A 72,089-nucleotide genomic window follows, 5' to 3' on the forward strand; every position below is an offset into this window, starting at 1 on the left:
ATATTATCAGTATTATGAGAGTGTTCAGATTCAGCAGATGTACCCGCATGCGAAGCATGTGGCGGTGAAACAAGTTTATCAATCACGAGATGGTGAATCAAGTGTAGCGGAGGTACTCGGAATTGTACCTTTTCTTGTAGTGGATGGTAATATGGCGATCTTAGTATCGCGAGGTTTACCCATGATGGAGAATTTGCAGCGAACAATATCAATCCAAGTGAACTTCCAAATAAAGCTATGCTCCCCGGCAACGGCGCCGGAAAATAGTCTTGATGACCCACAAGTATAGGGGATCGCAACGGTCTTCGAGGGAAGTATTACCCAATTTATTGATTCGACACAAGGGGAGACAAAGAATACTTGAAAGCCTTAACAGCGGAGTTGTCAATTCAGCTGCACACTGGAAACGGACTTGCTCGCAAGAGTTTATCGATAGTAACAGTTTTATAGCGATAGCGGTAGTAAAATAACGGCGAGCGAGTAACAAAGACAGCAGTAGTGATTTTAGTAAACGAGCAGGATTAAAATACGTAGGCACGGGGACGGATGACGGGCGTTGCATGGATGAGAGAAACTCATGTAACAATCATAGCGGGGCATTTGCGGATAATAATAAAACGGTGTCCAAGTACTAATCAATCAATAGGCATGTGTTCCAATTATAGTCGTACGTGCTCGCAATGAGAAACTTGCACAACATCTTTTGTCCTACCAGCCGGTGGCAGCCGGGCCTCAAGGGAAACTACTTGGATATTAAGGTACTCCTTTTAATAGAGTACCGGAGCAAAGCATTAACACTCCGTGAACACATGTGATCCTCACATCACTGCCATTCCCTCCGGTTGTCCCGATTTCGTCACTTCGGGGCCATTGGTTCCGGACAGCGACATGTGTATACAACTTGCGGGTAAGATCATAAACAACGAATATCTTCATGAATCAATAACATGTTCAGATCTGAGATCATGGCACTCGGGCCCTAGTGACAAGCATTAAGCATAACAAGTTGCAACAATATCATAAAAGTACCATCTACTGGACACTAGGCACTATGCCCTAACAATCTTATGCTATTACATGACCAATCTCATCCAATCCCTACCATCCCCTTCGACCTACAGCGGGGAATTACTCACACATGGATGGGGGAAACATGGCTGGTTGATGTAGAGGCGTTGGCGGTGATGGCGGTGATGATCTCCTCCAATTCCCCGTCCCGGCGGAGTGCCGAACGGAGACTTCGGCTCCCGCGACGGAGTTTCGCGATGTGGCGGCGTTACGGAGGGTTTACGGCGACTTCGACTTCTCTCCGGGCGTTTTTAGGTCGAGGCGAATAAGTAGTCCGAAGGGGGCGTCGGAGGCCGGCCGAGGGGCCACACCACCTGGCCGCGCGGGCCCCCCGGGCCGCGCCACCGGGTGGTGTGGGGCCCTCGGGCCTCCACTTCAATTGCCCTTACGGCTCCGTTAGTTTCTGGGAAAATAGGGCCTTACGCATAAATTCCGAGGTTTTTCCCGAAAGTTGGATTTACGCACAAAAACGAGACACCAGAGCAGTTCTGCTGAAAACAGCGTTAGTCCGTGTTAGTTGCATCCAAAATACACAAATTAGAGGCCAAACAATAGCAAAAGTGTTCGGGAAAGTAGATACGTTTTGGACGTATCAATGACTTGTTTTTGTTTAGTATGGGTTACTACTATCGTTCCCCCCGCAGAAAGTATGGTTATGGGTGTATCTAACTTAGTGCAACTAATCCCATGTTTGATGATGAATTGTTGAGAAATGAATGATGTAGTTGCACCAGTATCAAAAAGTACTTTGCCAGGATGAGTGAGTATCTGAAGCGTACCTATCACCGCTTGGTCAGAATTGACCACCTCCTCCAGACTGGTACAGTTCAGCTTGCCGAAGGGCTTCTTATTCTTCCAGTTGCCTCCGGTGTTTCCTCCTCGACCTCCTCCTCCTCCTGACTGACCTCCTCCACTATTTTTCTTGGGGCAGTCCTTCAGCATGTGCCCCTCCTGGCGACAACCAAAGCATATTACCCTTGGCTTTCTACAGTCCTTGGCAAAATGCCCTGGAAGTCCACAGATTCGACAGACCATTGGATTGGCGGTCTGGAAAGCTTGGTTCCTCCTACTACCGTAGTAGTTACTGTTGTTGTTGTTGTTGTTGTATCTTGGCTTGAAACTCAAGCTGGTATTGGGCTTGTTACTAACAAACCTCTTAGGCTCAAACTTGGCCTTCTTCCTCTTCTCCTCTTGTAACTGTTTGAAATCATCTTCTAGAGTGATGGCTGCATCCACCAACTCTTGAAACTCAGTTGCTCTCATCATTCGGAGCTGTACCTTAAACTGGGGACTTAACCCCCTCAGAAATCTCTTTTTCTTCTTGTCCTCGGTGTTGACTTCTTCAACAGCATACCGGGACAGTTTAGAAAACTCCCTGACATAGGTCAGGATTGCCTTGTCCTTCTGCTCGAGACTTTCAAATTCTCGACGCTTCAGCTCCACTATACTTTCAGGGACATTGGATTCCCTGAACTTCCTTGCGAACTCCTCCCATGTGAATACCTTTCCAGCCGGATAAACGGCTACAATATTGTCCCACCATGATGCGGCAGGTCCACATAGCAGATGGGTAGCATAACGGACCTTCTCCTGGTCATTGCATCCAACGGTGTTGAGCTTTCGCTCAGTGTCCATGAGCCAGTCTTCCGCGTCCATTGGCTCGGGCGCGTATGCAAAAGATATGGGCTTGGTGTTCTGGAAGTCTGCTAAGGTGACTCCCTGATTCTCGGGTCTCTCTACCCTGTTTTGCTGCAACAAATCCTGAAAGAATTTGTTCTGCTGTTCCAGTGTTACCCGCTGTCGCTCCTCTACCAGCTGCATGTACTGGATAAAGTTTTGCTGCGTCATGGGTGGTGGTGGTGGTGGAAACTGATCTCTGGCTGCTCCCTCAGCCTCCTCCTTTTGTTTGGCTTCGCGCTCCATGCGCTGCGCTTCGGTCTCTTCTCCTATCGCTCCCGACATAACCCCCTAGTTCTGCAACACAAGATGATACTCATAATTACTCCATGCGCAAGTTTTCTGAGCTCAACATTGTGCACAGAACTAGTCACGCAATGGAAATCAAAAAGCAAATCCAAATCATACAAAACATATACCCTGTATATACATACATAAGTGGTCTTATTACAATGCTCAAGTCAATGTGAGTATGCAAACTCACTTATTAAAGTATATGTACAAATTTATACAAATATTACAAACTATAATACACGTGGTACTTGTGTATTATAGCCTCGCCTCCCTTGGTGGACTCTAGTCGATCTTCACTCCCGGTACATTCCAGGCTTCCATCCGGTCGAACGTGTCGTCCTCCTGATAGACCCCGGAACATAAGGTCTCCCCGTTGGCTTGTAATCCGAATCCGATGATGATCCTAAGGAGAAATCAGTGTTCACAAACTGATCGTTGAGTGCATCATAGTCCACCCATCGGGTGTACTCTCCTGTAGCCCCACCATAAGGGTTACCAAAACTCTTACCCGACTCAACTTGTGTCGGATATCCTCCATCCACTCCTTCATTACTAGGATAGCTCTGGTTCTGGGTTGTTGCGTCATCATTCATCTCTCCATCATAATACGCGGTGGTACTATGAGTTCCAGTATCCGATCCCCAACGCCAACCCCTGGAATTCTCGATAGGAGTCTCGGAACGCTGATTGTTTCCGGATTCCTCTCCTCCTTCGTATCCCCCATAGGAACTACCCAGATAGTTCCCAGGTGTAACAGGTGTAGGTTCACGTGCAAGTGGATCATACTGATGTAGTCACCAGCTGAATAAACTGGTGTGTGCACCACATTCTCCATAGGTTCTTTCCCCCTACTCTCCTCCTTGGGTTCGGTGAATTCCTCAAGCATCGTATCAATTGCTCCTATCAGATGATGATTCAACTGAAAGAGTAATGATATGAAGTTACGGCTATTGTCCATGTATTTGGCTGCTTCGGCTGGCTTGCGTTTGGCATATTTGAAATGGTTCAGCATGGGATCATTGTCCTCCTCCATATGAGGAATGTGTGTAAATTCGGAACCCATAAGCTCTTTCGTCTTATGCTCCCGAATATCGGTTATGGCTCTCATAACAGCTATATGGTAAGCTGTATTGGTTGTCCTTGCTTCACCAGCTGGCATGACTACGCTCATTCCCAAAGATTCGGGAAGTCGCAGTCCTACCCTGCACTTGGCCAACACCGGACCATCATAGAACATGTATTTCTTTACTGGAATCTGGGGATCGCACCCAAATTCCAGTAACATGGCTCGTAAGATATCTGCAAGTCCTCCTTGGTACTCGTTCAGTGTGGAATCCATAACTTTCACGTTTCTTCCCGGTCGTGAACTTGCCATGTTGGCTGTAGAAATAGAAAGATTATGAGATTAGTAATAATGCATCATAATAGAGATAATAAAGAATTATCGCACTAAAAGATATGATTGTTGTATTCTCAATTGAATATACACCATATTTTTAGAGAATTCTTTATTAGTCCTATTTGACTCCTAACGTTTGGTCCCATTTACTAGGTTCCAACCTAAGGTCAAAGCTTTTGCTCGATACCAACTGTGGTGACCCCGCATACCACCGCATGTTGTAGTATGCCGGTCGTTGATATAACATTCACGAAGTACCATTCCGCAAATATTACATCCCTCAGAGTAGTACAACAGAACATAGCAGGGTCCATAACTCATTCACATATTATTACAATTAACATACACATGTCGTCTTGGAGCTCCTCTTGGGTCCTAAGAGGAATACTCCTGGGTTCGAGGCGAACCCAACTTAACTTACAATACCAGAGTTTCATTAAACTAAACATTTATTTCATCGAGCAGCTAAATACTAAGAGTTCAGGCTGCTCGGTTACTACTACTAGCGGATATCCCTAGACTTGTTCTCCTCCGGAAGCCTCTCCGGATCCGTAGACGATGAGGTAGTCTACGCCTTCAACTCCTCCTGAGAGGTCTGGTTCTTCGTAGCCGATGATCTCGGCTCCTTCATTGTTGTCGTAGTCCTCCTCCAGACGATTCAGACAATCTAAGCATGGGATTTAAGAGTGGTATGAGTACGAGCGTACTCAACAAGTTCATTATAGATAAGAGGTGTGTAATGCACTAGCTACGATATTAGACCAGAAAGTCTAATACCAATGCAAGTTTTGGTAAACATTTCTTCAAAAGATTGCTTTTATTCCAAAGAGCTATGTCCGTCAGCCTTCACCGGTTTACTAGAACTTCATGGAGCTCCTTTCCGGCCGCGTTCGCAGTTCCTCAATCCCGGAACAGGGAGTGACAGGTCACGATTCTTTACACTCTGCAGAGGTGTGTTGCTTTACCCATAAGAGATCTTAACCTTGGTGCCAACCGGGCAGCTTTCCCGTCCACACTTCCTTCGGTGTGAGGCCCGGTATAAGGTCTAGCCAATCATGTTCCTCCGCTACCTCGAACACCCACCCTTTGTTGCATGCCCCGACCCTGGGTCCTCGCCGGTCCCATTATTCCCACTCACGGGTGGACCCCGACCACGACGACAGTTTGGGATCGAACCAAACTCCTTCGCCGGTAGCTGCAACCCATCATAGACCGCAATACCGTGGGGACTTAAGGCTTCCCCAGCCAACCGCTTGCACTTCGAGCGACAAGTGTCTACGGACTATGTCGTGGGGACTTAAGGCCTCCCCAGCCAACCGCTTGCCCTGACAGATACAAGTGTCTACGGTAAAGCGCATCCGTTGATGAACGAGAGGTGGAAACACTTTTTACTACTCCGTCCCACTCCGGATCTTATGGTTAACACGGGTATTACGGCACAAGAATCACTGGCGACATTTGTTGTTTAATCCTAGATGGATATAAACCCGTGCAATGGAACCTCCACCATATCAACACAATCCATGGTTCCATTGCCCACCACATAGTCATATTCATAGTTATGAAAGTAGTGGTTTTGGTTTTTATGCAATAGTGATAACCATAATACTTTGCAAGTAATTTGATAGAAATACTCAAATGACATGAGCAAGTGATGAACTTGCTCGAACACCGCAAAGTTTTGCAGTTGGAAGGTGTGGACTGACCCTTGTCCTCTGGTTCTGAAAAATAGCATCATTGTCCGATAAGGGCAATGGTTAAAGAAGCAATTATGCATGATTCCGTTTTTAGGGTTTGTTCCCCCCTTCCGATGTCGTTGTTATTTTCTGAGAGGTTAGTACTAAGATGGATTTGGAGATACTCTGTTTAGGGTAAATACAACCTTGAAATATTGTCAAGGTGTTTTGAAAGTCCAATTTGCATTAATGGACTATTTTCATTATTGAAAATAATATGTGTGTTTTAAATCATTATTTAAATCCTCAAAATAGGACTTATTCTTAATTGTCTTCAAAGTTTCTCTTTGATATTTTATTTAAATAGAGAATTTTATGCTGATCCTTTTTCATATTTTTAATTTATTTTTAAGAGCTTTTATCAATTTTCTATTGAATTTTTAATGTTTTATGTTCTTATTGAATTATGAAATACCTAAAATACCCTTGGGCCCCACCTGTCAGGTGGCCCAAAGGGTTGAGTCAAACCCGAGCCGCCCCAACCGGCTCGGTCGGACTCAGACGCGCTCCCCTCTCCTCGCACGCGAAACCCTAATCTCTCTCTCTCGCTCTGGCGACCAGAGTCGCCGTCGTCGTCGCCGAATTAATCCGGCCATCTCCGGCCGGCTCCGGCGGCGTGGTTGGTCGCAAAAGGACCGCCGCTCGATGGCGCACCAGATCCTCCGCGTCGATCTGGCCTGCGTCGCCCACACTGCTCGCCTCCAACACATCTGCACGCATGGCGCACGGATCTGCGATGCTCCATCGCACGCCGGTGTTCCAGACGCGATGGCGCTGCCGTGGGCACGCCGTGGTGGTGCTGGAGCGTTCGTGCCCTGCGACGCCTGGCCTGGCCGCGGCCTGGCGCTGCCATGGTCGGCCGTGCCGTTGTGCCGCCATGGGCACGCGGTGGTGCTTCTGCTCCAGGTACGTTCGCCTCCTTCTCTCTCTGTCTTGCTCATCTTCTTCGCCTCGCCCCAGCCATGGTTGTTCCTCCTCTTGGAGATGTGGCCGTGCCGTGCTGCTATGGCTGTGCTCTCTGCTGTTATCATTGTGTGCTAGTTGCTGCTACTCTACTCCCCATGGCCTAGCTTAAGCTGTGTCATCCTTGCTGTTGCGCATTCATGCTCTTGGTTACTGTCTCTGTTCAATCCTATGGCTGTGTATGCTATTATTGATCTAGATACTCATTTGAGCATCCCTAGCCCTTGCTATTGCTTGCTTACATGTGCTATGCTACTGTCCTGGCATCCCTGGCTCATTACTGTGAATGATTCTTGCTTGTAGCAAGTGCCAGAGTTCCTGGTGTGCTATCATTTGTGCTATTATTCATAAAATTGCCCCGTTGAGCATGCTTGCTTCCAGATAGCTCTATCCTTGGATGGTTTGCTTCTGAATAAGGTTGATTGGATTTTCTGTGAGACAGTTGTTGCTTAATTGTGGCTATTTCATTTATATGGTTCATGGATTGATGCCAGGCTTGTCTCTGACAAGCACTTGCATACTTTGTCAAGTTCTGATGATTCCTTGATCATCAGTTGCTTGTTGGGTGCTTGCTATCCTACTGTCTGTGCCTCTCTAATGCTTATTCTTGGGCTTGTGTGACACCATAGCTTGTGCTGGTGCATGGTGATGCTTGCTCAAGCATCAACTGATGCTTGCAGTGATCCCTTGGATCACTGGCAAGATGCTGGTGCTTTGATTACTTGTCTGTTTCATTTATCTGTACTTCCTTGCTTTATTAGATGGATAAATGATGTGAACTGCTTGCAGTTGTGATCATCCTATGATTTGAGACAGGGCTAGATGGATGCCAACCACCGGTTGGGTACCCTAGCCCACTACCGAACCCTCTCGGGTGATGATGTATGTGCTCGGGTTTGGTGGTTTGGTTGTTTTGGTGGTTGAGGTGGCCTCAACAGCCATTCTTGGCTGCTCTGGAAGCTCCCACCCCTGTTGGCTGGCTATGGCATGATGAATACATCACTGGACAATCACTTGTTGGATTTCCAGTGAGCTTTACTGTTGACAAACAAAGAAAATAGGCACAGATTGCCTATCTGTCTGATGGTATTACTAGCTGTAGGTGCTAAGTAATTCTGGCTAACTATGTAGGATTATTACCTTGCTGGATATCTTTGGTTATGCCATGGCTTTGGCATAATCAATGTTCCCAAGTGACTTCCTATTGGTTTCTCTCTGTCTTTACTTGCACCAATTGGCTGTTAGCCATATGATGACTCACACATAGGGTTTCTACCCTCTTTTGCTTCTGTGACATATGCACATGCTTAATTATGAGCAAAACCATTGTTTGCTCATGCTTTTCTGGTATACCTCACTCCAGCTCCAAGGTTTGTGGTTGATGTAGAGGATTAGCTGTTGTGTTGATCTTCTGGTTTGGTTGATTTGCTTGCCCTGCTCCTCCTGGTGAGCTTGTGAAGCTTGATTCAATTCTGTGGGTTATTGAACAGGTTGAACAGCTGAAGCCGTTCTTCCTGTTCTTGTGTTCTTGAGTTGCTCGTTCTTGCTAACTAGCACTTACTCCGATGCCTCGTCGATGAATGAAGCAAGTTTGCTGGTGAAAAGCTTATATCTGGTCCTCTACTTGCTCTCCTGGTCGACATCACTACCTGGCTGTTTTGGTGACTCCCCCTGGCCTTGTGTGTTGTTACACATGCAGCAATCCTTGTGTGCTGCCTGTGTGTGTGGCTTGGGACTTGGGCTGGTGGGATGGATCAGCTCGGCAGCTTGGTCATATCCACTCTATGTAATATTTGCTAACCTGCCAAGTGGCAATGCCACTTGGCATAATGCTCTGCTTGTTGTGTGTGTGTGCAGGGATCTTGGAGATGATCAAGATGAAACTCAAGATCATCTTGATCAAAGAATTCATGAAGATCAACAAGATAGTTTAGGTCATTTAAATTCCTTGTAATTTTCCTTTTTCTTTTTACATTTATTCATTTCATATAATGTGTTGTAATTTCATAATTCTACTCGAATATTGTAAAGACAATGTATTATGTGTGTGTTGATCAATAAAGCTCAAAGTTTTCTCTAATGAGCTTTACTTTAATTTAATTGCTCATATTGTTGATTATTTATTATTTACTTAATGAATTTCCTCACATTTCAATATTTAGGTAATTATTTAATATTTGAATCTGAAATTCAACTTCATCATTGGTTTGAATTCAACCATGTCACTTTATTTAGAATTCAATCATGCAAACTCTCCCCTCTCTTCTCAAAACTCTAAACTAGTGTAGTGAGTTGCAAGTTTGTCGCACTCTCGAAACCCTAACCCTGTAAGGTGTCGAGAGAGAAACTTGTCCCCCTTCGATGCAGTTTTTGTTTAAAAGCGCGAAATTTCCCCAGAATTTACTATGCAATGCACATCCCTTTCTAAAATCTACCCCTCGATCGGCTCTAAACCTGGGACATTACACCTATCTACTCGACGGTGTCTCCTTTGACGATGAAAGCGAATCGTCATCGGATCTAGCACTCCAAGATGTGGACTCTACAGACATCGTCAACCATGAACTATACGGCAACATCGAATCCGAGATCAGGGAAGTCAACTTGCACCTGGATGTTTCTACTAATAATGAAACCGTGTCTAGGAGGAACTAGACACTTTTTTGATATAGAGAAGCGGGACTTGGCGCGACAATTCCGAAATCCGTCCCTGACAGGAATCGATCTCCGGTCGTTAGGGTGCGCCACTGTGACCCAAACCACTTGTAAGGGTATTTTACCCTTATCCATTATTTTGGTAACAATGACACCATGCTAGAGTACTTGGCCTAATATGTTTATAAGGATAATCTTAGGTATTAGGCAAAGAGGCATAAATGGTGTATCAAAGGAACAAGAAGGCTAAAGGAGACCCCCCACTTCAACAACAATCGAAAAGGGGTCTACAGCAGAAATCCGGTCAGCAGCCCGGTCCAACCGGACTACAGACCGGCCAGGCCGGCGTGCTGCTCGGCCAACCGGTCGCCAACCGGGGCGAGTCCGGCGCATGGCCCGGTCAACCGGTCGCCAACCGGGCTTCATACGAGGAACCAACATATCCGGTTGCCGACCGGTCAACCGGCCTATCAACCGGAGGGTCCGGCGTGCGGCCCGGTCGACCGGTCGCCAACCGGAGGAGCTCCAGGACGATGCAAAGGGCATCCGGTCACTGGCCCGGTCCAACTGGCCTCACCATCGGGCAGTCCGGTCTGTGGTCCGGTCAACCGGGTTTGTCGAGAGAAAAGCTGAGGTGGCAAGTGACCAACGGCCATATTTCGAAGAACACTATAAATAGGCCTTCTCCTACCTCTGAACAGTTAGGCACTACACTACAAGCTGTTCTTGAGCTCTCTCTCTCTTACTCCATTGCTAGAAACACCAAAAGCCTCAGATCTACCTCCTCCTCCACCCAAACTCAAATCCCTCCGGGGAATCGTTAGAGGAGGACCCGATCTACTATTCTACCAAGCCAAATCTCATTCCCCCTTGTATTCATCGAGAAGCTTGCTTCCTAGGGTTCCTTGGAAACCCTAGGTGGGCAAGAGGAGTCCGGAAGCATCCGGGCTGTGGATTTGCTCCGGGCAAGATTGTGAAGGTTTGGAGGCTACCTCAAAGTCTACCACAAGTGAGTGAGCTATTCCTTCGTGGGATAGGCTCCGGAGAATAGGGTGAGCCTTCGTGGCGTGGGGAATCCTTCGTGGGACCTCCACCCCTCCAAACGTGACGTACCTTGTTGCAAAGCAAGGGAACACAGGAATACATCCTCGTCTCCGCGTGCTATCGGTTATCTCTAACCGAACTCCTTACTTGTGATTTAATCGCTCGTGAGAGCCTTCGTGCTCGAGTTAGTTGTATCCTCATATAGGTTGCTTCACCTAGTTTGCATTAGGCTCACCTTTATATTCCGCAAAGGCTAATATTGCAAAGAAAGAATTAAAACTTGTAGAAACCTATTCACCCCCCCTCTAGGTTTACCATCTCTATACTTTCAATTGGTATCGAGCCTGGACTCTTATTAAGGGCTTCACCGCCTTAAGAGTGAGATGGATAAACTCTTCGAGGGTCTAGATGACGACTCTAACCTTTCGGTTAAAGAGATGAAATCTAGACTCTTGGCATATGATGCCGAGAAGAAGAAAAAGGAGGATGAGCTACAAAACCAAATGACAGAAATGTCTTCCATGCTTAAGAAATTAACTAGTGGACCTCCTCCTAGTGCGGCTTCGGCCTCTCTAGGGAATTTCCTTACCTTGCAGCACGTCGTCATCGAGCTTTGTCGATTCTGCTTTGTGTGATATCATCACGAGTGTCCTTCGAACGATGCCTGGATCCACTGCCCTGATGTGTAACTTTCTAGAGCACCTCGATAAGCTTGTGCCATGAGCCCTTAACTAAAGAAGTTGAAATTACAAAATGAATTCACTAAGAAAATGACGCATTTGGAAAATTAGCACTAAGCATCCAGGTAGATGGCTAAATAGCATCATTACATCAACAAAGATCCTTTGGTGCAACCCTCTTGTTAAATAATTCACCAATATGTCGCAGTGTTATCTTTTCGGTCCTGTAAGTGGCACAAATAGGTTGAATAGTTCATCAACAAAAATCATCTTCAACATAAATAAGAAGGTTGTCATTCATATCACTAAACCCAACTAAGAAAAAGAATAATGAAATAAGGACTTCGGCATACAAGAGCTGGACGATGGAAACTAAACTCGGAAATTACAGCACGTATCATCCATGAAATGTAAAAAAAAAAACTGAAGCAACTCCTCCCTTACGAAAGCACTTCAAGTATTAGAAATCTCACATCCATGTGAACCAACACTTACTAAATCATGTCAGGGATAACATGGCAGAGGGGAATGTGTGCAGTACAAATATCAGAAAGAATTACAAGGATGGGGAATTCATGGAGACGGAGTAGCACAACACAATGAATCCCCTGAACTAGATCCAGCAAGTGAGACCTAAGCTTTACCCTACGGAAGAAGAACAAAAGCAAATCAGACTAATCGGTGAGGAAGCTCACCTTGAGTTTTAGGAACGCGGGCCTGCTATCATCCTTGGTTGCTACCGGTGTCGCGTGGAGCTCTCCATGTGTGCTAGGTGCTGGCGGAGAGCCGGAGAGGGGGAGCTGACGCCTGGGCCTTGGTTGCCGATGCCGCCGTTCTCCGCCGGCGTCGCCTGGACGGAGTGGCCACGCGACCGACTACGGCGACGGACTGACGGAGAACGTCGCGAGTGACGACGCCCCATCCTTGCGCGCCCCTTGACTCACCGGTGGGGAACACGCAGAGTAAAAAAACAAATGAAAAATAAGAGCAACAGAGGCTGAAACGGCAAAACGGGTTCGGGTAAACCCAGGAAGAAAAAAATCACGCCCGATATACGTTCGCTGCCGCGCGAATCTTAGAGAAAACTAACAATCAGAAAAGTGACTGTTCGTGAATTATAAAACAGCTAGCTGTGAAATAGCAGAAATATAGAAATTAACAATCACGCACCGTATCCGTATCCGTCTCCTCAGCCGATTTGCCGCCGCTGTTCTACGACACCACGGCCGTCCTCGCACCTGACCGATACAAATACAAACGAAAACCCAACAGAGTTACCCATTGGCCGTAAAAAGACTCGAAAGCCATCGGCTTCCTAATCCCCACAATCTCTTCCGCCCTCCGCCGCCTCTCCCGATCTGTCTTCGTCGGCGCCCTCGCCAAGTCGCCCTCGCCCTCAGCTGCCTGCCCCTTTCACATCCATGGCTTCTTCCTCCACCGTGCCCCTGCGTGTCCGCAGTCCCGAGATCCTTTTGCATCCGACCTGTTGTATCGGTAACTGTCATCAAAACCAAAATTCTGCTAGAACTGAGAGTAGCCAGGGCCTCTCCTTCGAGGTGTCCTTCCAAATCAGTGACCCGCCAGCCCTCTCGCACTGCTTCGTCCGGTGCCACGACCTGGCGAAAGTTACCCGCAAAAACAGTCCTTCAGCGGAAGAAGAGCCTTTCATTGTCGCTGCGTCGGGAGGTTTGGCACTTCTCGATATCACCTTCTGTGGCGACGACGGCATCCACGAGCACAGTGACTATTTCGTTTACAGGGCAGGCGGAGGTTCTCCATCCCTCCACCTTCTCCCTGGGCCCTACCCAACTCGTTATAAGCTGAATATGGTAGCCGTCTTGCCCGTCTGCGACGGCAGCGACGACTTTGCCGTGGTGTTTCCCGTCGTAGAGTACTTCATGCCCGAGGGTCGCAACCACTACACTCTGCACATATACCGCTCCGACACGAGAGCGTGGTCCGCTCAGGTGGCCTGCATTGCCGAGGAAGAAACGGAGGACGCCAGGAATAAGTTGGTAGCAGCACATGTTTCCACAAGCGTGGTATATGCAGGATCCGGGCTGATAGGCTGGATTAATCTCTGGACGGGGGCTGTTATATGCAATGTGCTGGATACGAATCCTACTATGCGCTTCGTCCCGGTGCCACTCAACGAGTTCTACTTGGACTATATAGAAGAAATCAACATCCGGCCGTTTCGACATATGACTATATACAATGGTGTAATCAAGTTCATCGAGCTCAAGTATCACAGAGATCCCGCCTTCAACGTGAAGCGACGGGACGATGAAGGTTGGATGGCTACCATATGGACCAGACCCATCTCTTCAGATGTTTGGAATGAGGGCCTCACGTTTGATACGTCCGACATTGTGGTCACCGACACGGGTTTCCGGTATCTGCTGCCTGAGATGGTGAATGAGGAGAATAAGCTTAAATTGGAGAAACTTATGAGCGGTGGCCCCACCCTGAGCCTGAATGATGACCATACCGTTTACATCCTCGCCAAGATGAGCTTGTTCGATCCAGAAGCGTTTGTGCTTGCTCTCAACACCAGAAGTTTGACGCTTGAATCATGTGCACCATGCCGTGGTGAAAATATACTAGGGTTTGAATCGAATTATGTTCCTTTCGCTCTCTTTAGCTGATTCGGTACGTCTACATTATCGACTACCTGAAGGCCAAACATTTATGTTAGCTAGGAACCATGCAACTATGTAAGATATCTTGGTGATAATTTTTGGTTTTGCACTTAATTCTGAAAAATGTAGCAGCAACTTCAAAACATAAGTCCTGTTCAAGTGAACTCTGAGACTTAATGTGCCTATTTGAAGGAGAGATCAGACTGCATGTTAGATGTCTATTAGGTTCTCTTACCGACTTGTCGAATGTCTAAGATCAGTTTGTTTCAGTTTCTTGATAATTCAGATGTTTACCTACATAGAGTTTTCAAAATGGATTCTGTAGAATTAAGACAGTAAACTGAAATAATCAGGTTATTCTGGGCTGCCCCCGTCAGCATGCTTAGGAGGAAGCTGAATATCGTTTAATTTCATTGTATTTTAGAGTGAGTTTGAGTTTTGACAGTATGGCTATCGATTTATGTCAATGTTTACCCGATTCATAGTTTTCTGACATACCCAAAGTTGTTATATCCAAGTTTTACCTATCACACAAAACAACGTAACATAGCTGGACAGTGGTGGAGCTTCAGAAAAAAATGTCAGTGCGATGGTACCATGTGATGGGCGGCGATCACAATACTTTAGCTAACCATAGTTGCTGAATGCAATATTCAGAAAGATCTAAATTTCAAGTTGCAGGTTTGTTTTGCTGGTGGTAAATTATTGCACCTGATTCTTGAACAGAATTACTCATGAATCGATGAGCACACATGCTTATACAATTGAATAAAAAAAATTGAAGCTTTCACCGGGGCTCCCCACCTGAATAATTGAATAAATGGTGAGCCCAACGGCTGAATGCGTGTACAATTCAATAAGAGTAAAATACATGGCGCATCACCAAACTCAACACCCTAACCCGCCTACATTACCATACAATGGAATACGCATTCTACGGTACCGAAAGATGGCTATGAGGCTCATCTACGGTCACCATAGCGCAACGTATTCACTCATGTGGCAAGTGGTGGACTCAGGCCTTTGACAGTTTTGACGATACATCTTTTTTTACAAAAAGCTCCATAAACAAACTACATCCTTAAACTTTGAGGTCCCTCCACAATTCCCCACCTTAAAATAATCCGGCGGATCCCCACCGTGTGACCCCGCCGCCTCCACCGCGCCACTCAGCCGCCTAAACCGCGCGACCTGGCCACCGGACTTCCCTCCGCCCCGGCCGTAGGGGTCCGCTTCTCCTAGATTGGGCCGCTGGATCAAGGGGCACATCCGCCTCCACCACCCATCTAGCACCGCCCTGGCCATCGGTCGATGGAAGCGGCGCGGGCTGGAGTCGAGGATGCGGCGAGTTGCGACGCCCTGACCCCATGGGCGTCGATCTCAACTTCCACGCAGTGTACCGCGCATCGACGGGCGGCCCCGCTGCTCGGCCTCCTCCATCAAGCCCCGCGTGGACGACACCCTCGACCAGATGCCCCGCTGACTGCGTGGACCACCGACGTCACCAATGCAGGCAGGGGTGCGTGAGGCGGCGAGGCTGCTGGAGTTGGGCGTGCGAGGTCGACGACCTGCAGAGGAAGTACATGTTGGCCAGTGGCGGAAGGTTGCATGGCGGCGCAGAACCAACAGGCTGGCCGAGGAGGTGCGCCGGCCGCCGGTGCTAGCACACACGAGGAGGCGCGCCAGCGGTGACCTCGGCACGAGGTAGAGGCCATCCACGAGCTGCTGCTGGTGCTTGCGTAGAGGCGTGCCGACTCTTCGTCAATCTTTTAATTTAGTCCTCTTGGTTTCTAATTATTCAAAAATAATCTCTATGCAGGTAAGTGGCTGACATATGAGGTCAAATGTAGGCCACGTCAGTAAAATAGGATGCTCTATCCCCGTCGGTGACCAATACAAGCCGTGAGCATCCGCACCCCTTCCAGTATTAAGTTGCAAACAACAGACAATTACATTAAGTACTGTGCGTAATGTAAACAATACAAATATCCTTAGGGGTTGCTGTCACTCTCCCAGATTCAATGGAGACATGAACCCACTATCGAGCATAAATCACTCCTCCACCGTCGCCGGTGCCGTCGGCTGCGACGTGCCACGGCCGTCAAGGCCCTCCGCGTCGCGTGTGGCTGCCGGAGTCTGCAGGCGACTCCGTGCCTCACGGGCGTCCTCCGGCGAGCCGTCCCGCCCCAGGCATGCATATATGCGAGCGAGCTGCCCCTATCCCCTCCTCCTCGTCCCGCGGCGAGGGTGCCATGTGCCGCCCCAGCCTCTCCATCTTCTTTCCTCCTCCATGCGGTGTTGCGAGCGACGGCCGGCGGTGCTACTATGGGCGAGCCAGGTTGCTGCCGACGGAGGACTGAATTTTTTTGCAGTATGTACTTTTGTCAGAGCCATCCACTTCATACCCTCTTAAAGAGGGCCTCTTTCGACGCTTCTGCTTCTTCCTCAAACACAAGAGCATCATACTCATCCTCCTCAACTCCTAAGCGATGCAACATGTCATCAATTCGACAATTCCTTCAGTTTTTTGTCTTCCTGGACCTAGAAGAAACAATATTCAGAACTTGTTGTGTACCTTGCACCTCTTCTTCTCTAGAAAGATTGCGCGGACGCTGATCAAAACTACTTGTATTACTCTTTTGACGTGCGACTTGCTCCCAACGGAGAAATATAGACGAAAAAAAGCAAGAGTTCCGAGGCAAGCCGAGGAGTTAATCTGTAAAGCAAAGAAGGCCATGAGAGAAAATTACCTGTCGTGATCCATCCTTCATTTGCTCGCTCTGGCCAGCCCACACAAACGCCTCGCTGGCCGCCGCTTCTCGTCTCACTTTCCTCCCTTGCCCAAGTGATCTAGAGTGCCATGCCCTCTCCTCACGCACGCGCTGCCGCTCGCGGCCGTGACTTTGGTCTTTCTTTATAAACTCTGTTTGGAGGGAAACGAGTTCCAAATTTTCGCGAGAGTTAAGTGAGTATCTCTCAATCCATCGTTTCTGCTGCTTCTATGGATGGTTGAACCGAGGGGTCACACTGATTGCCGTGGTTTGCAAAACAAAGGCTCCATAATTGCAGCTGTGAGGAGATCTCAACCTCCCACTTAATTATGGGGTGAAATCTTAGTAGTCAATCAAGCAATAATCATGGGCATCCTCGATGCCATATAGTGGGAGTAAGCTGCGCGTGAAAAAGGGAACCCAGGATCGGTGGATGTAAAACGGATGAAATTTGCTTTAAAACATGCTAGATAGATTATTATATGGTAGCACTTTCTATATGATATCTCTACAACAATAAGCCGGATTTCTAGTCCAATATACTCTTAGCTAATAGTAATGTTCTCCTGGCATCTCTGTCCCTCATAGCTTACGTAATAATAATAAAGCAAAGCAGCACCAATATTTCTCCTAGTACTAGTACATCTATCAGGCTAGTGCAGCTATACTACTACTACTAGAACTTAATTTGACATGAACTGGAATTTTTTTCTTTTACAAAATTATTACTAGCTAGGAAATACTTAAAGGTATATATGGCAATTATCAGCATAAAGGACATCCTTGATTTCTATCCATGCACAAGCTACCAGATCCATTCCATTCATATTCAAAACATCCAATTCGAAACACATGTACCTCAAAATGTGATACTAGCTCCCTCCGGTCCATATTACTTGCTTCTTATATGAATGTATCTAGAACTAAGATAGTGTCTAGATACATCTATGTTAGTAGCAAGTAATTATGATTAGAGGGATTGCGTTGGTTCTGGGAGAGAATTAAAACAAGGTGTGGACAGGTGTGGATTTGTGGAGGCTCCCTTCTCTATTGACTTAAAGGCAACAAAAAGGCATGAAATCAACTAAAAGGCAACAAAGCAATAGTTCAGTCCTACTGAAATCAGTAGTTCTGTGATCTATCAATTTGTAATCAGTAGCAACATAATTTGCCAGAATACCACTTCACAAATATTATTACTGAGTATCTATTTCCGTAAATACAAAGGAGAGTGCATGATTTGCACCAATTGCAGCCACACACAGGATGAGCACACTGGTTTTCTTTCATAGATCCAATCTGAAGAATGAGCTGGTTCAATTGAAAATCAGAGCAAGAGAAACAGATTCAAATACTGCTTCTATTTACATAGCAAGTTACACAATGGTATATTCCTAGTCAATTATGAAAAGCAAGTACATCATCAAGAAATCAAAGAATGTCATGCTCGACATGAGTCAACAACAAGCTATACATGCAATACAATCAGGGAGCTCTCGCATCATTACTACTTTTACAGAGGAAACTAGCTGGTTACGTGACTCAAGGCTGCACCAAAGCTTTCACAGCTGCTTCACTTCACCGACAAAATTACAGCAGCAAACGCAATGGCCATCAAGAGCATAAACTAGTCCCTGTGGCATTGAGTGCAGTCTCCGTCCGCTTCATCATCCTCACCATCAAGGCCCCCATGCACACACACACACATGGATCCATCTAACGCATACTTGTTCTCTTTCTTAGTATTGTGGCCTAGCGAAATCATATATCAAACCAAGTCAAAGCAAGCATGTACCAGAAATAAATGCTGGACAACAGACCATCCGAACCTTGGTTTGCACTAAAGCAAGCGTAACTGACATGCATGATGAGAGCATATTCAATTGTACCAAAAATCTACACTCAACACAAAATTTGTACAAGAAACCATGGGTACCTCAAAGAAGCACCGAACCTCAAACGATATTGTAGTGACAACAAAATCGAGCCAATCATCGTTGCTCTCGTCCATGGACAGAGGATAGCTACAACAATAAATTCAGCCTCCACCTGTATATGTGAGAAATGCACCTCCCAGCAGAGGACTGCAACACCTGAGAAAAAACAAAATGAAGTTTAGAAGAAGGCCACGAAATGAGGCTCGAATTGGACGCGGACAACCAGGAACATGAGTATAAACGCAGGCAGCTGGATCATGTACTTAGTTTAGACATTAGAGCTACACGAAACTAACCAAAGTCGAAAACAACAAAGAACAGTAGCCAATTGTTCTAAATTAGCTAACCAAACAGCATCCATAGTGCACTCATAGTACACTAACCAAACACTCATTATTAAAGAAAACTGGGTAAGAGTATCTATTTGCCATATGCCACCGCACTCATAGTGCACTTGCTGTTTTTAGCATAGAAGCAATCAATCATACCAATTTATCGATGCAATCGCCTAAATAATTGAACCTCATCCTTCCTAACCATTCCAGGTGGTATATGCATCACATGTAACAGTTATTTCAAGAGATCGTATGTGCAAAAACAAATTACCTATATAGACTACAGAGGATAGAGTGATCCAAAATAGTTAACTTCTATTACCTCCTGGGACCTCAACTATCTCGTGATTGGGTTTGTCCACTGGGCCTTCGATGCCTCTCCAACTGCAGATATACAAGTAAGAATCGTAAATAACTTCAGATAATTGTATGCACATATACCAGTACTACTTTACCAGTATGGTGTGCACACAACAAGCTTAAAAAGCTTGAACTCAGCTAGATTAGTTTTATTAGTGCACAAAACCCAACACAAAGAAGAGGAACTTGTAAGGCAGGCAGTATGTACATCAGGAAGACAAGCACCGTCCGAGCACTTACATTCTGAATGCCATACATACCAAAAAAAATTGGGAGCACCACAAGCCCCGGGCATACACCCCATTCCTGCAGGCATACCAGCACCAGGGAAAACAAAGTCCATTCCTGCAGGCATACCACCCTCGATTCCTCCAAGGAAGCCGGGAAAGCCACCAGGCACTGCCTGGAAGATGCAACTCCAGATGAGCAACTTGAGTGCTCCTTCCTCTTGGTCGTCTCATAAGAAGTCTGATGAAAGCATCCATATTTAGAGCAAACCATGAACAAAAGTATGCCTTCATATCATACCTTAAAGTTAAGCAAAATAACATGATCACATCCTCATGTACACCTACATTGCTTCTTAACTATCCCCAACTCACAAAAAAGGGTAAGGCAGGGTAACCCATCATACTTCTCAAGCATGAACAATCTCGGAGGCCCAAAGCATTGCTTTGCGGGGTCCATGATGAAATGAGGCATGTCGCCTATCGTCAAAACCCTGATCCACCTTGTATTCGCATGCTAATCGACTCTTGTAGAGCAGCATTTTGTTAATGCAGAAAAAGAAACTACAAGTACTAAAAAAGTACATGTTTGTAGAGGAGAAGTTTGTGTTGTATGTTGAACCTAACACTGTTGTAAGCAACGTACATGTATTTTTCCAGGAGTGGCAACTCTGCCTCCAACTGCTGCACCCCTAGCACGAGCCCATACCCCCAACCCAACGCGGTCATCACCTCATCATACAGCCTATGGAAGACCTCTGTAGCAAATCTTGATGCACTTGCCTAAAGTTCTATTGCTATCTATGTTGTTGCAGTCTTCAACGGTTATAGCGAAAAATGGAAGTCTTGCGGAATTTCATCTCAGAATAAAAGGTGCTTACTAATTAAATTTCACTGCTACATACGAGCCCAAGACTAATTAAATTATGTTCTTGAACATTGAGGATTGAAACAGGTTTATTATAGCTGAGTTGTACACTTGCACATTTGCACCCTAAAAATGAAGAAAGGAGATAAAATCTGGAGCTGATGAAACATATATGCCAATAAACATCACCAATCTCAGGATAGTTCTAAATGTAGGAATTAATTTAACAAACTTGACTGAAATGCAACATTATGTACTTCCTAGGGATCAAACTTTGGTTAATCTTTAGAGAAGTACTGTAATAGGAGTATATGTCTTTTCTTTGCTTCAACCTTCATCGATAGTGATACCGACATGCAACAGAAAGCATAGTGACGATAATAAAACAAATCTCTGCCTCAAAACAAATACCAAATGCAGAGAGACTATTTAATGGTGCGGATTTGTCAGCACTATCCAATGTCTAGGATCTTGTGGTGTTAGTGATGGACAGCAAGGAATTATGTCCATGAATACATCTTTCAGCACAAAGAAATGATCATCTGTAGCAAGCAGAGAATTGAACTTGAGAGTGCTGAGGAATCTAATCAACTCACCAAAACACCTCCTCTTTCAATATAAAAAGCAACCACACAAAATAAAGAAAGAGAACTCAGCGGAAACAATGCTGACACAGAACTCCCTGATTTTCTTTCTTCTAATTGAATCAAGCTTAACCTCCTAGTCCAAGCCTTTCAAAGTTTGGGCCTATCTTAAAATGATATCTAGTATCTAAGAAAGAAATTATATGCCAAAATGATTTTATTCCACATTAAGAAAGAAAATGTTCCCTTCCCAGTTATTGTTAATATGTAACTAATGCATGCTATAACCACCAGCAAAGAAACACCATTTCACAATGAATACAACAGTGCACTATTAAAATTTGAATAACTACAAGTGGAAACATTTCTGACTAAGCATATTACAATAATATGCAATGGTCTTCTACGGGAAATGTAACTCAAACTAAATAGGATCAAGAAATAACTTCTAAAGCAATCAGGGTAAATATAAGTATTTTCACCAAGTGCAACTATTAAAAAAAAGACATGATTTTGCAAAAGCGTGCAATGCATGATTTCATTAGCAAAACTGCAATATATAGTACGAGTAAACATAGGCAAAAACAACTAAATATTTTTTATTTTTTGTTTCAGAGATACTTCAAGTATTATGTGCAATAGTTAGCTCAAATGAATGACCACACTGGGAAGAGGTTTATGCACAGGAATCATTACTACTTCTCAGATGGTCTAAGCAAGTGGATGTCAATAGCTTCCATGTTTTTACCATGTGACTCGGTTGCCCCAAATGCATGCATACTCTAGGAAAATGCACAAATGATGAATAACAAAACCAAGTTGATACTCGGTTCATAAAACATACAAGACCACAATGATACATTTTTAGGCAGCATAGGCGTGTTGTTGATTCAAACATGAATCTTTCGTAATCTTTGGCACACACAAGAAAGTATTTCGTAATGTTTGGCACACACAATGGGGTTTCCATGACCGCACTAGACCCACTATAGCCAGAGGAACATAAAACCCTTCTTATTTCAAGCACAAGCATCACACGCCAAACCAAACATGCACGCATATGATTTTCTCAACTACTTACACATTCAACAGGAAAAAGGAACCAAAAGTTAGCAAACATACACGAAGGGGGAGAAGAGAAAACTCACCCGTAGGCAGGCAGCAGCGGCCGGGCTAGGCGGCGACCAGCTCGTCCTCCTTGCCTCCCCTCCATCATCCATGCGCCACCGTGAGCCCCTCCCACCAGCTGCGGTCACACGCCATCACGGGTGGCTGAAGCAAAAAAAAAAAGTTTCTGGGATGCCTGAATAATCGGAAAAATAAACCCACGCTATACTAAGTTAGAACACATCAAAATTTCAATTGTATATATACATGATATGAAACTAGACACAAAACAACACAACAAGATATAAGATGTAGGAGGAAACTTGGTAGCATATGGATAATTCTCAAACCAATCTGAACCAAGTTATTGCATGTAATCTAGAACTAACTCCTCATGAATCTACAAACCAATCTGAACAAAGTGATTGTAACCACAAAAACCCACAACTGTAAAAAGGAAATGAGCTGAGTATAACGGATAATTGCATTAGAGACTGCATGCCCTCTGTAAATGTTTCAGCCGCTCAAGTACTATACATTGTCTGAAAGAGGCAAAGATGCATAACCTCTGCATTTGCAATCTTGGATGTTGGACCTTTAGCTTTTGCAAAACCAACAACATTGATGGTAGTTTCCAGTTGCCATCAATGTTGTGTATATGGCTATTTGATCTCCATGAGAAAGTGAGAAGATAAATGCAGAGTTAGATCTCAGGGAATGTCTCTAGATTGTATTTGTGGACACTGGATATAAGAACATTCACCTTTGTGACTTTACATGTCCGATTAACGTCAATGACCTTCACATCAAAACCCTGTGAGGTACATAACAATCAAATGTGTATATGTCAGTACGCATAACTGCATACAGCCATAGACAGCTCTCGAAAAAAACACTGGCTAGGCTCCATGAAAGAATTAATGCCAGGATAACTAATATGCTCAAACAACTTATAGCACACCCATGCATTCTGCTACAGAAAAATTTCCACTTCATTAAGATTCCAGATTAGCAAAATTATTTCAGAGCCTACACAAAACTAGGCATGCAACAATTTCTTCTCACAAAAAGATGCTCAAGCTATAAAAACGAACATATTCACACAAGTAAAAAATAAAATATTTGCAATGGCCAATGCACAGATGTCGTCCAAACAACAAGTTTGCAAGCAAATATACTGTGTAGCTAGGAAAATAGATAAATCTAAAAAATATAGAGAGACAATCCTACTGCTCTCAGTTTGTATGCTATGGTCCACCCAAACAACAGAAACTAGCACATACATTTATCTTCCGAAAAATGGAGCAAGTGGCTGGGCAGACCCAAACAGGTCATGCTTTGCACCACCGATTTAACAGTAAAGTATCACCTTCTACCACTACTACAGCTACATCAAACACAGCAGAGCGACTGAACGCAGCATCATTTACATCAAAACAAGAGCTGAACCCAAAGAGGTATGACCAAGTCAGATCATGTCTACCCCCCTCAACAAACTGACCAAGTACATCCTATCACACTTGTAAAATACATTGGCTCAATAATTATTCAGATCATGGCATCATGACATACATCAGAACCATAAATTAAACAAAAACAACATGTGCATTGGAAACATAACTTAGACAAAAACAACACAAGCATCCAACAACTAGTAGTAGCACAATTCCAGGTGTAGACTTACTTAATTAGCTCCATGCAGATACTTATGGCAAACACGACAGAGAAGCTATACGCGCAGCAAGACACAAATGCTACTCCATATTGCAAGAGCGCATCCAGTTGACACATGAGCACATCAATCTACAATGTTGAAATGCTAAAAACAGTTAGAAGAGTGATTTCGCATACACTCTCTTCACTTCTTTCCCAACATGACACATGATTATTATTTTCAAAAAAAAGCAATAATTAACTGCAGTCATTGTTGCAGCCATATTATGTCAAAAGGCACGACCTTAATGTTAATTTGGGAAGTAAACTGCAATATAGATATTCATGGTATATGCACTTTCAATTTGACCGGAAAATGTGTGCAAACTATACATGTTCAAAGGGTTGAGATACAACTACTTTAGATAATAGGAATTATTGCATCGATCTGCCTTGGTACCATCACAAATTCTCCTCCTAAGTCCTAACATGCAAACAAAAATCAAGATCTGGGTGTATAGCTACAAACCGCCTCTGCCAAGAAGGTGATGAAATCTTTTCACCAAATCGTACTGATGGAGAAAAAATTGCACTGATGGGATCCACACCAGGAGCTACAAATGAGTGAGACAGATGAGGAAATGATTTTTTACCTGCTCTTGTGGAGTTGAGACGGTTGCAAAAGGAGCAGCGTGTGTTGGTGCCACTGTGATTGCAAGTGACGAGGCTCCATCACTTCTCAGGTTAAAAACAAAATATGCAGCCTCCAAAATTTGTAAAAAAAATGAAAACAGACATAGAAAAGGAACTTAGCAGATGCAAAATTTTATTCTAAGCAAGATTAGACCTGAATAAATAAGATATTTTATACTTAGCAACAATAGAGGTTGCGAAGCACTCGATTTAGTTTTGAATGGTTTCAAGTTTGTCTTCATATTATTAGTAGCATTTCTCAGGTTAATGACATAAATCGCAGCCTCAACATTTCATAAATAACTTAAAGCAGAAACAGAAAAGGAATAGAACAATAATGAAACATTTCTCAGAAAATAGAAGCAGAGGTGCTCGGTTTAGTAGTTTTTAATGGCCCGAGTTTGCCTTCACATTGATAAGCACTTCTCTGTTTAACGAGAAAAACATCACCGCAGCCTCCACTTTTTTGTAACAACCTTAAACCAAAAACATAGAAGGACCAGAAAAAAAAGATGCTAAGCAAGAGTAAAAGTGGAGTCGCTCACTTAAATAGTTTTGAATGGTTTTAAAGTTATCTTCATATTAGTAAGCACTTCTCAAGTTAACGAAAGAAAACATCGCTACAGCCTCCAAATTTTGTAACAAACTTTAATAGCAAACACAAAGGAACACACCAAGAATGATTTTGTTCTAAGCAAGATTAGAAGTGCAGGAATTCAGATTAATAATTTTGAATGATTCAATTGTCTTCCCATTAGTAACCACTTCCCAGGTTAACGAGAAAAATACCATCGCAGCCTGCAAAATTTGTAACAAGCTTAAACCAGTAACAGAAAAGGAACATAGCAAATTGGATTCATTTTTGTAATAAAGAGTAGAAGTGGAGGCACTCGGTAAAATAGTTTCAAATGATTTGAGTTTATCTTCATACTAGTAACCGACATTAGTATGGTTAATTTATAATTACTATCTATAGGCCACCAAACGAAACAGACAAGGGAGCTTCAGTACCACTGAACATAAGTGATTCAAAAAGCTACAGGGTGCTCCCAACAAAAGCAACACATGAACGCCAGCCATGAGGGCCTTGATGGTGCTAATTGTTCAGAGTTAATACTCGAGGGAAAACAGGCCCTTTTAATGGCAATGACTTGAGCAAACAAATAGTGGGTTGTTACGTAAGACACCCTAAAGGAGACCTTGATGGTGCTATTCGTGGAGGCTGCTGGCATGCAGTTCACTGTGAACAATTTCAGTACTATGGTGATCTTCTTCAGTCCCAATATTTATTCTCAAGTTGAGCTCTTAGCTGAAGCTACTGGTTTTGCGTCTGAGAAAAGCATTGGTGTGCAATCCACTATAAACTGAAAATTGTTGCTTTATGTCGCTCCTTCAGTTCAGAGCGCTCTTCTTTTCAGCTGTGTTGTGGAAGTATCTGTTTACAAATTCACAGCTCGACCGGGCTACAAAAACTGATGTTAGTAGGCTTCTTCACCGTCCCAAACTCTCATGGGCCAAGGCGTTTGAAAATCTCTTTTTAACTGAGCTAGGCGAGGTAGAAATAAGTGGACAGAGTTTGACGCATGAGATAATTCCAAGTATACTTGGATGACCTTGACAAATAAATAATTGCTATGGTCAAGGGGAAGAGTCTCAAAGTCTTAACAAATTCATCGATAGAAGCATGCAGTCCTGGCTGCTCACAAATTCAACAGAAATAAAGACAGATTTTTTGCAAGAATAAATAAAGGAGGGGGGAGATGGACCTCACCAAGCGGCAGCAGGTCGTGTAGGTGGCCGGCAGAAGCGGTTTGCAGACGTGATGGCTGGCAGAAGGAGCTCGGGGAGGTAGTCACCGGCTGCTGCATCTCGGTGAGATGGTCGCTGGAAGACGTCGGCAGCAGCTCCCCGTGGATGCCGGCAGCAGCAGCTCCGGGCAGGCAAGCGGCAGCTCGCCCTCCGCGTCCCGAAGCCGCCATGCCTGCACAGCGGAGGATTTCTACCGCCGGCAGCGGCCGTCGCGCGCGATGCTCGTCCACAGCAGCAGTACGAGCGCAACCGGCCGGCACGGATCGACCCACGTTCGCCCCGCGTCTGTGAGGTGTTGGCCGGTTGCCATCAGTAGAGCGGAAGCGGAGAACGGGGGAAGGGAGCTCCATCCCTGCCGGTGGCGGGAGGTACCCACATCCCGCTCCGGAGGACGGCCTCTCCTTGCTTCGGAAGGCGGTGGCGGCGAGAGCCAGCGCTTAGGGCTTGCCGGATGCACAGGGAAAAGGGTGGGAATGGGGACGGAATGCGATTCAGCGGCAAGCCGGCGGCGAATCGGATGAAGAAATGGGATAGTAGAGGAGAGATTGGGTGGGTGGGACAGCACGGGGAATCGGAGGCGACCAACGCGAGAGATTGGGTGGAGCTGTGGGTGCGTTAATTCTGTGTTCGGGAGGAGTGAACTTCAATCTGTGTTCGGGACTACCATTTTGCCATGATTTTCCTCGCGCCCCGAGGAGCGTTCTGAATTTCGTGGCGATTTACACAAAAATAACCCAAAACTGAAAGAAAAGCACAGACTGATCCTCTGGCGAAACTATTTCACGAATCTAACCCTTTTGTGTGGCGCCCCTCTCAAGGGCGCCACATATGTCCATGTGGCGCCTCTAGCTCTGGCGCCACACACCCATCCGACGTGGCCCGTCGACGCTGAGCTGGTGACCCCGATCCGACGTGGAACCACGAGTGGCGCCGCTCTGGCCGGCGCCACACTTTGAAAGTGTGGCGCCCCTGGGAACGGCGCCACACATTCACTTAAGTTTGGGCGCCGCGCGCGCCCAGCCCGACCCTTCTTTCTTTCTTCCTCTGTTCTTCTTCTCTCCTCCAACGGCAATGAACTCGGATGTGAGTTGACGGTGGTCCGGCTGTGCATCCTTGCCATCAAGCTTCGGTCCCCGGCACATGTGAGTGGCTACACAACTTGTTATGTGCCAAGAGGGCCCTTTTTTGAAAGGTCGTGCACGGACAACCCATGGGCACCTTTTATCCACACATTTTAGCGTGTACCGCTTCTTCAAGTCCGAGTGAACAACGATGTAAGGGCGATGATGCTTAATGGAGAACTCCTTCAACCATATCTTCAATTCCAAGAATGTATCAAACGTTAGCCCTTTAGAGATCATAGCCGTCCTACCATCCACATCTCTCTTGGATAGTGGCCTAGCTCCAAGAAGTAAACTTTTGCCACCATCAACCACGGCTCCATCCGCAAGACTAACATCACGGAACAATGGTACCCGGATATCCCGTCCGGTTACCTTCTTGAAGATCTCGGCTCTTTCGGCTTCCTTAGCCGTGAAGCCATCCTCGTCAACCTCCTCTTCGGGTCCATCATCATCCGAGTCCGACGCATAGCATCGGGAATAAGGAATGGAGTGGTCCATCTCCTCTTGCATCCAATATTTATCCAAATCACCCACATTGTTGCCATTCATCTCGAAACAATCATCACCATCTTCGTGCTCATCATACTCATTATCCAACGGAGGTTGTTGGGCAATGAGAAATTGGACAATGGGAGATTGGGTGGCCTCTTCTTGGCTCATGGGTGGAGGAGTCCTCTCTCGAACGGGGGAGGAGGGCCGGTTAAGGTCAAGCTCGATACGAGCCTCAACCGTCTTGGTTGCAAACAACTCCAAAGCCTTATCTTGTGACCCGGCCACCGTCTCCTTGTAAATGGACCAATGTTGCTCGGAGTTGATACGCATTATCTTCCAACGGGTGTGCATTCCAAACCCCACATTATGCCTTCCCTCTAGCTCAATACCATCATTTGGCTCATTCCAATTCAACTCAACCCTAACTTGTGCTACCACCTCCGCAAAGCTAGGGCTAACGTCAAACACCAAGTCAACCTCTTCCGGGTCCGGCTCTATGTTTCCCTTCAAGTAAGCATCCTTGTCCACATGATGAACATGAACAATTCTTTCCATCCCCCTAGCATAATGGGAACAACACATACACACATGTGTTCATTAGATACCATAATCAACATAATCTACCCATACAAACTAGCACACTACCATTTCTTCTACTTCAACAACCCTAACATCCAACCAAATCCATCTCCACCCTCAAATCAACCAAATCCACATCTAGGGTTCACATATAGATTGGAGCAAATACACAAAATCAATGGATGAAAAGAGGGGAAACGGAGGAGATTACCTCAAGCAACGAGTTGGGAACGATCTCCACGGACAGATCTGACGATTTGGTGGTTGATTTGGTGGGGGGGAGAGAGGGGGAGAGAGAAAACCGGGCGCTTTTGGAGGAGAGAAGAAGAACAGAGGAAGAAAGAAAGAAGAGGGTCGGGCTGGGCGCGCGCGGCGCCCAAACTTAAGTGAATGGTGTGGCGCCGGCCAGAGCGGCGCCACTCGTGCTGCCACGTCGGATCGGGGTCACCAGCTCAGCGTCGACGGGCCACGTCGGATGGGTGTGTGGCGCCAGAGCTAGAGGCGCCACATGGGCATGTGTGGCGCCCTTGGGAGGGGCGCCACACAAAAGGGTTAGATTCGTGAAATAGTTTCGCCGGAGGGTCAGTCTGTGCTTTTCTTTCAGTTTTGGGTTATTTTTGTGTAAATCGCCGAATTTCGTCTCCCACGATTTGTCTCAAATTTTTTTTTTGCTTGCTCCGCTCCACCCAAAATCAAAATCATTTGGTGTCTAATCAGTATGGGCACGTACGTAACCGAGGACAATAGTAGCTTATCACGGACGTGCATGCATAAATGACCGTAGTATGACACACCTACCTACTAATCAATTGTTGTATTTCCATGAAGCTATGTCACATGTATGTGAGTCTCCATCCCAGCCATCTATAGTTGAGATGCATTCACTATCCATCGTTCACTTGCCTCGCTACACTCCAACCGCCCGATGACACGGCACACCAAGATGTCGACATTGATGTCGTGCACTCGTTCTTCCCCATGATCCTAACAAGATCATCTTAGAACCTGAGATAGACGCGGCAAATTAACGCCAAGCTCGAGTCACAACTTGCCCTTGCATGGGACTGGAACTTACGGCTTCGACATCCACGGCAATCGTAGGGTGGGTTGGAAGCCACGAAAATGCATGTTGATTATATAACCGACCAATCATACCAATTCTTCTAGGATAAGGACTCACCTTTGGAAGTAAGTCGGACTCAGCGGCTAGCCAGCACAAAGACATGCAAGCTAATTAACCAACGCATACATATTTAGCTAATAAATTAAAACAACTAGATCGGGGACAACAACACCAAAGCCTTCTCCCAAAAAACACGACAACAGCCACTAGCCGGCTAGCTTGCCATCCAATTGTGTAAGAACCATTAGCTAGCTGATGGAAGTCGAGCAACTTAACAATTATGGCTACATCGGTAAATCCATCTTTCTCAAGCACATATACTACATCGGGACTAAGTAACTTGTAGAGGTCGATGGATAGGCTTCATATTAGTAGTCCTTTTTTCTTTCCATGTTGTGGCGCACATCTTGTCTATTTTTAGCACAGTGTTGCTCTCCGACATTGTGTCAAGGCTATTGTGACGACACGAAGGCTATAAGCACTTGACATTATGCCACCTTCATGACTCTTTCTTTGGCAAGATGACGAACCATAAATCCTACCTAACTATATACTACTATCCCACTACCTGAAACTAAATGGAAGACCCCGAGTTCAGGACCTAGACCATAGACCATGAACCTAGACCCTAACTTTGAAGTGGCACCTCTTTTAGAAACCCTAAACTCTAGAACTAGACCATACCTTAGATCTCAAACTATATATGGAGTACTAGAAGGATACCACGCGGTGGGAATTTTCTAGGAAATTATATTGTATAAATCAATTGTTGTATTTTTCTGTGGATATAAAGTGGTGATGTGGACAATTGGATGAAAAAATAGATGACATGGATAGCTTGCATGTCATGATACAATAAATGTTAGTGGGGATGACATGGATATTTGATAGGCTAATGGAATAGATGATGTGGATGGCTTGCATGTGGAGATAGACTAATATTAATTGCAGTTAGTGGGATTTCGCTTTGTAAGAACTATACATATATCCTAGACACTAACCCTATTTGAAGGGGGAAAGCCCTATATCTAGACTTAGGGCATATACCATAAATATTACATCATGAACATAGAATCAAGACCTAGATCCTAAACCCTAGAAATATACCCTACCATAGAAACACCCTAGATCTAAAAACAAGACTCCTAGATCTCGACCTAGACCAATATAAGCCCTAGACCATAAACTAGACCATGAACCCCAAAGACAAGTTGAAAGTGGAACCTCCTTCAAAAACCCTAGAACATAAACTCTAAACCTAGACTTTATCGTAGATCTCGAATGTGTCGAGCCATAGCCGCTTCCCGTAGATGGCCCAATGTTCGGAGGATCGTAGCCAGACACCGAGGAAACTGGTGTTGCTCCATACGTGATGGCATCTTGGTGCAGTCCGGCACGATGGTAGAGGCGCGCTAGTTTTTTGGGGAAAAACATACGGTGCGGTGCGACAGTGCTAGATCTACAAGCGGAGCGGTGCGGCGATGGATGGGGCAGCGACAATCAACGGCAATCAGCGGCGTCGCGACTCGGGAGAGAAGTTGTCGCACACGGGGAAGAAGATAATGTCGCAGTTGGCGGCCGCGTGTGATCGGTTTTATGCGATATGACACCCTCGAGGTGATGCAACTAGGTCGCCTGTTGCAAATTATACAACATGTTGTAAAATGTACTGTTTTTTTGCATATACATCACCCGTTGGAGCTTTTTTTTGTCCAATGTGATGTATATGACAGTTATTTTGCATATAAATCGAGAGACGCAAAGGAAGGGCGGGAACCCAAACAAGACTAATTAGAGGTTTCGGCCAAAAACTCGTGTGCATATATACACGTACAAGACAATAAAAATGAAAAGAATTTAATGTCGTGGCAAAAAAAATCCTGGTCCATTGGAAACGTTTTCCTAGGGCTAGCTCTTGCGAGAGGCAATATAAAGGCAACCAACTCCTACCATCGGTTGCCAGCGATGAGAATATAAGTCCTTCGACCCGCCCTAGGTCGGTGTTTTTCCTCAAAGGAACGTCGACGGGCTGAAGTTTGAAGTCTATCGTCGGGCACTAGGCCTGGTTGTGAGAAGTGTATGTCTACGGGGGCGGCGTTTCCTGTAGGGGATATGATGATGTCGCAACGTATTGGTGTCCTCAAGTTCCACCTCCATCCGATGAAGCTCAGCCAGGTACAACTTTAGGGAACTTGCGAGTTTGGTCGGAGTTGGGATTATCTCCCGACTCTTCCTAGTACTAGCTTCTCCGGGACGACGATCATTCCAGACCCTAGTCGCAGGCATCTTCTGATCCACGTCGATGACTTCCCAGCCGCTGTTTCTACAAGCGCATTGTTTTTTTTTTCAAGCTTTCTCCGATACGAGCTTTGCTACGCCGGAGGTCCAGAGGCGGCATCGAGCTTTGCGCATGACACAACATGGAGAGATGCAGAAGGAAGATGCAGCTGAACTCTGCAAGAATGTATGTTTTATTTCTTTTGCTAGTAAGGATGTTCTTGTAAGGGTTGGTTTTAGATAATATATATGGTGACCTTTTTCGCATAACAAAAGAAAAAGAACTATTTGACGATGTGAGAAAATATGTACGAGATATAAACGGTGAAATAATATGTTGATAAAACAAACTCCATTAGCTTACTATTCTACCGTTAGTATGATTTAGCTCAATCATGTACGCGGAGTATGTTTGGTGCATGCATGCTAGCGATACATATGGCACGAGTAGTGGAATCGACCAACGAACAAGTCAATCAAAGTAAAACGATGCTGCATTTAAATCTTGATTGTTTCCAAAAAAAGAAAAACAGATATCGATGCTGCATTGCAAGTGGAAGCGGGCCGTCTGCGGCGCCGCATGGCCCGCCCCACGTTAAGTCGTTGGCGGAGGCCCACAGGCATGAGGAAAAACTATGTGGAACTTTGCGGGCCGACCACGGTAAGCACAAATCCCTAATACGGAGTACCAAGAAAGAGCAGAGCATCATCCAGGACCAGGATCCGCTCGATCTCTGCTCACCCTGACCCCGCTTCCGCTCGATCTCGTCTCCGACCGCGCCGTCGTCGCCCCGCACGCCCTTGCAGCTGCCGCCGCAACTCCTTTTTACCCGTCGCCGTCCGCGCTCCTCCACGCGCAGGCCCGCGCGCCTCCTCGTCCTCGTTCCCCGGCGCCTTCCTCCTCTACTCCTGGCTCCTGGGCCGCCGTCTCGAGCTCTCCGCAGACCTCCGCGTCCCGTCGCTGGCCGTCCGCCACCACTACGTTCTCCCAGACGCGAGCTCCGCTCCGATGTTGTTGCTCAGCCTCTTACCAGCTGCGTGGCATATACGCACGTACGCAAATACTGAGATCTTATGGCCTGTACTACTATGCGGGCAGAAGTGGGCGCCACGGAAGTGCGATTAGTTTTTGGCAGGCTGCAGCGGCAACCCTCTTATTCGTTGCGGGCCCATGCGGCATATAAGCGGGCTCCCGCAAACCGGCCCACTTGCACCCTGATTACTGGCCCGCTTAATCCCACCTCTTGAATGCACAGACCCAAAGAAACGAATCGACTGGCCCGTCTCTTGATTCCCCTATTTCTTCCATTTTACCCGGGCGCAATCCACCTAGAGCGACGTCGACCATGCCGCCGCCCCAGCCTCGCCGCTCACTGCTCGCCGGCGCTCCCTTCTCCCGTTCGACCCCCACGCCGACGCCTCCCTCTGCGAACTTCTGCGTCGCCTGGTCTACGGCTTCCCTGTCGTCACCTCGCCATTCTATCCCCGACTCCCCCGTGCACTGGCACTGTCCTCTGGAATCCGGCCACGGCGGACGACGCGCCGCCTTCTGTATTGGTGATCATATAAAACCCACCTCGCATTCCTCACGGAGGACAACTTCACCACACCGCCTACATCCGCGAACGATCACCGCCGCCATCGGCAACCAGGAGGCACGTCTCCTGGCGCATGCGTGCTCAAGGTATCGACCTTTTCCCAATCTGAACCATCTTCCTATTCCCCCCCATTTCCATATCTCTGACGTCAAAATCAATTCTTTCTCCGACCAGCCGGACGAGGAGCAGCGGACAAGTCATCAGTGGCCTACATATGCACCTCAACCTTCCCCTTTTCTGTTTTTTCTTTGCGGTTAAAAACAGATCTTATTAAGCAGCAAGGGTTACGTACGCCTCTAGTTCGATTTCCTGAAGAGCAACGTCAGTTTTGACTCGACTTCTTCTACTACCGCAAGCTTTAACCAAGGCATGCATAAGCAGAATGATTACAAAAGTAGCATGTCCGCCAAAAGTTCAGTAGTTCTTGTTTCTGCCTTTTTAATGGCTGTCTTTGGTTAATCTGGGTTCTAAATTCTGGACTTTGGTAATTACTACGCTTTGCGTAATGAACTGATATGTTTGCTGTTTTGATAGTGAAATCGTGCAACTCCATCCTTCCGTAGAGTTATCTCCGCTGCAGCAGATGATGGTGTCGGAGGGGTGCTCGGCTCGGCCTCGAGCTTCCTCAAGCAGCACAAGGAGGGACAGGCAACTGTGGCCACGACAAGGTAGTATCGCTGCTATTCTCCAACACTGCCCAGTGGTTCGCTATGTATCTATGTGCAGTCGCTGCACATGCTCAACATCAGCCCCGAGTCTGCATTATTACTTGTGTTCTTGCCACCCAGATGCCTATAATTAAAAACAGCTTATAATTCAGAAATCGCATTGGTCTTGTGATTCTCACTGCAGAGCTTATAATTTGACAAATTGTTGAGGAACTAGAGAACTGCTTCAAGATTTAGAAAAAAATGTTACTATTCAGATGCTGGTCAAGTGAAGAACATGTTTACTTCATATAAGTTACTGCAATAAATTTAAAATTAGTCGGTCCAACTCCTTTAATCTTGGCTATCTTTGCTTGTTTTTTAACTACAATACAGTAGAGTAGCTGCTAAGATACCCTCTCAGAAATTTTACACTAAATAAGGATCACTGCCTCCTCGAAATAGGCTTTCGCCCCGCTATATTAATATAGCAACCAACCGATACAACAGGCACGCTGGGACCGCAGCACAACCAAGTCCAAAGGAACAGAAAAGAAAGAAAAGAGAAAACAATGCCGACGCTGGCAGCTCGACAAAAACGAAGATAACTCACAACCGCTGCGCCCTCCGAGTAGTTCCACCACACACCTAGCCTACCGAAGCCCCGCGTATCAAACAACACCTTCAACAAGGAAAGCGACGACGACGCCGCCGCTGCTGCCCGGACTAGTCCTAGGGTTTCCCCCGATACGCGGAAGGGATTGGGGAGGAGGTACACCCGACGCCCTTCAAGAAGGCAGGGCGACACCCGTAGGCGTCTCCGCGTCGGTGTCGGGCATGCCGACAAGGATTTCTCCCGCCCACCAAACCCACAACCCCGAAAGCTTCGATGTGCTCCACCTAACTTCCGCCCACCAGCACACGCCACCGCGGTCTTGAAGCCATCATCGCCATCTCGCTGTGGTCACCGGAGCAGGGCCTGGACATAGAGAATAGCAGTAGCCGGGCCGGGGGTCGCAGCACCTCAGCCGTGCGGGAGGGAACTACCTCCACCGCCTTCGCGGTAGCCGACCGGACATGGCAGCGAGGTCAAACCAGGCCCAGCTGGCCCGGCCGGGCCCAAATAGGCCCGTAAAGTCCCCACTGCCGAGCTGCAGCAGGCCGGCCGGAGCACCGCCGACACCCAGCCACCACCACCGCGACTTCTCCGCCTCCAGGGAGCTCCGCCGGCGAGCCAGACGCGGCAGCCCGCCCAGCCCCTCCGAGCCCCGCCTGGGCCCAGATCTGGGCCTAGCAGGCCCTGCATCCCGGCCGCCGGCCTCGCTCCGCCACCAAGGGCCGCGCCGCCGCTCCTCCTCCCACCCGACGAACGGAAATCACGCCGCCGCGCCGGACCATCGCCCGCCGAAGAACACCGCCGCCAGCTCGAGATCCCTAAGCTGAATAGCTTCAGTTTTCACAAAGACAGTACCTTACCTAATATTGTACTAGTAGCAGCAACGATCCATCCAAGCAAAAGGGGCAACGATTCTATATGGATGTATGCAGAAAGGTGAAGCGGAGGTGGTTGTTATTAGTACTCCTTTTTTTTGTTCTTTGGAGCGGAACTTGGCGAGCTAACCCTTCCATCCGCGCTGTGCGTACGCACGAACAAAGGAGACACCCGAGTGTGCACCCCGTGATTGATTACTACTGCTGAGGCAAAGGCACATTAAAACACGACCCTTAATACTGTATATACTTTCATGTGTTCATCAGGTTCGTGTCTAAATATTTCTATACTAGCTGGTGTTTAAAAATTGTCGTTTTTCATATCTTCTCCATAGCTGAATCGTGCGATTGTTTGCATGGCTTTTATGGCTCTTACTAATCAGATAACCAGCAAATTGAATTGGCGAGTAGTATCTCTACATTCCATAATCCTACTGTTTTAAAATAATTTATCAATGCAGGTGCGGTGCTTACCGTAAATATTCATGTTGAATTATGTAATTGTGGTGCACTATTCTCCTTCTTAGAGTAATGTCCACTAACATGTTTCTACTTCAATGTCCAATACTTTGTTTAGAAGAGCAGAAGGTGGTAAATTATTTGTTAGCACTCTCTGGAGTTGATCATCTTAATTTGGCATTGCACTGTTTTGTCTAATTAACCTTGAAACTCTAACTTTGTTTTCTATAATGTTAATCATTTGCTATGTATCTTTCTCTTCTACCGAGTGATTGTGGGTTGATTAGTTCATTTACTGAACTGTATTAGTTTTACGGAGTGTTGCATTATCATAGAGTTGCCTACTTGCTTAGACTACCCACAATGGGAGTATCATAGCTAGTATCATGCATTACATGCATGCAAAAAGATGATGTGTCACATCAATAAATGAAGAAAGAGATGGTAGTAGTATCATAGGTAGATACTGTATCATAGCACGTGTAACTAGAAAAATTAATGTCAAAACAATCTTGTACACACTTTTGCATTGAGATTCTACAAATCACTAAATATAAGTAATCTATGATACTACTACATGATACTATGCATTGTGAAGATAGTATCACACACTAGTACCATATGCATGATACTACTATATGATACTCCCCATTGTGATTAGTCTTAGCGGCTCTTGTTTTCTCATACACACCTTGTTTTTTTTTTCAAACCGCATATTCGGACAATTTGAGTTTTTCCTAGTGGAGCAGATAGACACTTGGTTTGATGTAGATGTTGTTTTGATTAATTTTAGAAATAATAGACACTTGGTTCCGATGCTTGGTAATGGTGTTTTGGTCTCACTTAATAAAACAACAAATGTTCAGTAGTATTATATTTTGTTTTATCATTCATCAAGATACACTTGTATGTGTAGCCATAATTTAAGCTTGCACTCGAATAAGATTGTTGTTGTTTGTTTTTGTAGGCATTGTTTTTGTATATAGTCATGCATGCACCTCAGTGGGCCAACTTTACTTTGTAAGCTCACATACTTACCATACCAAATCTTTGCACAAGGAACACCGTGGCGTGTAGGATGTCGACCTGGAGCTGGCCAAGATAGGTAGCGAAAGTTTGAATTTCTATGTTACGTGGCAGAGGTAATGAGCAAAAGTAGAATGAACGTCCAAGAAATTGGAGGGTCGAAATAAAAGAAAATTGGAAGCTCAAACGTAGTAGTTTGGGTTAAAAACCACAGAACATTTCTTTTCAAGCAGGCGAGAGAAAAAAAAGAAGCCTGGCCAGGCCAGGCCAGCTTGTGAATGGAGCTACGCAAGAAGCGGAAGAAGAGGTCGCTATGTGTGTACGAATCGATGAGTACGTACTTACTGTACCTATTACCGCGGAAGCGTCTTGGCGCGGCACGTAGACGTGGCGTATGTACAAAGAAGCCACCTAATAATCGATCAAGAGGCGCGTCGGTCGGGTTTTTGCGTCGTCGTTTGATTCGCGATGGAGCGACTTAATCTTGACTCGTACGGAGTATTTGGGAGCGGAGAAGAAAGAAGCAAATAAACGCGAGAATGGCGGACAAGTGTTGTTCGGGATCGACCGAATGAAGGTTTAGAGAAGAAAAAAAAAAGGGGTGACGAATGTCCCGTCCGTGCGCAGGAGATGGCCGGATTCCGCATCGGTACGGTCGCGTCGAAGAAAGAAGCACACACCCCCTCGCGCGCTAGAAAAGAAAAAAAAAAGGAAGAAAAGGAGGCGATGGTGGACACTCCCGCCCGGCTGGACTCTATGTTCCCACGCGCGCTGAGCCGCTGGCCGTACGTCGCAGCGCACGCGCACGCCCTCCTCGATCAGCCCAAGATTGATCGAATGATTTTGCCTACCCCGTCACGCGCACCTCACCGGCCGGTACAGGTACAAATACAAACCGAACTGATTATCAGGGCAGGCGGAGGTTCTCCATCCCTCCACCTTCTGCCTAGGCCTTACCCAACTAATTATAATCTGAATATGGTTGCCGTCTTGCCTGTCTGCGACGGCAGCGACGACTTTGCCGTGGTGTTTCCCGACGTAGATAACTTCATGCTCGAGGATCAAAACCACTACAGTCTGCACATCTACCGCTCCGACACGAGAGCGTGGTCCGCTCAGGTGGCCTGCATTGCCGAGGAAGAAACGGAGGACACCAGGAATAAGTTGGTAGCAACATATGATGCCACAAGCGTGGTATATGCAGGATCTGGGCTGATAGGCTGGATTAATCTCTTGTCGGGGGTTGTTTTATGCAATGTGTTGGATAAGAAGCCTACTATAAGCTTCGTCCCAGTGCCAATGCCCGATCAGTTCCGCAGGAAGTTTGACGAGTTCAACATCCGGCCATATCGAGATATGACTATATACAATGGTCTAATCAAGTTTATCGAGCTCAAGTATCACAGAGATCCCGCCTTCAACGTGAAGCGACGGGACGATGAAGGTTGGATGGCTACCATATGGACCAGACCCATCTCTTCAGATGTTTGGAATGAGGGCCTCACGTTTGATACATCCGACATAGTGGTCACTGACCCGGGTTTCCGGCATCTGCTGCCTGAGATGGTGAATGAGGAGAATAAGCTCCAATTGGACAAACTTATGAGCGGTGGCCCCACCCTGAGCCTGAATGATGACCATACCGTTTACATCCTCGCCAAGATGAGCTTGTTCGATCCAGAAGCGTTTGTGCTTGCTCTCAACACCACAAGTTTGACGCTTGAATCATGTGCACCATGCCGTGGTGAAAATATACTAGGGTTTGAATCGAATTATGTTCCTTTCGCTCTCTTTAGCTGATTCGGTACGTCTACATTATCGACTACCTGAAGGCCAAACATTTATGTTTGCTAGGAACCATGCAACTATGTAAGATATCTTGGTGATAATTTTTGTTTTTGCGCTTAATTCTGAAAAAGGTAGCAGCAACTTTAAAACATAAGTCCTGTTCAAGTGAACTCTGAGACATAATGTGCCTATTGGAATGAAGGAGAGATCAGACTGCATATTAGATGTCTATTAGGTTCTCTTGCCGACTTATCGAATGTCTAAGATCAATTTGTTTTAGTTTCTTGATAATTCAGATGTTTGCCAACATAGAATTTTCGGATTGGATTCTGCAGAATTAAGATACTGACCTGAAAAATCAGGTTAGTCTGGGCTGCCCCATCAGCACGCTTAGGAAGAAGCTGAATATCATTTAATTTCATTGTATTTTAGAGTTAGTTCGAGCTTTGACCGTATGGCTGTCGATTTATGTCAATGTTTACCTGATTCATAGTTTTCTGACATACCCAAAGTTGTTACATCCAAGTTTTACCTATATCACACAAAACAACGTAACATAGCTGGGCAGTGGCGGAGCTTCAGAAAAAATGCCAGTGCGATGGTACCATGTGATGGGCGACGATCACAATACATCAGCTAACCATAGCTGTGACCAGATAGCAGACATGTCTCGATGAATGCAATATTCAGAAATATCCCCACCTTAACAATTGAATAAATGGTGAGCTCAATTGTTGAATGCGTGTACAATTCAATAAATGGTGAGCACTGCTTACGATCAAACTGCTTGCATGCTTGTGTTGTTGACCTGCTCTGTAGTCTGTATGCATTGCTGCTAGGTGCTAGCTGGCGGTACTTAGTATAAAAAGAATTCAGAGTATACTTCAGCCTTAGGTTTGAGTATCGGATTCAAAATCTCACTTATAACTCTTCCCCTAACAACCTCGGTAGAAAGGTTTAGACCTTCAATGCATGCAATCTAGCAAAAGATAAAGCAGTAGCACACATGTACAATAGAGTCGGCTCCTCTTAACTTAGATCTTGCAATATCAGAATCCAACTTAGTCAATCTACCACATAAAACCTATCCAGTGGTTCTCCTCTGTTTTGCACTACTTGCTGCAGCTACTAGGTTTTGGAGGAAGAGGCGGCGTATATTCTGCTAGTGTTATTTTATTTTACTTTAAACTTCAAGCGAGTTTTATCAGCTAGCAACGAGAGTTATATCATCTAAAAGGATTTGAACTAAACATTGAGGAGGGGTATCAAACCAAGCACTCGTAGGTGCTCTACGTGCCTAGCTAGCTAATTGATGTGCAACCTTGTTTGCTTCCCGAGGTCAGAGTGCTCGAAGATGACACGAGAGAAGCAGAAGGGCTTAGCGAGTGTCATCCCGCCTTCATCGCGTCAATGACCTCCATGTTGTTAGAACTAAAAGTGACAGAACCACATCACAGTGCCATGTCAAGTAAAAGAGCTTGCCGCGGAGCTATCGCTTCAGTCATATCTGCATGTATTACATAATCAATTTTGTTGTTACTTTGCCGCTAAAGAAGTACCATGTAAGTCCTTTACCTTCGCTCCAATTGAACCATTCAGTTGATCAATATGAAATCCCAAAGTTCGAGGGTGGTCGGGTCTAGCCATATCATTTTGTAGATCAACCGGGATCTGCCATCCCTGGTTCCATTGATGTAATCAACGAAACCCCAACAAAGTATGTTTGTAACAACCATGCAAAAGCATGACCAAAGTCTTGAAACCACGGCTGACATGGGTATACCATGGGAAGAAGCCCATGAAGCTAGAAGACTGGAAGCATTCGAATCCCGGGAACTAAGTGTGTCGAATAAGAAAAGGCCCATCTAGGAGCCGACCAAAACATAGCCTTGTATGATTACTTGTAAACCGACCCGAACTGAACTATGATACCTAGCCTCCTATATAAAGGCTAGGAGGAGCCAACGGGGGAGATATCGAAGCAATTGTTGTAACCCTAAAATTTTTCTAGTATTACGATGACTTTGCCTTACAATCAATGCATTGTTGGACTACCTTGTTTGTCTGACCAGCCCATGAAACCACCAATGCACCTCTTTCCCCGAAACCCTAATTCCATATGGACGAACATTGCCGAGGTTAACTCCGGTCAATTGGCGCTGTCTATGGAAAATCTGGGCATTGGATTCATGGATTCAGATGCTTTTTCGGCTTCACCAAGCAATAACTTGACAATCATCGATGGCTAGATCCGGTTCGGCTCCATTGACTTTCTTCCAGACCCACTCATCCTTCTCCCGGTCTTCGACAATCTTGACAAGGGGATGGATCTGACGATCAGAAGTTTCAACTTCCGCGTTCGGTCGAGGGGCACAACTCGCATATATGATCTGATTTGTCCGGGTCCTCGGCTGCAAGTTCAGCACCAACAACAACATCGACATCCTCTGTCGGCTCATCAAGCGAGGTAAACTGGCCGACCAACATCACAGACAACCATAACTCTGCTACAAGTTGGGGGGATCTGGCCTATCTACTCGACGGTGTCTCCTTTGACGATGAAAGCGAATCGTCATCGGTCTAGCACTCCAAGATGTGGACTCTACAGACATCGTCAACCATGAACTATACGGCAACATCGAATCCGAGATCAGGGAAGTCAACTTGCACCTGGATGTTTCTACTAATAATGAAACCGTGTCTAGGAGGAACTAGACACTTTTTTGATATAGAGAAGCGGGACTTGGCGCGACAATTCTGAAATTCGTCCCTAATAGGAATCAAACTCCGGTCATTAGGGTGCGCCACTGCGACCCAAACCACTGGGCTAAGCCCACATCGTCGGATGTTTCTACTAATATCTTGCACCTAGCACGTCATCAAGTATATGCGATCATCGAGGGTGCATCTAGGGAAGATTCAGAGGAATTCAACTCCATCGGCAACCCTTCGTAAACCTCAACAACCTCACCCAAGGTAGCAAGAGCCGGGCCGCACCCAGAGGCAATCAGGAACGAGAAGATGATCAGGAAGACGAAGGCGACGCTAACCGCAACGGGACCGGCTCGGATCTCGGGAGCTGGTTTGGACAAGGCGAGGCAAGCCATGAGCAGGGTGTCCCCATGACAGCGGCAACAAACCGAGAAGAGCTTCTGGCGTACCAGTACTTGCTCCATCGCCAGAAACGAGAATCAGCAAAGATGAAGCGACAACTCGACGAGCGAAGGAGACTAGCAAATGAATTGCCTCGGTTGTGCCTGACAATTTAGACTTCAGTCTCCGCGCATAGGCACAAATACGCGTAATATATATATGATCTGGCCGGCTAGCAACTGCCAAATTCTGAAATCCCGGAAACCTCTTGATCGTGCTCTTGAGATGGTGCTTGGAGGAGAGACTGCTAGGCACCACAACCGCCAACGAGCTGAGATCCGAGGCCTCCGGCCTGGCAAGGCAATACCGCGACCGTCGAGGCAACTAGGGTGAGTACAAAGATGGCATCGAAGAGAAAGGGCAATTATAGTGAAAGAAATTTTGGAATTGAAATTGCACTTTGGATTTGAAACAGATCTTGTTATTGTCGACTGAAATTGCACTTCACATAATTTTCATTTGCTGAGGTATTTAACAAGGTCTTGCATTTTCTCATTTATCGACTCCGCCACACCTCAAATGTATTCTTGCATCAGCCACCGACGACAACAAAACAAATTTCTTACGCATATCCGAGTCAGAAAACGGTTATGATAGTTACCGTTACATGTAGACAACTCAAAGGGCATTGTGTGTGCTCCTAATTATTACTCCTTCACTGTGTAACTTTTGTCGTACTTTTAATTCTAATTTAAACTAAAATCACGATAAAAAATTATGAAATGAGTGACTACCTAACCGAAATTGAGTCTTTGACACCATGCGTGGGTAATGAAAGGTAACTGGTGTGTTGGAGGGTTCTGTCTTTGATTGGAGGAGAAGCGACTAAGCAAAGAGTTGTCTTGCGCGGGTTTCAAAAAAAAAAAGAGTTGTCTTGCGCGGCTGGGTTTTGGACCCCGAATAAGCCCGAGAAAACTCGCACAAACTCATCGGGTGGACGGGTTTCCAAGACGCGAGGAGGGTGACGCATTTCTTACACGCGCGGCGGCGGCTGCAGCAAAACTACTGTCGCGGCGGAGCTTCACCGACGGCACGGTCGATCTTGCCGCCGCCAGATCTCGCCACCGCTTCCTCCCGCCACCACCTCCTCGACACGAAGATCTCTTCGGTCGCAAGATCCCGCCGCCTCCTCGCCGTCGCCCCCAACGGAACCTCCAACCGCCGTATCCTCTGCGCCGTCAGCTCGGCTACCAGCTGCTCCGTTGAACAGGCGTTCACTCCGATATGTTCCCCTCCATTACGATAGTTTTTACTGGGTTTAACTGAATAGTTGCGCCATGGATGCACAAATCTTTGATTTGGTCCGGTTATTTAATGCCGATAGACATGCACAACGATGATGCGCCATGGACGCCATGAATTTGCAGTTGTATGTTTCCATGTGATGCCTGCACAGCGTGATGTATTATCAGTAGCCAGTACACTATAAGGAATGAACATCAGTGTTGCTTATTTTTAGTGTTGAAAGAGGTTTTGTTAGTCCATCAGACATCTTGATTTATTCGATGCAATACACTGTTGGAAGTTGTTCGATCAGGTTACAAAATATTCCTATATATGCTTGTTGATTGCTTGTGTTGTTGTGCTTGTGCGTATATACGCATACTGATTGTGCACACCGCATCCATTAACTAACTAGATCATACTCTGAAACACGACGGTCGCTAGCTGCGGCGCTGCCGCAAGAAACTCACATATGATTCATATCCTGATTTTGAGGGGCGGATACAGTTCAAGGGCGGCAGCAGGCAGCCGGTAGCCTTCGCGCTAGGCCGCTAGGTAAGATGCCTTCAGTTTGCTAGCATGTCATAAAAAATAGTGTAACAGTCGTATCATTTTGTCTGTCTTGGACCTCCATGGAGACTTGCGGTAGCTTTTTTGTCATGATCATTGAGATCAATCTAGCTATTTCATTGTCAGGTTTTGCATTTTGTATATAATTGGCACCAAATATTGTATGAGATCATTTTTACTTGCTTTAGTCGGCTTGCTTAAAATAACTCTTGTAGCTTATAGACTCTTCCTGGGAAAACACACCAGTTGATGCTTAAGTTTATCTGTGTGAGTGAACTTGTCCATGTCCACTGATTATATGCCTCTGCTTAGTAACCATTTATGCCTCTGTTAACATATGCAGTTTACTAACAGTTTATACCTCCTTTTCAGGAACCCAAGCCTTATTGGATTTCAATCAAAGAGGAGGAGGGTCCACCAAGTTGGGACCCCGTGCCTGACCCTTGGAGCTGTTTACCTCATCCTGGCAAAGGTAAAAGCAATTCCTTGTTTTTTTTAATTTGCTCTTTCATTGTTGTATACATAGTATACCTTGTTTCTGCATGTTTTTTTTGTTGATCTTGTAGTACATGTTTTTCTTCATTGATAGAATGGATCTACAGAGCATAGAGCGTATTAGAAAGAGGAAAGCCGATGATGAGGATGAGTTGTTGTTCTTTATTATTCCAGCACTGTATGTGCATCTTAGTAATAAAGTGGAAAAAACTATACGCCATCCCTCCTTCCTATATGGCAAGCGAAAAGTCAGTGAAATCCTTAGTGGTCATATTAAGGACTGTTTGGTGGCCTTTAGAATGGAACCTCACATCTTTATATGGCTGGCAAACTATCTTAGAGATGAAGGATTGCTATCAGATACTAGGATCAAGGTTGAAGAGAAGCTTGCCTTCTTTCTTTATATGATCTCACATAATGCTTCTTATGAAGATTTACAACTAAAGTTTAAGCATAGTGGATGGTCATTCAGCAAGTACATCAAGCAATTCTTTGATATAATTCCCGTTTTGACAAGACGATTTGTGAGGCCACGGATCATTGACGAACCTCATCCAAAGATTACTATGGACACTCGTTTCTTTCCGTATTTCCAGGTTACAATTCTTTTTTGACCCATCTAGGATCCAATTAACTCATCTCTTATACATCTAGGTTTCAGTTTTTTACTTGACACTTATTCATACTTCAATGCAGAACTGTTTAGGAGCCATAGATGGTTCTCATGTGCCCATCACTATGTTTTCTAGCCGTCAAGCTCCATGGAGAAATAGGAAAGGATCCCTTAGCCAGAATGTGATGATAGGATGTGATTTTGACTTGAACGTAACAACTATTTCATGTGGCTGGGAAGGATCAGCAACAGATGCTAGAGTACTTAGCTCTGCCATACTGAAAGGTTTCAATGTACCAGAAGGAAAAATTTATTTGGTTGATGGTGGATATGCGAACACCCAAAAATTTCTTGCACCCTACCGGCGTACGCGGTATCACTTGAAAGAGTTCGGACATGGTCATCGTCGCCCACAAAATTACAGAGAGCTTTTTAATCACCGCCATGCTATCCTGAGGAACCATGTAGAAAGAACCTGGGGGATTTTGAAGAAACGGTTCCCTATTCTTCATGTTGGGACCTTCCATCCAATAAGAAACCAAATAAATATACCAGCAGCTGCTGCGGTCTTTCACAACATAATCAGAATGCATGGTGGAGATGATGCTTTACTTGATGACCTACCTGATAACATAGATCCGGCTGACTATGTGATACTACCTAACGGTGATGAAAACCATGAAGACATCAATGAACAAGAGAACTACATCCTAGGGAATAATTTGAGAGATCAAATAGCTATGCAGATGTGGAACGATTACCAACTTGAGTAGCTAATGTTATTTGCTGTGTAGTCTTTTATCATGTAATAATGAGTTCGTTTGGGATATTTTCATCATGTAATTGGTTGTGTCGTCTTTTATCATGTAATAATGAGTTTGTTTGGGATATTTTCATCACGTCATAATGATTTTGTTTGGATCTTTCAATATATAATTACAATTCTGTTTGGTTATAGATATGTCTCCAAATGGATCTCCAGTGTATCCAAAGGGTTCTCCAAAATATAACTTGCAGCATGCAAAAAAAAGTACGAAAAGGTCTGGAAAAAAGGCTTCTCCAATAGGTAAATAATTTGCTATCACTCTCAGATATATTTTGTGCTGATTTACTGCTATTTCCTGATCTTCTCTTTCGGCAAAACAATGTTATTGTTAGTTAGGCCTTCTCTCATATTTGTGCATATATTTCTTACCATCTGCAGTCTCTAATATTTCTTGCATGCATTTTCCAATACGCAATAATGTTATTGTGTTGTGCAGTTGACAAATCGAGAGCATCATGGAATCCGGCATTGGAGAAGTCTCTTGTGGAACTGCTACATGAGCACAATACCACCTATCATAGAAGTCAAAATGGATGGACAACTGAAACTTGGAACCTGATGGTTTCAGCTTTCCATGAAAGACACCCCCATGTGAAATTCACAAAGTCTCAGGTTCAAGACAAGGAAAATGATCTAAAGAGGGATTACAGGATTTTAAAGGAGGCTCGTAAACAGAGCAGTGTTGGCTGGAATGAAGCAAAAGGCATGCTACAAGCTGATCCTCATCTCTGGGTAAACTTGGCGACCTCTTTGGGCGACAGGATCAAGAAGTTCAAGCGCAAAGCTTTTCCTCTTTATGATTCCCTTGGGGAACTCTATAATGGTAAGTGTGATTGTGTTTCCTTCTAAAACTGCTAGTGTTTGCTTATATAGGTGTTGACGTCAGAAACCCACTGGCGGGCAGAGACGGGCAACACCGTAGAGCCGGGAACAACTAGGGCTGCGGCTGGCCCTAGTCCCTCAGAGCGACGGCCCGCAAAGCCTCCTGGTCGCACGCACCGATGTTTATCACAAGGGCGTGCCACCTGACCTATACCTGGTCAGGAAGGTATGGATGATGCCTCGCTTAGTTTCCTGCAGGGCACACACGTAAACATTAAATACGAGCCTCGATCGGCTCTCAGGTTATCCTGTGAATCGGCTCAAAGAGCCGATCCACCCATGATTCAGACGGGGTGTCCGAATATATGGTGGTCCTGCTTGATCAAGGTAAAGCTAATGAGATCTACGACGATGTAGGGTTTTCACCGCATAATCGGATCGTCCTACTCCAGGTTGGGCCTCGCGGCCACGCACGGTGATCGTAAGCCGATCCTAAACAAGGCCTAAAAACCAACACGAGGTTGATCCTCGGAACATCCCGCTTAGGGCCAACGAACGACACCCTACGTGCCGCTGGATCCTCCCCCTTTGTAAGGCCTAACTATTGCGAGATATTAAACTAATCCTTGTAGAACAAGGAGCAATCGTAACGGATCAGATCTACTAAACTATGATCAAGCGGGGTGCCGCCCCTACACCTAAGATAGGTGTAGAGGCGGCTAGACATGCAAGGGTTGCACTACGAAAGCATGTAATATGAAGAACAATGCTAACCCTAACATGTCTAAGATAACTACGTTGCTCACCATAAAAAATGCTTCAGTACGAGCAACGCATGAACAACGTAGGCAGGCTTGTGCTGCCTAGATCGCAAGATGCGATCTAGGCAGACATGACGCTACCGGTAGAAACCCTCGAGACGAAGGGGTTGGCGATGCGCCGAGATTTGTTTGTGGTTGAACGTTGGTTGTTGTTTATTCCATAAACCCTAGGTACATATTTATAGTCCAGCGGACTTTCTAATGTGGGTGTGCACTAAACCGTGCACGAGATAAACTCTAACTTTTAATCTAGATACAATCTACTATAATTAAAGATACATGGGCAATCTGGCCCAATTTCACCGAGCAAGGCCGCTTCAGAGATCTTCAACGTGCAATCTTCCAAGCCCATCTTGATCGCGGCCCACCTCTGACTCGGTCAAATTCTGGTGATAACACATGCCCCCCTGGTTTTGGTAATGATAATTTCAAAACCACTCTGTTTTTTCCTCTGAGGGGTCATGCCATGGCAGAGCAGAACTGTCACAGCATGCTTCATCATGACGACTTGCCTTCCCAACTTCTCTGCACGATTTGACAGTTTTGGCACCATGTCCTCGACAACTGCTCGAAAATTAAAACCCCCACCTCTTTTTATTTAACCGCACCGAACAGTCCTCCTCTTCACCCCTCCCGCATTAGCACTCCAAAAAACCCTCCTCTGCAACCATGTCTTCTTCCTCTTCCCCCTCTTCTTCATCGGATCTTTCCCACGTGTCCTCTCCCATCCGAGAGTCGACGCCCTCGTGGGGTACGCAGGCGGCGTACGACATCCTCGCCCCAACGGCGTGGGACAAAGAAGACCACGACTCCTCCGTTCGGTCCGAGGATGACAAATCCCTGACCGACGGGGAGAGCGACCTCCGCTTCCTTGCTGACGGGGAACCGGAGGAGGAGAGCGATGACGATCGCTTCTCCCGGGCGAGACTTCACCACCTCCGAGGAGGTGAAGGAGGAGGAAGAGGAGGAGGACGACGACGACGACCTCCCCGACGAGCCGCCGGCCAAGCGCCATTGCCCCTGGCCGGGGAATCTGAGTGACTTCGACAGCGACGGCGATGACGACGACGAGGAGGATGAGGACAATGAAGGTCCTGCCGGTGGCCGCTGGAGCAGCGATGACGAGCCGGCCGGGAGCGGCGCCGACAGCGGCGATGACGGCGATGACGAGGGCTACATCAGCCCGTAGATAGGACCCCTAGCTAGGATCAGTAGCAGTAGACGGGGTAATGTACCCCCTTAGCGCTCCCTTTTGAGAGCAATCAGCTCTTCGGTGTAAGAAATCTGGTACATCAATGAAGAAATTCCCCAATTCGATTTTGCCGATTTCCTCTAGGATAATTTAGCCGATTGTCCTTCGTACTGATTCCGCCGATCGTCAATCCGGTCAATGCCCAATAAGCCGATGGCAGCGCGTCGGCTCCTCACGATAAATTTTGAGATAGATCCATCCGGGCCCAAACTCCTGGTCAAACAAGGCCAAGCCATAATCGTGTAAACCCTAGGCCTTTCAGACATTCTTCTGCCGTATCCTTTCCTTCCAGATCCTCTTTGCCTTCAGAAGAGCCCTAGGACTCGTTGTTGGATCAATTTAAACGCCGAAGTTGCCACTTCTGCAGGACAGGTATCACTTCTGTGGTGACGTTTTATAATCCTGCTATGTTCTCTTTCAGCAACCATTGCTCAAAATCAAACTGAGATGCAAAGCCAACCGATTCTAGCAAAATCGGCTTTCCTATAGCAAAGGACCTCTCGTAGCAAGTTGCCCCCCGAGCCTCAGCCGGGGTGGAAATAACGATGAGGACCCGTAATTCAGGCAAACAGGCTCGGGCTCGACCATGTCCGAGAGTGCTATCGTGCGTGGCCAATCAATTGATCACCTTTCATCTGTTGACAGTTTATACAGCCGATTCAGCAGGCTAGTAATCTGGCGCTGAGTAGGTGCCCTCAACATAGTTCTGGGCTTGTCGCTGGATCGTCTCGCATACTGAAACTGATAATTTTGCAACATCAGCACCATTCTTCAGGCAAGTTGTGATGCAGAGTTAGCCGATTCCAATGAAATCGGCTCCCGGCAACGCAGAACCTTCAAGGTGAGCTGCCCCCCCGGGCCTCAACCGGGGCGAGAATAGCAGTGAGCCGACCACGTTGATCATCCTCGGTTTCCCATTCGTAATGCAATTTCAGGGCGAATCGCCCCCCCGAGCTTCTTCAGTTCAACCCTTGCGCCTTGCTGATCAGATCGGCTCATTATCTTCGGCAGGCTGCAGCAATCTTCCGGTGAAGGTGTCTTCCTGACGCCCTCCCGATGGCTTCGTCATCGGCGGTTCTCCTGGTCTTGGAAGAGATATGTTCCCTTCGTTAGGCTCCACCTACCCTGACTTGTACGTTTATGCTGCCGATCTTGGAGACTTGCGAATGGGAACTAGGAGTCCTTGAAGGGAAGATCCACCCCCTGCTCCATTGATTCTTAAGTCGATGTCTGCACATCGGCTATGCTCGAAATTTTTTGAATTTTCGGCCGACTTGTGTATCGGCCCCCATGCTCCAATACCCATCATCAAAGGATGAGACGCTTCTACTGCATATCCTCGTGTTTTATCCACCTGGGTGCCCCCGCAGCCGATTCTGTCAAGAAAATTGATGGTGTCGGCTCTGTTGGATAACATGCTCAACCCAGGCAGAATGGATGTTGAGGATAATTTTGGCCGATCGTTGGAATCGGCCTCCCATTGCTTTCTCGGTGAAGGTTTTGTTATGTCCCTTCATAATTTTTGGGGCCGATCACAAGGATCAGCCTCGCCATGTTTATTCATCGACATTTGCTTTTGTCACACGGTCAGGCCGGTGGATAACACCAGCCTAACCCCGTTCTTTGTCACGTCGATGCGCTCACAGTCGTCCAAATTGATACCTGAGAGCGGCTCTTGGCCTGATGTCTCCCAAATGTCCATGCCGACTGTTGAAACCTCGACTGAATCATCTGCACGGACGACTTCTACTTCATCTCCATCCCACCGTATCGGACATTGGTGCATCGTGGATGGAATGCAACAGCTTGGCGTGGATCCAATCTCTCCCTAGTAGGACAGCGTAGGTACTCTTGCTCGTCGACGATAAAGAACGTCGTAGGGACAGTTTTTCTTCCTACGGTCGGATCCACATTCAGAACACCTTGCGCGTCGGATGCTTGGCCGTTGAAATCGCTCGGCGTTACGTTGGTCTTGATCGGATCCGAGCTGGAGCGTCCCAACCGACGTAGCATGGAGTATGGCATAATGTTGATCGCCGCTCCGGTGTCTACCAACATCTTGTTGACAGGCTGCCCATTGATGTAGCCTCGCACGTACAGGGCCTTCAGATGCCCGTAACTTCTTTCCTTTGGCTTCTCAAAGATGATCGGCCGTGGGCCGCAGTCTAATTGTGCCACAGGTGCTTCATACAATCTTGGAGCGCTAAACTCCGTTGGAAGAATGAAGACCATGTTTGTGCCAGCCGATGTATTATCATCGGCTTTCCTCTGCTTGGGGCGCCACTCTTTTCTTTGTGGCCGACCTTCTTCGTCCAGGGTTCGCCGGATTTTGGCGGCCAGATCAGGCCGTGCCTTCCTTAGCGTGTGCAGGTACAATCTTTCAGCTTCTTCTAAACCACGCAGACGCTGAACCCTTCGCTTTTGGGAACGGCTGAGCCCATCAGGGCACCACCTGGGCCGATGATATTTATTTTCTTCATCATCGTCCTCTAGTTCCTCGAGATCTTCCACCCGAGCGGGCTCAGCATGCTTGCTCCGAGGTGGGAGAGGCCCTAGACGCTCGAACACGGACACGTTAGCGGCGTCCTTCTTCCTTTGTTTGCATTCTGGGCAGTTCTCGATTGTTGGCAATCGGCTCATTCCTGAGTCCCAGCAATGTTTGAAGAACGGACAGCTCCAGTGCCTATCCATGTTATCCTGCCCCCTTGACCTTCCTTCAGCGCGACGATTGTATCCGTCGTCGCTTTTATCATGTTGACGGTACCTCCTGACCTCTGCATCGGACCGACAATTCCTTTCATCATCTACGTCGTAGTGCCGACGTCGGTCGTGCTGGTGCTCATATTTGTTGAGGAGGCGCTCGGAGAGTGGATGTTGATACCGCACGCTTCTCATTCCCTCCCCTGCCGGGTACCGCCTGTCATCATCTCGGGGCCGGTCGCGTGGATCGGCCTCCTCTTCATCGTTGCCACGGGAGTGGCTGCTCTCTGCTTCATCTTTGCCATGGCGGCTTGCAAGCCCTGCCATGTTGACACCAAAGGAGGACTTTGGCTGGCCTATGGAGTGGCTGAGATCCACCATGTTGACGCCAGGCGACGGACTTGAGTCTCTATCGAGCTTGGTATTGTGCGGCCGGGTCTTCTCAGAGGAGCCGATGAGTTCGGCTTCGAGGGTTGCCTTGATCTCGTCATGTTTCCTTTTGAGCTCCTCGGGCAGATCCTCGTACTTCAGCGACCTGGTGCGTTCTTCTGACGGGGCGGACAGGTCCACTCCATCGAGTGCGCCTTCAGGTGTGAAACCCTTCCACCTGACGCCATGGGAGCGGGTTCGGTGGAAGGAGCCGATGAGTTCGGCTTCGAGGACCGCCTTGATTTCGTCATGCTTCTCCTTGAGCTCATCAGGCAGATCCGTGTACGTGACCGGAGTGTCTTCCGCCATCTCGGATGTAGATGGCGATGTCGTGGATGTCGTCGCGAGTCCCACCGGGCGTGCCAGAATGTGTTGACGTCAGAAACCCACTGGCGGGCAGAGACGGGCAACACCGTAGAGCCGGGAACAACTAGGGCTGCGGCTGGCCCTAGTCCCTCAGAGCGACGGCCCGCAAAGCCTCCTGGTCGCACGCACCGATGTTTATCACAAGGGCGTGCCACCCGACCTATACCTGGTCGGGAAGGTATGGATGATGCCTCGCTTAGTTTCTCCGCAGGGCACACACGTAAACATTAAATACGAGCCTCGATCGGCTCTCGAGTTATCCTGTGAATCGGCTCAAAGAGCCGATCCACCCATGATTCAGACGGGGTGTCCGAATATATGGTGGTCCTGCTTGATCAAGGTAAAGCTAATGAGATCTACGACGATGTAGGGTTTTCACCGCATAATTGGATCGTCCTACTCCAGGTTGGGCCTCGCGGCCACGCACGGTGATCGTAAGCCGATCCTAAACAAGGCCTAAAAACCAACACGAGGTTGATCCTCGAACATCCTCGCTTAGGACCAACGAACGACACCCTACGTGCCGCCGGATCCCCCCCCTTTGTAAGGCCTAACTATTGCAGATATTAAACTAATCCTTGTAGAACAAGGAGCAATCGTAACGGATCAGATCTACTAAACTATGATCAAGCGGGGTGCCGCCCCTACACCTAAGATAGGTGTAGAGGCGGCTAGACATGCAAGGGTTGCACTACGAAAGCATGTAATATGAAGAACAATGCTAACCCTAACATGTCTAAGATAACTACGTTGCTCGCCATCAAAAAGGCTTCAGTACGAGCAACGCATGAACAACGTAGGCAGGCTTGTGCTGCCTAGATCGCAAGATGCGATCTAGGCAGCATGACGCTTACCGGTAGAAACCCTCGAGACGAAGGGGTTGGCGATGCGCCGAGATTTGTTTGTGGTTGAACGTTGGTTGTTGTTTATTCCATAAACCCTAGGTACATATTTATAGTCCAGCGAACTTTCTAATGTGGGTGTGCACTAAACCGTGCACGAGATAAACTCTAACTTTTAATCTAGATACAATCTACTATAATTAAAGATACATGGGCAATCTGGCCCAATTTCACCGAGCAAGGCCGCTTCAGAGATCTTCAACGTGCAATCTTCCAAGCCCATCTTGATCGCGGCCCACCTCTGACTCGGTCAAATTCTGGTGATAACAATAGGATAACTCTTATATAGTGCAAGTGTTTGCTTATACAACTATTTACTACAGGGCAATTAGTTGAAGGCAAACTCTGCTTCACATCTACTGCCAGGCCATCGATGGAGATCGAATATGTAGAAAGTGATGATGACTATGAGGTACATGGGGACAGTTGCTACGATGAAGACTTGCAGATCATTGAGGATGAGCAAATGGAGAGGAACACGTCACATGTTGCTGCTGTCGAGAGGAACAAGTCAACAAGTCACATGTAGCTTTTGTTGAGAGGAACAAGTCACGTGTAGCTGCTATCGAGAGGAACATGTCACATGTAGATGCTGTCGAGAGGAACATGTCACATGTAGATGCTGTCGAGAGGAACACATCACAAGTAGCTGCTGTCGAGAGGAACACGTCACAAGTAGCTGCTGTCGAGAGGAACAAGTCAAAAGTTGGTGGCTCGAGAGTGAATCGTAAGAATAGCCCAAAGAAGAGGAGCACAGATGGTTTAGTAGGAGTGATGGAGAGATTAGTGCAAATCAAAGAAAAGGAAGCCATAAAAGAAGTTGCACAAGAATTCACAATTACAAGATGCATGGAAGCCTTGAAAACCTTGGAAGGTGTCACACCGGATGAGAAAATTACAGCACTGGAGGTCTTTGAAAATGCTCACAACCGTGAGTTTTTTGTCAATCTCGTAGATGACAAAGATGGCACAGCTATTCTATGGTTTCGCAGACAGTTGGCTAGGTTAACTTGAGGTAAGATCATTGCTCTCGTCTCTAATTTTCTGTAACACTTCTCATCCTGAATGCTATGGTTCATAGATACATCTTTCAAATGCTATCCTACTGTGCTGAATTATTTCTCCTGTTTTCAAATGCTATGTTTTCTCATGTTTTCAAATGCTATGTTTGCACAAACACATAAGCCCAGCAATTTTCTGGATAGGATTCAGTGCCTGTTAGTTTTGGAAAGTTGACAGAGATTACATTCATTTGTATGTGCATATCTTGCCTTCTGGTTCATGATTTTGTTATTTCCTGTAGATTTTCTCTTTTACCGTCTGACATGTCCTGGGTCTGGTCTAAAAAAAGTCAGTATTTCATTGATTTTTGGCAACCTGAAATCAACCGTCACTCACAGGCTCACAATGAATTGGCAGAAATGCCGCATCAAATACTTTACAGGCTAGTTGCTACTTGATAGTTGCTACAAGCTGTGCCTAAACTATCCAGAGAGTCCATGTTGCTTTCAGTTTCAGGCAATTGAAAATGAAATCCTATTGGTCTATTGGAGTGGCTGACGGTAGACTGTAAACAATGCGCTTGTAGCCAAAGATGTCGATTTGCCCTAAGTAGGTTCGCAATAAAGTATGACCATGATTTTATCTTGTATGCTTAAAAAGTGTTCCCATTATCTATCTCTGAACAATGGTTAGCTGGAACTAATCGGGACACCGAAACCACTAGTCGGAAACGACGACTTACTATGTGCTGACGAAGTGAACGAAGTTCATCAAACTGATCATCTGAGCAATGATCTACACTACTCCTAAGTCATGACAAAATATATTAAACATTTGCAATGTCAAGTGAATTACGGATACCAACAGGCATGGAAATTGATATGCAGAGCATCTGAAATGCAGCAATCAGAATTCAGAATCATTTTCATTATTACCTATGCTGCAAGATGAGAGCATGCTATCCTATTGTGCTGAATTATTTCTCCTGTTTTCAAATGCTATGTTTTCAACTTGACTCCTTAGGTTCGTCATTATATTTTTTTTTAACTAACTTCACAGATCTGACACATGTTTATTAATGAATGTTCAATGTCCTTTCAGGTATTGTTCTTATCTATCCCACCTATGGAAGATTGTCTTGAGAAGGGAGAAAAATCTCATCTATGTATCACTCTTGCTTTTGATGGGAGATGTACTGCTTTTTGATGCAGTGCACTTAAAGCGGCGGAAGCTTGTTTTAACTGTTGGTCGTTAAGCTAGGGACATGTTTAGCCTGTTTTATTATGTCAGGGCCTTGTTGCTGGATGTACGGTTTGCACTGGTATCATGTGTTCGGGAATCTTATTTCGCAACAATTAACTTCAGCGCTCCTGCATGCTTCAGGACACAAGTTTACAAGGGATTGTTGTTAATGTACTCTGATCAAGAAGTTGTACTCCCTTGCTTGAAGTGCTACCTAAAAACTAATGCTAGAACTTTGGTTACTTGTGATGCCGAGCTGTTGATGAACAAAATGGCATAAAGTTTTGTTTTTTATTACTTCACTCTGCAACGTGTCATTTGCTACAGGTTAGTTTCCAATTGCAACCAAATCAAAACCTATGTGCCAAACGATAGGGTTGGGTGAAGTGTATTGTGGTGTAGAGAGTATAGGGTGGGGAAGGGGATTTGGTGAACGGAGTGTATTCACCCAATACAATTGCAAAAACACTCTCAAAAACTCTAGGATACACTCTTGCCAAACAAGGCCTAAAGGTGTTTCTCCTTCCTCGGGCGGCCGCCTTGTGCTCACCCGTTACCAGCTCATGCTCGACAGGCGTGGACGCGAGTCGCTCTCCCCTATCCCACGTTCGTTCCCCTCCCGCCCTCTGTTCCGCCCCTAGCTCCAGCTCCACCTTGGTCTCCCCGGGCTGCTGCTCTAGTTTCTCGTCCCTTCTGATGCGCGGTCACCATCGAAAAGCAAGAGAAGAGGTGACGGATGAGATAAAGACGAGTGTCGGGCGCGTCCGTGTCGGTGAAGAATCGATGTGGTGGAGAAACGGGGCGCCGGCGGAGCCGGGGAGTACCCGGACGGTAACGGCTACGGGGAAACAGTGCGCCGACGTTGGGGGAGCATCGCGATGGAGCCGTTGGGGAAGAAGAGGGTCGTGGTGCTAGTGTGCTACTCAGTACTGGCCGACGGAAGACACACCGGACGGAGGCATCTTGAGAGAGAGGAGGTTGGATAAGAGGGGATTTTTTCAGCGCGTGTGTTCCTTTGTCGCGTAGCGGGTGCGCCCGGGACATCCAACGGCTGCAGCTGCGCTTGGAAGAATTCGGGTTTACTATACATATACTAGATGAATAGGCGTGCTTTTCCGCGCCGCCATTTCGTGTTAGCAAATCGTGGCCAGCGTATATATCAGAGTTGGGGGAATATCTTTGGAAAGCAAAACATTCAAAAATACATGTGATACTCACAAGTACAAAATACGGAGTATGATATTTTAGTTTCCTGTAACTGGGGAAATTAGTCTTATGTTATCACATAATGTCGTGTTGAAGGTTTAAAATTATTTTAATGAGTTATGAAAGCTTCATCCATAATTAATAAAAGAACTCATGTTATCAGTCTAGCAAGTATGGTGCCCAGTGCAATGTTATGCTAGATGCGTATTTTAAGAAACAACAGCTTCACTCACACAAGAGATAATACAACCAAAATATTTGCACCAGTTAGACTTCAACTCTGAAAGCTATCTGTAAATTACAACGGCGGACTTCAATAATTACATCATTATCAAATAATCAGTTGCAAATGTATCTATCAAGCGAGCAGACCCAACATGCAAAATGGTATATTATCACAGTACAACATGTAAATATTAGCTTCACCCCTGGTTAATACCTCAGCTAGACCGTCAATAAATCTCCCTTAATTGGGCATTTCATAGGATGCATTGTGGTTGTTTGTAAACACTAGTAGGCTTGGCGCGTCCACATGACGCGCCCGTGTTATTATTTCGAATATTTGGTATAGGGCGTTGTACTGTGTACAGTTTATGGATTCGTTTTAACACCCAGTAGTTGATGGTGGAATATTGCACTTGTTTACCATAATATTAATTCTAACTGTTTTTCGTGGTTGTACTGTAACAACTATTTTTCATGGTTATATTGTATTCTAACTTTTTTTGGGGCGCTTTGAGATTGATTATGTATAAGTATAACACAATTATTAGTATGGTACCATATCATCCTTTACGTGAGGTGTCATATTATTATACTCCAACTGAGTTCACTAATGTAAAACATTATAGCTTTTTGTATATTTAGTTATTTTGGTCTATATCTAGTCTATTTTTACTGTGTAAAATCACCTATTTTGATCCGAATCTAGTGCAATTCAAAATATCTAAATGGTCTTACATTACTGAATGGAGGAACTACGTTTTTTTAAAATATAAAAATTTATTTTTTAGTCATATACTCATATGTAAATAAAAGGAGAATATTTTTTTTTCTTCTTCTAGTGTCTTAAATCTCTATTTTTTTTGGTAATCACACATCAACAAGCACGCCACATAAGCAAAAGCTGAATTTCCTCACTCAGATTTTTATTTATTGATTTATAGTAATTACTCTGTATTGTTTAATAATCACCGATTTACTGATCATTTTCAATGTATTTTTGAAAAGTCAGTTTCACTCGAAGTAGCAGGTGCAATTGCTCTGGATCCTTTTCTTAGGGGATTGCTCTGGATCCTTGTAGTACCAGCAATTGGTCTCACCTCTCTATCCTTTTCTTTTTCTTTTTTTTCCTCGTTTAGAGTAACCTAGAGCAAAATAAAAGCAATATCATATATTATTTTCTGAATATAACAGTTTATAGGAAACGTAAAAATATAGAAATATTAGATCACGAATTTGTGGTGAGCCTCTAGCCATCCCCTGAAGCAGTCTGACGCATTTCGGTCATTAAAAGCAGTGACCGTCTGTATCTGTTTGGGCTAGTGTTGTGGACACGGAAATTGGCCGAAAAGGCCGAGTGTTGTTTTCGTCTCTAGTGTTCCCAGCGGCCCCATGCACTTTTTTTCCGGATTGCTCTTTTAGTGGTGATTAACGTCTCATCGACAGACTCCGCGCTTGACCGCCATTTCACGCGCGAGGAGAAACCGTACAATGGTTCCGTCCTGTCGTGCCTATATAATGGACGTCTCTACCACGACTACGGAAAAACCTATCTACAATCGTCATGGACGACCACGAAAGCACCTGGAGCCGCGTTACCGCAATGTCCCCCCGCCCGCTATCCGAAAGATCCGGACAGAGTGTGTCGCCCGCGAGGACGAGCTCTACAGGCTATACCTTGAGGTCATTGGGGAGGCGGTGAAGGCGGCGGTGCGCATGGCCATTGCCTTGGACGCCGTCTACCTCCACGGCGACGGCGACGATGACGATGACCTCGCCGATTTCGGTGACGACGAGGCCGTCGACATGACAGACGAGAAGCAAGCGCGCTCCCAAGCGCTCGCCATATGCGGGGACATGAGATATCGGATCCGGCGGCGGTCCACCGCGTGGCGCATGAGAAGGTGGTTGCGGCGAGGCGGCAGGAGCATCCGCGGGTGGATTGGGAGAACCAGAAGCTGGAGGAGGCCGCCGAGGCCATGTCGACCGTGGAGACCATGGTGGCGAGGGAGATGGCCCCATACCAGGCCGACAAGGACGCGTCTAGAGCGGTGGAAGCGGTGGCCAGAAACCATTGGGACGACACTCTGGCTGAGGGGAAAGCACGTCATCGGCGGGAGGACGTGTCTGCCGCCATTGGCGCCGCGAGGCCTTCGTCACCCGCATGGCCTTCCGTCGTCGGAGGAACTCCGGCAACGCCGGGCCGTTAGGGCATGCCGACGGCCCGTACTCCACGTGACTACGGGTAACCCGACCATAGTAGGCTATGCGGCGGGGAATAGGTACGGCCGTAGTTTAGATTAACTTGTCTCTAACCATCTCTGTAAAGATGAATATTTTGGCAAATCAATATTAATGATTTTTTGGCCGTCCGGCAGACCTGGAAACCAGCCACGTGTACACGCAAATTTGAGCCATGATTGCATCGACCGCTGGGTTCGATCCATTTTTCACCCACACCACACCATCATAAACGGTCGCTCTGCGTCGGTTTTGGATCGGGTTGATCTGTTGGAGATAATCTAAATAGGATCTCTTGTATACGAGTGTAAACAGATCGGATCTGGTTGGTTTTTGGTCATACCATATCCTTTATCATACGTATATTTTTCTCGAATTTGGACAAGAGTGGATATTAATCGGATTCGAATATGGATATATCGAATTGTGAATTCGATTTAGAAATAGGACGGACTCGGATCAGAAACAAAAAAAAAGTTGGATATATACTCTCATCGCTTGATAGTTATAGTTCATGGAAATCTTTAGAGCAATTTAAACTTTAAGTCTTGTGTAGTAAATAAAAAGAACCATAATGCACGAAAACTCGAGCATTGATAGAAACTTAGAGCTAAACATTTTCCTCAAATGAATTTGATAACTCAATAACAACTAATCTTGCAAGATTAGCCTTGACTTTTGACTCAAGAATTGGATTATCCGGTTTAAAACCTTCAGAATATCCTAATTAAACTTTAGATAATCCATATCCGCATGCTATTTATTATTCCATATCATATACCGTATCCGGAGCACCACTTCGAAATAGGATATTCTTATCCAGCGAATTTTTAAAATCAATATTAACTTTAAAACAAATTCAGCGCCGATTTTGGTGGGGAAATTATCGTATCGGTTCACCCTGCTCCTTTGTCCCTTTGTGCTTGGGCGTGTCCGGCACCCGAGCGTGTTGGCGCCCCAGGCCTACTTCAAGCGGCCAAGGAGGAGCGGCTTCTTGCAAGTCCAAGGTCAGTCCGTACTCAATCCCCATGATCATCTTTTCTTCCTTCTCCTGCACATGTGACCATTGACATGCTCTGATCCATTCTCTTAAACAATCTGCTGAAATAACTTTACCGTGTTCTTCTATCTTAGAAACTTTTCAATTAGACATCGTCATTTCTCAATGTTGATATGATGGTAATGAAAAAGTAATGAGAAAATGTAATGAACCGCTGATAATGTCGGAGTGCTTATTTTATCTGAACTTCTGAAGACATGCAAGTATCATGTAGCTAGCTTTCATATGAACTCGAAAAATCTTGCAAATGGCAATGAATCAATGAAGTCGTCGTGGTCGCGGTGTCTTTGTCCATCGGCAAGGGAACCGCTCAGCGATGGCTGCAGTTCATTGAGCTTCTTATTTCTTGCATAGGAGCATGAAAATAAATCATTTTCGCAATGACGATGGCTGCAGTTCATTGAGTTTCTTATATGTTGCGTAGGAGCATGAAAAATAGATCATATGAGTGTCAAGATGCTGAATTTTATGGTATATGATTACTCCACAAGCACAATTTTCCATCGTGAGATCATGTAGTGTAACCAGTAACATCACATAAGCTTGAATACATCTTGCAACTATACAATTTATTTAGTTCGCTTTGGTACATGACATAAAACTCTATATAACAAAATAATTAAGTTGGAGTCGGTTGATTGAAGTAGGCTTGATTTTGTATTGTCCTCCTAGTAGAGATAGACGTCCCAATGGTTTGTTGCTGTGAAATATTCAAGACTAAGTTGTTCTGTTGTCATCTTGTCATCTTGTGCTTTCATATCTTCTTTGGTTAGTCATCTCGCACGAGGCCCGCTTTACTTCTTGCATCACCTTGTTCTGCTTATTACTATTCTCTCCATTTGTACCATCTTAATAGGAAATTCTTCACTGTCATTTGCGTTTGTATTAACATAGCTAGGTGCTTGAGTAGCAGTTTTCTTCATTTTTTTAGGGATTTACCCCCTCAAGTTTTTTTGAGGGATTTGCTCTAGTAATGGTATAGATTTAGAACACCAGTCCAAGTAGTACACTTCCCTATACACTCTTCTATCCTTTTTTCATAGTTCAAGCTCTACAAAAACATAAGATCTGCTCGCAGGGTGTCATACAAAGCTCCGCCGTGCAAGACTTCAAGGTTTTGTTAGTGTGCATGCAAAGTGCCGCTGAATGTTCTTGGTCGTGCTCTGTGGTCCACCTGTGCTATCCCTACTGGACATTTTGTGCTGAGCACCTCATGTGCACTTCTCACAAGAGAGTGTGGTCCATCCTCCATTGGTGTGTCGTCGATGCCGTCACCTCATCAGCATCCGCTCTGCAAGCTTCAGCATGCTCCGCCACCCCTCCGCCTTCGTTTTTTTTTTTCCATATGGGAGCATCACCCCTCCGCCTTCGTGATGATGTCGCTTCGAGTGGCAACGAAACTGGCTGGAACGCGCCCCGGGAAGTGCTGCTGTCGCTTTGCCCTGCTTGGCCAGTCGTTGTGTCGAGCACCAAGGTGGGCAGGAGGGTGAGATGGGGCTCGCCATGGAAGCACCCGTCCAGGCAGCGTGTGCCGCTGCTGTTCAGGTACGCTGTCATGGATGCGCTCGAGCTCAGCTCGGGATACCGCATCTTCCTTGCCCACCTCAATGAGTTAATCTCACACCAGCTCTGCTCCTTGTGGCTGGCATGGTTTTGCAACCAAACAAGCACGAGCGTGGGGCAGGAGAAGCAACGGAGACGTCAGCAAGATCGTGTCGGGCGCGCGAGGCAGCCACCCAGCTTCACATCAATTGGAGGTGCTGCGGCTGGAGGTGCGCATCAGCGACAACCAAAAATCCATAGAGGCACTGCTTGGAACTTGGCAGATATGAGCTGGAGCGCCGTCATGGACATAGGTGGAGAGCACCTTGAGCGTGGTCGTGTAGGACACGATGCTGGAGAATAGCACCAAACACTGGCGCACCTCCATGAGCATCTTTTTTTTTTTGAGAAACACAGTACAAACGCAGGCGCTCACATACACGCGGATACACTCACCCCTATGAACGCACACACGCACACCCTACCCCTATGAGCACCTCCGGAAGACTGAGCCAGCGGATTGGATCTTGTAATTGACGAAGTCACCACAGGCGCCTCGCTATCGACGGGAACGTCGCCTCCCACTGAATGAATATTCCGCCTTTATGAGACACATAGATGTCAAACCTGGGGTTTGAACTCTAGTGGGCTGGGGGTACAACCACCCACCTAACCACCCAACCTCAGGTTGGTTCTCACCTCCATGAGCATCTTGATGAGGCCGACGTAATTCATGGGCACCACATACGTCTCTCGGGAGGCCTCCCGCCGAGTTATATTACATTACACCAGGATATTCTACTGGGCCTTTTTACGGTACAACTTACTTGTCTCCAGGTCGAGTAGTATTTGAGCCAGGGGTATTTTAGTCAGCTGACGTTACGTTTTTTCTTCATGAAAGGCCAGCTCAGTATCCTCCACAGCGCAGCGCCGATAGAAAGAGACCGCACCTTGCACGTACCCGCTCCCGCCTAGGGGTGGAATCGAGCCGAGCCGAGCCGGCTCGGGGCTCGGCTCGACAAGGCTCGCAGAAATTCGAGCCGAGCCAAGTTCGGGTTGGTGCAATCTGTGAATGAAAAAGTTGGCTCGAGGCTCGGCTCGTCGGCTCGCGAGCCATTCACCTACCCCCAAAATCCCCAATTCCCCCAAATCCCCCTGCCTCCCTCACGCACGCTTCCAGACCAAATCCCTGCGGCCTGCCTTGCTCTGCTCACGCGCGTGCGCCGCCACCCCGCGTCCCTGCCGTCGTCCACCTCCAACGCCGGCCAACATCGCCGGCCCCATCTCCTCTCCTCCGAATCCGATGGCTTGGCCGGCCGCCCAGGCCACCGGACGCGCTGCCGCTCGCGCCGCGGGTTAGCGGCGGGCCTGGCCGGCTGTTGCCGGCTGTCGCCGGTCGGCCCTCCTCCTCCACCTTCGACGGTTCGACCTGGGACCTGGCCACCTCCTCTTCAGCTCTTCTTCACCAACCCAGCAGCCCGCACCATCCACCGACGGAGGACGGACGTTGCAGGTAGGATTGGCGTTTCTATGTCCAGCAGTCCAGATCACTTGGGCATAGTTTCAGGGGGCAATTCTCTTCTATTTTTCTGATTGACCTCATAGTCCTAAGTCCTAACACATGGTATCTCTGTTGATGATGGATTAGTGTCCTGATAATTGAGAAAAGAGATGTACTGTGAACAGCCTGGTTCTTGCAGTAGCAATTTTATGCCGAGATGTTCATGCTTAAAGATAGTCAGTAGTATTGTTATTTGTTGTTCATGCTTAAAGATACACACTATGCCATGCCTAACTTGCAGTACTATTGTTATTTGTTGTTGTTTTTGAAGATGCAACCGGGACGGGATAGTGAAGGATCGCACGCACGTATGGCGAACCTGATAACGCAGGGAAGGAGACGCGCATACAACAATGCGATGAATTCAAAGACAGCTGGTTATTTGGGCATCCATTCAACTAGACCCGGGCAATCGCAACCCGCAGCAGCGACCGAGTCAGAACCTGCAGTAGAAGTTTCTTCACCAGTGGTAAGTTGCTTTTTGCCGTTTCAAAATAGATGCAACAACAATACTATATGTGCAGCCTGTAGATTGAATGATTGCCACTACTCTATATGCAGCCGGTAGATGATTATGATGAGCAAGAAAATTCTTATGACAAGAATGATACCATGTCTGAGGAAGATGGATTTGGTGATGGTCATATTGAGATATCCGATGATGGAAATTCTGTAGATGATGGTGGAACTTCTCAAAGAGGGAAGAAGCGGCAAAAGGGAATGAAGGTTGGTCCGAAGGTTACCGTTCAACCAAGCAGCAAGTCAGGTTCAAACGTCTGGGATCATTTTGAGAAGGTTCCGGTGCCATCCACCACACAATCTGGTGCCATGGTGATTATGGCACAATGCAACTATTGCAAAAAGTTCTTATCCTACAAAGCAGATCCAGGGGGTACCGGAGCCACTACACATCTCACAAGACACTACACAAAGTCATGTTCAGATTACAAGATCGCAATGGCTCAGGTGGTTTCTCAATCCCTTCTCAACTTTCAGCCATCCAATGCAAGTGATACCGGTATTCCGGTTTTGCAAACTTCTAGGGAGTATAGTCAAGAGGAAGCTAAAAAATTAATTGCTAAAATGGTGATATGTCATGATTATCCATTTAAGATGGTAGAGCACACAATGGTCGAGTTCTAGATGACTATAGGAGTTCTCTGAAGCCGTCGATGGTGGAGGCGTTGGTGTGTGCTTCTAGCTGGATTAAAGGTGCCCACAATGACAACGGGAATTCGATGAATATGGTATGTTCCTTGTTGTTTCTGGTTTATTTCTCTCTCTGTTGCATTTCTTATGAATATATCTAACTTTATTCTTGTACTGTCTTAGGCAGCGGATGATGATGATGATGTTGAGAGCATTCCATTTCCAAAAAGTGTGGTAGGGAGCAACTAGTAAGTTCAATGGCTTCCTTATCTTTAGTTGCTGAAACTTTTGTTGCTGGAATGTTCTATAGAATATCTTAACTGATGCAAAATTTAGTTGCTACTGCTATTTTCTTGTCTATTTAATTGCTGGAATACCTTGCACATCATCAAAACTATTGCCAAACTGAGTTGGTACTACTTTTTTTCTGTATTTAATTGCTGGAATACTTTGTACATCATGAAAACTGATGCAAAATTGAGATTGTAGTGCATTTTGGCCTATTTAGTTGCTGGAATACTTTGTACAACATGAAAACTGAAGTAAAGAATGGGTTGGTGCTGGTTTTTAGTCCTCTTTAGTTGCTGGAATGTCTTGTATAACATCAAAGCTAAAGAAAAAATGGTGATTTTGTTTTGTTTATGCGGTGCAGATTCGATATGGCGATAGCAAAGAGGGTCGGCGGAGGAGATGCAATGATGGAGCGGTGGTTCTTTTGTGTGTTAAAACTTGTTGTTTGATTGAGCTATGGCTCATGATCTACTTGTTATATTACCTGTTGAACTCAACTAAGTGCATGTATTTGTGAACTGTGATGTATGACACTTTATTGGACTAAGTGTATGCATGAATGTACTCTGTGAAACTTATTAGACAATGTTGTGGATGTATTATGTTCAATTGTTGCTTATAATTGTGAAATATTACATTTTTAGCAAAGGTCATGGCGAATTTTTTAATTCCATCGAGCCTTGGAGCCGGCTTGCAAGCTTCATCGAGCGGGCTTGTCGAGCCTTGAGCCTTGATCGGGAGGTTTAGGCTTGGCTTGTCTCTCCTTCGAGCCGAGTCGAGCCCGAGCCGAGCCCTGTCGAGCTCGAGTCGAGCCTCGAGCCTTGAGTTTTGAATTTACAAATTTGAAAAAGATTCCGCTGACATCAGCATATTCGTCTATTTGTGCATGCATGCAGAACTTTCCCTCAATAGCCTGCACTAGGTTGATAATTTTATATATTTACCGTTGATCACTCAAATACGGAGGGGTTGATTATTCAGATAGAGAGGGTTGATAACTTTTAGCCCGAAAAAAAGTTTCTCGAAACATATCAACATGGGTGCTAGTTTTGAAGATCTCGTCGACACGGATTTATTGGTGAAAACGAATCTTAATTTGGAGTTGTCGTTTGAAAGTTAAAACATTTTGAATTTATAAATTTGGAAAAGATTCCGCTGACATCAGCATATTCGTCTATTTGTGCATGCATGCAGAACTTTCCCTCAATAGCCTACACCAGGTTGATAATTTTATATATTTACCGTTGATCACTCAAGTACGGAGGGGTTGATTATTCGGATAGAGAGGGTTGATAACTTTTAGCCCGAAAAAAAGTTTCTCGAAACATATCAACATGGGTGCTAGTTTTGAAGATCTCGTCGAGACGGATTTTTTGGTGAAAGCGGATCTTAATTTGGAGTTATCGTTTAAAAGTTAAAACATTTTGAATTTTCAAATTTGGAAAAGATTCCGCTGACATCAGAAGATTCGTCTATTTATGCATGAATGCAGGATTTTTCTTAAATAGCCTGCACCAGGTTGATACTTTTATACATTTACCGTTGATCACTGAAGTACGGAGGGGTTGATTATTCAAATATAGAGGGTTGATAACTTTTAGCGAGAAATTTTTTTTGTCGAAACATATTAATATTGGTGCTAGTTCTGAAGATCTCGTCGAGACGGATTTATTGGTGAAAACGAATCTTAAATCGAAGCGTTCATTTGAAAGATAAATCATTTTAAACAATGGTTTCTGCTACATATATTCTACAGGTGACCCTAAATTTGCATGCGGTGATTAGCCATGCTAATTAGGAATGCACCTGACGCGGGGAGAGAGAAGAAAAGGTGGTCCATTCCATGCATGCCTTCTACTTTTTGTCATGCTAACTTGCATGCATTGATTATTAACATTAATTACATGAAAGGAGAGACATGCACTATGTGAAAGCTACCTGTCAGAAAGGAAAACACGGTTTTTCCTAATTAGGCTGTCGGAAACTGCGGTGACCCAGCATACCACTGCATGTTGTAGTATACAAGTCGTTGATATGATCTTTGCGAAGGGACTTTTAATTGATGCTAAGTGTGATGTGACCTCAGTAGCCTTGCTACTGATTGGTTGCTCACTTAGTAAGTTGGATCTTGTGGCTACTCAACCTTTGCTTGCATATTTGGGAATCATACTTGATATGAATGCCAATATGCTTGCCTGATGAAAATCTAGGGTTACTGATGGTTCATAGCTTAGGATTTACTGTGTAGTCTTGGCTGCTAATCTTTGCTATCTACTGGTGCTATCTGTGCATCTAATCTGGCTAGTGTGTGCATCTGTGCATATGTGCTAGTTTCTGTGTACAAGATCTGTACCTAGATGCTTTTTATTTGGTGGCTTTTGACTGGCAGTATTCCTTGGTGAAAACCAAGTGATGATCTACCCATACGAGCATCTGCTCATCCCATGCTTAGTTCATGCAAATGATGGATCAGATCCCTTGGATCTTTTCCAGGAACAAAGTATACCTTGTTCCAGCTCCTAGAAAGAAATGTTTTGTTGATGCAGACTTGTGGTTTGTGTCACTGCCCTTCACCTCCAGATCTTGGATGATCTTCTCAGGTCACCATGATTTCTGGTGGTTGAGTGGGTGTGTGTGTTGGTTCTGTTCTTGCTCAAGAACTGGATGAACTGTGCTTGTTCTTGCTTCACCCTTACCTGGTGAATCCTTATCTGGTCGACTGGTTACTATTTCTAGGGTTTGTGTCCCTTTTATATGAACCCTACTTCTATTCTTGCATTGACACACATGCTTGGCTTGCTTTGTGACTCAGCCCTTGCATTGCCTTGCTGTGGCTTGCCCAGCACCATCTCTCATATGCTGAAACTTGAGCCCACTGTAGCTGCTCAGTTTTGGTCTGCCTGATCCTATCTTGTGCTGTCCAGGTTTTGGACAAGCACAAGTGTGCAGTGACAATGTTCACTGACCAAACTGAATTTCTGTGATGTTTTTCACTCTGTCCAAACTGAATTTCTAACACTTAGTATCCTGGCTAGCACTTGTGATTTGTTTTGCAGGTTTTGAAGATGGACATGACCAGAAGATATTCTCCAAGTCATTTAGTCTAGGTTTTAGTTTAGGAGCAAAATTGTAATCTTTATTTTCATTTCTGTTTATTATTCATCCATTCTTGTATCAAGAATATTGTAAAGACTTTGTAATCTGTGTTGTGTTATCAATAAAGCCCAAGTTTTTGTTTATGAACTTTTGCTTTATGAAATATTTATATTCTGGAATACAAATTGTATTTATTATTCACTTTGAACTTCAAAGTTGTTTGAATTCATAAGTTGTGTTTTAAATTATGAATTCTACTTTTATATTGTTCAATGCTTATTGTTAAATGTATTAACACTTGTCAAATGAAATCAATTCCCCAAATCAACAAGATACAAAAGAGATCATGTCGAAATTACCCTAACTCACATTGCCTAACCCTAAGTGCAAAATGAGAGAGAACCTCGATCCCTCTTAGATTTAGTTGCAATAAGGCGCGAAAATTTCCCCCGTTTTGCAATGAAATGCACATCCCATTTCTAAATCTACCCTTCATTGTTCCTATGTTCTGGGTTATTACAGAAACCGATCGCGCATTAAGAATCTGGCGCGCGAGCGCCAGCTAGGGACGCCCAATACAAACTAGTCTAGAACTAACCTGACTCATACATGATCTCTAGTCCTATACTCCTGGTATAGACTAGAAGCTCACATACGAGTGCAACAACGAAAACTCATCTAATTAGGAAACCTAAGTAAACTAGACCCAAGATTACTCTAACAATCTCTCCCTAATCTTGACTTGTCATCTCCTTGTACACACCTCCCGATCTTGACCTCCGCAGCTTCACGTCACGTCTCATCATCTTCATTGTCATGTCCGTACAGTCATTATGACCACGCTGCCACCGCCATTGATCGGTCTCCCGCACTCGGTTCGCACATATGTGCCAGCGCTATTGCGGTCCTCACACTCGGTTCGCACCATACTCCTCTTGTACTTGCGCACAGTAGCTTCCCCTCCTACTGAACACACACCTCCTCGCTTTACGGTAGCTTTTCCTACCACCGTCCGTCTTCGGCATCGCACCGAACCCTGCTGGCCGCAACCAGGACGCTCCACGAGGACATGAACATAACTCACGGAACACCGTGCACACCTCACACACTTGACGCGCTTCAACTGCAACAAATCTTCACGGAGACGAGCATTTGGACACAACGACAACTCACTGACACGACGACGACCGCACGTGTAGACGTGCACACACTTGACTCTTTGACTTATCGGACTCCTCCGAAGACGACCTTGACGAAACTCCCGGATAACGATCTTGACGAGACTCCCATACCGCACCTTGGCACCACCTCTCCCATCAACGATCATCCACCTCCGCCTCGCCGACAACAACACCCCGCCGTCCCTTCCGTGTCGCTCCGCTGAGCAACGATCGCCCGCTGCCTTGCTAACGACGGCTTGCGCCATCTCCACCCGGCCGCTCCGCCGAGCGACGGTCGCCCGCCCCGAGGCGCTAGTAGGGTCGCCTCCCCGGGGCAAGCACAGCTTCAGATCTTCGACCTCGCTCTGATACCAATTGTTGGAATTTGCCCACGGATCAATTACATGAAACTAGACGAACCCACGCAAACACAAAGTTTATCGCCAAGGGTGCGTGTCGCACCCTCTAAAACTATTCTCTTTTATTTCGTTTTTCTCTTTTTCTCCACGTTACAACTCACGATACAAGACCCGTGCATATATATATATGCAGCACTCACCGACCTAGCCTGGTCCTACTCTAAACCAACATGAATACCAAACAGCTAATCCTACACGAGAGACTCTACCTAACGCACGGACACAGAGTCCTAGCCGGACTGCTCGTAATACAAACTAGGCTAGAACTAACCTGACTCATACATGATCTCTAGTCCTATACTCTTGGTATAGACTAGAAGCTCACATACGAGTGCAACAACGAAAACTCATCTAATTAGGAAACCTAAGTAAACTAGACCCAAGATTACTCTAACAAGGGCCGCTGCGACGGGGACGGCGGCGGGATCCTACGGGGGGAGCGGATGTTCAGGTTGCCACCGAGTCGTCGCTCGCCTGCATCTTCATCGGGGCTGAACCATAGCCGGTAGGAAAAATGTCAACTCACGAAAATAGCTTTCTTTTTTTGCAACTCCCGAAAACACCCTTCAGTGGGCTGGAATATAACAATTTTGCACTTCGGTGAAAAAATACTAGTCATGTGCGTGAGAAGTATGAGTCAATCTGAGCTCTTGGATCTGGACCATTGGACGGCTGATGCTCATTCGTCCCTACCGTCAAAGAGCCCATTCTACTACTAAATTATTTTTGATAGCTTAAACTCAAACTCCATTATATAACACTTCCAAATTTTGTCTGCCTTTACTCCTTTGGAGCCGGAGGCTGGACATCGTTATTTATGATGCTGCTTAATGCGAAAGATAGCAGTTCAGCATTGGTTCTTGGTGGTGCAGGGCCTGCACACGTAGTATTTTGAGGTTGTGGGTATATAGTGTGTGGGCCATACACTTCTATAGGTAGCACATCTGAAGCTCGACTACTACATGCATTTCTTAAAGCATCCAATATAGCAACTCACTGATTTCTCACCCTATACACATCTTTTCAAGCCTGTTGCGCTTGTGCCTGGACCTGTGGTGCTTGTTGTTGGGCTTGTCTTGCTCTCATCATCTAAGTATGTGCCTCCCTATTATCTTAATCATCAATTTTAAAATCATAGCGGCAGTACATATATTCTATTGCCGCCACAGCTGCACTTTCTTCAGTTCCCCTTGGGTACTGACGAATTGCCCATATAACATATTCTGGACTATGACCATCAGCAGGAATCAACGAACCAATACCATGGCGCACCATACCATTGACTTTAAAAACATAAGGACCATTGCCCATATTCACAGACCTGTCAACATGAACTCCAAGAGAAGTGAAAGCGAACATAGAATTATACTCCCAAATCAGCCACATAAATTTCTGAGTCTGAATCACCATCAAACCGCAACAACTCACGTAGAGGTGATGGCCAGTCTACATGAATAGGCACAGACACCCGACCCGCACGGCAGCATCCATTGTAAGCAACCATGTACTTCTTACTTTGCCACTTACACCTTTCTTGGAACCAGAAACAAGCACGGCAATAAACACAAACATGATGTACAGAACCATAATAGGAACGACCAGGCCAAGCAGCTGCGTAGAGAAAAATAAAAATAAAAAACATAACATAACAAGAACTCTCATAAACATAAACATGCAGTAACAAAACCCAACCTTAAAGAATGTCGATAAGCTGAACAGAAAGTGGCAGCTCAACACGACTAACCTGGCCTGAAAAATTCCAAGTATAATTTGTAAAGAAACTAATTCACACGTAGGAAGAAAAAGAAAACAGACTAAGGGTAAAAAAAGAAACAAAACAAGAACAAGTAACACTAACCTATCTTTACAGATTTAAGGTAAGCATTGACCAGACGCCGATTTCGTCGGTTGATCCTAGCGCGCGCAACAGAAACCGTAGGAAAATCGTCAACTGCAAAACACAAAAACAAAACAAATTAAGAAGCAGCAAGAACAAAACATATAAATTACGAATCAATGTAAAAAGGAGTGATACACTCCTAATAATCGAGTAGGTCGAAGCACCTGCGCTGCCGCGACAGGAAATTCCGCTGCCTGCGCTTCCACGGGAAAAGAACCTGCCACATTCGCTTCCTGCACTACCGCACCAGAAGAGTCCGTTGCCTGCAACACCGCAAAAGGAACCCGAGGCAGCCGCTATCACATCTGAGTACAGTACCTCACAACGAATGTCATCCCATAATGAAAACAAAACCTCCGCAGTTACGGAAAAGAAGAACCCACTGTTGAGAATGGCGCAGGCAATAAAGCCCTGGTGTATCGCTGAGCAAACAATCATAGACGGAGGAAGAAGAATCACACGCGGGCATTGTTGAGAAATCGGCTGTATGCTACCAAACAATCTAGCCATTACCAGCATGCACTAATGTAAATGCAAGCTGCAAAAAAAACCAAAATAAATAAAAATAAGAACAAACCTGGGTCGACGACAAGTCGCTTGCCAAGACGAACCTCAAGACGCCAGCCATGAGCAGAAGCATTAGAAAGAGCGAAAGAAGAATTTGGGTCAGCCATCCTAAATAGTAAACGAGAAAAAATAAAAGGACACATATATATAAG

General features: G+C 45.8%; 1 long non-coding RNA gene across 2 annotated transcripts; it reads right to left on the reverse strand.

The window, feature by feature from the left end:
- Nucleotides 1-18,229: 18,229 nt before the first annotated feature.
- LOC124706387 lies at nucleotides 18,230-26,625 on the reverse strand. Of its 2 annotated transcripts, XR_007004400.1 has the most exons (8): nucleotides 24,654-26,625; nucleotides 24,032-24,150; nucleotides 23,111-23,161; nucleotides 22,914-23,009; nucleotides 22,389-22,543; nucleotides 19,524-20,029; nucleotides 18,866-19,022; nucleotides 18,230-18,681 (listed from the first exon to the last, which is right to left on the reverse strand). It is a non-coding gene; the product is annotated as an uncharacterized LOC124706387 (long non-coding RNA). The 2 variants fall into 2 exon arrangements; XR_007004399.1 differs by lacking the exon at nucleotides 18,230-18,681 and having other exon boundaries at nucleotides 18,747-19,022; nucleotides 22,389-22,512.
- Nucleotides 26,626-72,089: the final 45,464 nt, after the last annotated feature.

The sequence above is a fragment of the Lolium rigidum genome, chromosome 4 (genome assembly GCF_022539505.1).
Source record: "Lolium rigidum isolate FL_2022 chromosome 4, APGP_CSIRO_Lrig_0.1, whole genome shotgun sequence".
NCBI lineage: Eukaryota > Viridiplantae > Streptophyta > Magnoliopsida > Poales > Poaceae > Lolium > Lolium rigidum.